Genomic DNA, 70994 nt, shown 5'->3' with positions numbered 1-70994 from the left:
ATAGTGTCTCCTGTGACCATGTCAAAATCCCTTACAGTAAGGAGCAAGGAAGTTGAATCAGATATTTCTGTGACATCAACAACACCAGAGGAGCACAGGCCTAGACTTCAAGCTGGTGTGGCTTTCCTAGTTCATGATGAAGCTGAGACTCACTGCCATCCCTGATGGGGACAAAAACCACAGTGCTCCTAACATGTAAAGATTTGAACTCCAGTGAAACAGAATGCTTCAGTCAGGTCAAAATGGGGATGTAGTCTGTCCTCAAATGTGTTCTCTGCTACTCACAGCTTTTCCTTTGTTTTTTTATATCAACATTCCTCAAGCTATGTATAAAAGTAGATAGCATTCCTTGCTAGTGTGCAGCCTTAGACATAGAAGTGACTTAGTAGCCACTGATTTAAGCTCTAATCTTAGAGACAAGAAACTGAAGCCCAAGGAAGTTTTCCAAGTGTGGTATCAGAGGTCACACCACCAGCTGGTGGGAGATGATCATAACTAGTGATATCTGGTATTATTCTGGTAATGATAAGCTCCTTTGAGTGCTTCTTAAGATCTTAAAGATGGGAATTTCCTTGAATCTGCTGCTTTGAGAAATTATTGGTTTCATATCATTTTCTCAGAAATGTACCTGGATTCCAAAGCTTTATGTATGCTTAAAAAAAAATTACTGGGATGTCTCGGTGGCTCAGTTGGTTGAGCATTTGCCTTCAGCTCAGGTCATGATCCCAGGGTCCTAGGATGAGTTCTGCATTGAGCTCCCTGCTCAATGGGTAGCCTGCTTCTCCTTCTACCCACTGTTCCCCCTGCTTATGCTCTCTCTCACTGTCTGTCTGTCTCTCTCTCTTTCTGACAAATAAATAAATAAAATCTTAAACAAAAATACTTCTATTACTAACCTTCCTCTATTTGGCTTTCAGTGAAATACAGGAGGTAAAAAAGATGATACCTTAATTTAATTTAATTTGGGGAAATCACCTTTCCTTTGGCGTATTTTTGAGGTTCTATATGGTGCACATTTATAGGGATCATTTGTTCCACAAATGACTTTAACATTCTGTTGATTTTTAAAAAACTGTTCATCAGCATGAAGAATCTCAGTAACAAATATTTGTTCACATGACCACTCAGTACACACACAGGGAAGGTCCCACTTCCGTCAAGTGGGCACTTGCCATGGTCCCACTGTGATACAGGTGATCTCAGAGCATGACCACATCAGCTAAATGTAATGACCAAAGCTGCTTGTGATAACAGATCTTTTTATGGATTTATTTCTGCCCACCACTCGTAGGAAGTAGCTGGATATTGACAAACTGTAAGAGAGCAATCTCCATGCATGAGAAAAGGATCTTTGAGAATAACAGGGTTCAGGAGTGGAGGGGGGGAGCCAAATCATCCAGATGTTATTCCTGAGGCCAGCAGAGGCGTGCGTCTCCCTGTACCAATGCTGACCCATTGCCATGCCTTCTTCACCCTCATTAGTGGTGGCTTCTGTGAGTCACCTCCCCTCCTTTGGGCTTCAGGTCATGCACTCACGCAATGAGGCATTGAGGGGAACCCTCCCAGGGACTGTTGCAGCCCCAACATTCCATGTTTCTATGTCACGAATAAAAACAAGTTTCTGGAATGTAGTTCAAGAACAAGCCATTTAAACTGTCTCTGGCTCTGGCTGCAGAGCACTGAAGCAGAAGCCTACAGAATTCGTTACCAACATCACATGGAAGTTGAAAACCCAACACGTCTCAGTGAAAAGTGCCTTAGAGATTGTTTAAAAACATTCACGTCCACTGCAGTGTTTCTTCAGCCCAGGGTCATTTTTTATCTTGAGTTATGGTGTTGACATTGGATTATAAACACTGCAAGAGCAAATACGCATGTTCAGTTGCATAATACAGTTAGACAATATTGTTCAAATAAGTAAGTTCAATTAAAAAAAAAAAAAAACCCTGATGCATGACCCTTAGACCTTGTTCTCAGCATTTGAAGCTGACCAGTGACTTTTGTTTGTGGCACAGGTCCCGAGAACGGTGAAATAAACCCAATTCCTTGACCATCTGCACAGTTGACTGTGACTGCTGACTTGCCCAGAGACTCAGACGCACCTCCTGCCCTGCCCTCTGAGGGCTGGGGCCCACCCCTGGAGGTCACATAGCTGTGGTCGCCTTGCTCCACCGCAGCAAGGACACTCCCAAGGAGGCAATCTGGTCCCAGCCTCCTGCCCCCTCATGATTTCAGCAGCTGCAGGAATGTCTGTTCTAAGCCAGAGCTTCCTTGGAAAAACACAGGTTCAGCCAAAGCCAGCTGCTGTTTGGGCAGTGACCTGGTTCCACGGGATGACAGGCAGCAAAGGCAGGCAGGAGCCATGTCACCAGAAGACGGCCTCTCTGCTTTCTCTGCCTCCCAGAACCCTCCCTGACCTTCATTTCAACCTGTGTCCACAGGATTCTGTTTTAAAGAAGAATGTGGATCGAGATAGAAAAGAGTATTTACTTCGACGTCAGCCCAGACAACTCTCAGGAATGAGCTGGTGGTCACACAGAAGGAGGGCGTGAGTTTTCAGGTGGTGGAATGAATAAAATCCAGGGCACAGATCTCAGATGCCGCACGCCCAGCCCCGCACCCTCCCACCCAACTGGCTGTGGCCTTTCTGCCCCCTCTCCCCAGACAAAGAGGGTAGGGCAGTGGGAAGGAGGCAGGGGAAGACACTGGCTCCCAATAAAATGGAAAAGACAGTAATGACATCCCCAAGATGAAACAGGTCAACCCTTTCAAGTCTGGACTCTCTAACTTGAGACATCTGGCAGATCTCACCAAGAGCTGGGTCTCCTCTCTCCATCAGGGCAGCCCCTTGGAGGACCACATAGCACCCTGCCTCAGAGGGATTCCTCCCAATATTCCAACTCCAGAGCCTGCTGATTTGGAGGACTAACAAGCCCAGAATGGCAGGACTGATTAAACAGGGGTGAACAGAGGCACCTCGTAGGTTTCTTTACAGTTATGATACAACGACAGACTGTCCAAATGTTGGGATGCTTGTGGGGCACGGTGAGTTGAATGTCTGACTCCTGGTTTCAGCTCAGGTCATTGATCTCAGGCTCCTGGGATGGAACCCCCCATCAGGCTCCATGTTCAGCATGGATTCTGCTTGAGATTCTCTTTCTCCCTCTCCTTCTCTTCCACTCATACTTTCTCTCTCTCTCTCTCTTTCAAATAAATAAATAAAATCTTAAAAAAAAATAATGTCCAAATTTTGCCAGCCCCGGAGTATCATCAAGGCACAAACCCTGCCTCCTGCCCTCGAGGAATCATCATCTTGCAACAAAGAAGAACAAAGCAGATTGCGGGTCAGTGCTGGGCCAACCCTCCCAACTAAGTACTGACCTGACTTTCCTTTCCCCTTCAAGAGAGCATGGGGACACACGTGTCTATGTGGACCCCATGAATGTAAAAAGTCCTGCATCAAGAGATCTTAAATCAGAGTAACGAAGTCCAGAGTAACAGAGTAAAGGCTCTCTGGAAAGAGCTCAATTAATAAATTCCAGACCCCTGCCCAGGTTTTGATAGCACTGTGGACATTCCCATTTCAAATCCTAATAGGAAAAAAAATGCACTTGACAGTGTTCAGTTTCCTTGAGATTACTCCCAACACGCATAACTAAAACAATTGATAAAGACGTCAAAGTGAATTTGAACAGTCAACCCCACACACCCAGGACCTGGTCAGCCCTTTAAAGATGTAAGACTCTGTTGGGAAGAGCACTCAAGAGTTAAGACATAATAAACGATCTGTGCAAGCTGGCATTTGAAAGTGACAACCAAGACCTAAGAGTTTAACAATGTGTTTGTGACAGATTAGTTTGAATATGTGGATTGGAAAGATAATGTTTCTCAGCTGCTTCTTTAATTATAGCTTTGAAAGAGAAGGTTGTCAGTTCCACCTTCAAGGAGGAAGCTGTCTGGGGATGTCTCCGTTAATTATGGCTGTCTGTATATCGTTGGAAAGGTTCTCGATTCCCCAGCCTTGTGACAGGTCCCGGGCTGGAGCACCTTATCCATGGTAGTCAGTGGAGTTCTCCAGAAAGGGGGGAGGTCAACAGGTCATCCACTTGGCTCACAGAGTCCCCTCTAGCCTGAATGAGAAGCCATATCAACCAGAGTGACATGTCACCTCCACAGCACTGGCTCCCCGGGTGCCAACACCAAGACCCGTCATCGTCATTAACATTATTGATGGAGAGTTGCATGAGTCACTGATGTTTTTGTCATCTGTTCTTTGCAAAGGGGTAAGTTCAGGGAACAGTTGGACCCACCTGTTGGAAAAGCTCTGGCTAGGAAGAATTCCAAATGATATGCAAAAATACTTCCCCCTCCAGCTGGTGAGCTAACACCATCTCTGTTCCCCTTGGATGTGGGTTTGACCTTGCGACTCACTTCCAAAGGATGGAATATAGAAAGGAGAGAGTAACTTCATGTTGGAGAAACCTGGAAGAATCCACGTGAACCAGATGATCAAGATGATCACACGTGATGTCACGTCCATAGCATGTGCCCCAATATGATGCCATCCAAAGCAGTCTCACCTTCCTGGTCCCTGAGCCCCAGGTTAACATGAGAAAAACCTGAGAGAAGCCAAACTGAGGAGCATTCTATAAAACAGACCAACACTCCTCAAAACTGTCAAAAACAGCAAAGAAAGAATGAGAAGCCATCATAGAACAGAGGAGCCTGAGAAGACAGGATAAATAAATACCATGTGCTTCCCTGGTTGGGATCCTGGACCAAGAAAGGTCATGAGTGGGGAGACTAGAGAAACCCAAACGAAGTCTGATGTCTGGTCAGTAGTAATGCGGCTGCACGAATCTCTTGATCCTGACAGATGCACACGGTGATGCAGGACGGTGAGAGCAGGGCAGACTGGGTGAGGGGACATGGAATTGGCTCGGACCAGGGGCAGGTGAGAGAGGCCTCTGTATGCAAATTCAGGGAGACACTCATCCTCGGGGTCTGGCTCATGCTGGCCCAGCATGACCCTGGGTAGGAACTCTCTCTGCAATTCTTCTGTAAATCTAGAGTTATTCTAAAATAAAACCTTTATGAAAGAAAAAAGTTCTGGTTGGAATCTTGCGATATCCTCATTAGCATAGGGAACTGTGTTTTTCCTGGCAAAGGAAGGGGAGAATCTGTCACAACAACCAGGTAGCACAACCACCAGGCAGGGTCAAAGGAGGGTAAGGGTCAGCCTGTTACACCTGCTGTCCAGGTGTGCATGGACCCATAGCACAGACCGTGGCAGTAGGCAGTCTCAGCAAGCCAACCTGGGTGGGATAGTCAAGCAGGAGCAATCCAGGTAAGATACCCTTGCTGAACAAAACCCAAAGGGACTCCTTAACTTGGGGCCTTAGAAACCCAAAGTATCTGTTGAGGATGTTGGCCCAGGTGTCATTGCAAGTGTATTGACGGAACACCCGCATTGCTTACAGCCGAATGGGGATGATACCTGGGTGGCTCAGTGGGTTAAGCCACTGCCTTCGGCTCAGGTCATGATCTCAGGGTCCTGGGATCGAGTCCCGCATCGGGCTCTCTGCTCAGCAGGGAACCTGCTTCCTCCTCTCTCTCTCTGCCTGCCTCTCTGCCTATTTGTAATCTCTCTCTGTCAAATAAATGAATAAAATCTTTAAAAAAAAAAAAAAAAAGAATCCCCGAAGAAGTGTCAAAAGCCCCAAATCAAGGTGGACAGCATCTAGTGGGCTCTTGACCTGGGTGAGACCCGCGTTACTCTGGCCACACCCGCCTGGACCACTGAGAGGGCGCTCCTGCCGAGCAGTCCCATGCCTATTGGCCACTGAGGCTCTCAGCCTTCACCAAGGGCCCCAGTGAGGAGCCACATAGCATCATAAGCCTCTCTCCCTCCCCAGGCATCTGTGTCTGCAGTCTTCTTAGAAGATGAACGTTCTCACTGGCTGTGTCCTTGACAGATTGCAGCCAGGCACAGGGCAGGATGGAGGGAGGGAGGAGATTTCAATTCTTTGAAGGAGAAGAGTCACCTCCTACTTGAATTGAGAGCTAAAATAAGCTCTCCCGTTCGTGCAGTGCTACGTCATTTCCGGTGTCATGGCACCGCCCACGCGCAGAGCGCTCACGCCGCACGCCAGCTCTTCCTCCGCCTCTGCGCGGCTCCCGGAGCCTGTCCGAGCCAGCCGCGCCGGGACGCAGCCGGTGCTCACGGCGGGCGGACACAGCAACGAGCAAACAAGAACTTTGTTTTTCAATTGGCAGGTGAAAAATTTCTAAGGTTGGGGAGTCTTGCCTGAGGAGAGCTGAATGTCAATAATGGAAAAAAACACTGAGCAAACCCAAAATATGCTTTAAGGAAACCCCAAAATGCCTTCTGCATAAAATTATCTCCCTCTGCTAGAACTGCCAATTTTTAGTTTCTCACTATTTTTATTTGCTTGAGAAATAATCATTTTTATAAATAGCTTTTTAAATGTCAAACTAACCAGCTGAGTAATTTCTCTCTACTTATCCTGAGTAACAAATTAACCCTTGCTCAACTCTGGGGGGCATGTCTAAAGGGTAGAGGGAAGGCATCATCAACAACAAGCATGTGGAGGCAATCATTCTAGCTTCAAAAGGCTTGACTTTGGGGGCACCTGGGTGGCTCAGTCGGAGGAGCCTCTGACTCTTGATTTTAGCTCAAATCAGATCGTGCTCTCAGGGTGATGGGATGAGCCCTAAGTTGAAAATCCCAGCTCCATGGGGAGTTTGCTTGGGATTCTCTCCCTCTCCCTCTGCCCCTCCCCCTGCATGCAAGCTCTCACTAAAATAAAATAAAATAAATCTTTAAAAAAAAAGAAAAGAAGGAGGGGAGGAAAGAAGGGAGGGAGGGAAGGAGGGAAGGAGGAAGAGAGAAAGGAATAAAGGAAGGCTTGACCTTCTCCCACCCTGGCAGTGCCAATTCCAATGTCTGGAAGGTCGTTGTCTCTTCCATATCCTCTTGGCTCTGACCACTCATCCGTTCATCCGTCACAGCCCACAGCCAAGATTAGATAAGGCAGACTGAAACCACTGAAGAGCCACTAACCAGGGGCCCTGGGATAGTTTCCTCTGCAGCCACAGAAAGACCTTGACTCATTCCTCAAGCAGCAAGAGGCCACCACCTGTACATCCCACCAGTCTGGGCTATGTGGACCACTGCCCACTTGGATGGTTCTGGGCTTCTTTGTGGGACTGGTCAGAACAAGCTTGCAGCTGGGCACCAGGGACCAGGTGGTCAAGCATGATCCAGGACATAGTTCTCTAAGGGCAGGCTGCAGCATCATGATTCCCTGAGACGCACTAGAAATGCACATTCTCACCCTTCCCCCAGATCCACACAACAGGAACTCATAGCAGGATCAGGGACAGTGATCTGGGAGGGAACACACCTTCTGGGTTGCTCTGATGCACGATCATGTGTCAGAAACCCTGGTCTACAACCGTAGTCCTCAAATGGACTGTACACTAAAACAAAACAAAAAAACACATTTTAATCACCAGAGTTTATAATCTGTTAATAAGGGCTATGGCGTGGACACTGAGGTTTTCAAAACTCCTCCAGGTAATTCTGATGGACAGCAACAGCCCAGGAGCCCTGAGCCTCAGTCCTTCTTTGACTCCCTGCCCTGGGAGAATGCTGTGTTGTCATCTAGCCCCCAAATATCCATTTGTCTCTGAAGGTCAGTCTAGAGCAGGGTTCCCTGTTCTGACGTTAACATCCATTAAGTCATTTAGTGAGGTCTCCAAGACTCTCTTTAAATCGCTTTATTATTATTATTATTATTATTTCTCAGGTAATTCGTATGTGCAGCCTGTGTTAAGAATCAAGGGATAAGAAGTCACAATCCGTTCTCTAATGGGTAGAGCTGCTCTCCCAGCCAGGCCTTGAATGATCTCACAGATGGGATTGGGGTGGTGTGATACTATAATTTATAACAGGAAATAAATATTTGGTCTTTCTCTCTTCCTGGCATAGAGCTCAGAAAACCCTTGGAATTCCCTGAAATGCTGACATCAGTTAAGGTATCTTTTTTTATGTCAATGACATGACTTTTGGAAAGCACCTAAGGCTGGGGCTGGTTGTCCACAAAGTCAATCCTGGGAATCTAGGGTTGGTTCAGTCCATCCCCCAACCTCTGGGAAGCGGAGAGGGGCAGGAGACTGAGTTCAATCACCAATGGCTAACGATTTAACCAATTGTGCCTACGTAGTGAAGCCTTCATAAAACCCCAAAAGGACAGGTTTCAGAGGGTTTCTGGGCGGATCAACACGTAGAGGTTTGGTGGGAGGGACGCACCTGGAGAGGACAGGGAAGCTCCACACCTTTTCCTTGCACCTGGTCTTCTGCATCTCTTCAGCATACCTGACTGAAGTTCTAGAGTTAGGTCTTTTTATAAAAAGCCAGGAATCAAGTAAATAAAATGTTCCTTTGAGTTCTGGGAGCTGCGCTAACAGGGGAACGGGGGAAGCAGTCAGGGGACCCCCGAACCACAGTGGGTTGGTCAGAACCGCAGGTGACAGCCTGCACTGGGCCTGGAGTCTGCAGGCCGACAGTGTCTGAATGGACAGCAGGTGTCCCAGAGGGCTTGGTGGTGGGGAGCCCTCGCATGTTGGAACTGGTGACCACAACTGTTCGGTGGGCACTCATGCAGGGGGAGAGGTGAGTTCACTCTTCCAGTAGTTTGGGATGGCTGGGCCTTTGCTGTTCACAAACCTCCCTCTTGAGTGACACTCGAGATGAGCCTTGGGTTCTCCCACCTATCCTGGGACTTTGGGTCATAGCAAACCAAAGACCCCTGGGGAGAAATGCCTTCCCAACGTCAGCCCCCTGCCCCAGCCTCTCTTCGGAGCTCATTCATTGGTGACATCCGCACTTCTACAGAAAGGAAGAGGAAAGCCATCTTTTCCCTCTTCATGTTCCCTCTTTGTATTCAAGGGCATTCATAATTAGAGCAATTTTATTAAATCTTTAAAATAAATAATCCCAAATTACATTTTAACGTAGCCTGTTTCATTGTAATTAAAGTGCCCTGCTAAATGTGTATCACCCAGAGGAAATCAAGGCCTCCATTTACATTTCTAAAACAAGTGTGCAAATTCTTACTTAAAAGCACCTCGGCTCAGCCACCCCTTCCTCCAGGAAGCCCTCTGTGACCTCCCTCAAAGTAGATGAAACCCCTGGTTAAGGATCTTCTGGCTCTGTAGAACTTTTCTCCCTGTCACTCAAGAGTCCGCAGCTCTTGATTCCTGGTTGATCTGATTGCTCTCTGTCCAGGGAGGACACAGGCAGCGAGGTGGCTCCCTCTTGTATCCCCAGGGCATGGCGCAGCGGCTGAGACACTCAGTGGATGAGCAGCGCTGTTCCTCCTACTCCAGAGAACAGAGCATGTGTCCCTGCTCCCACCTTAGCAGCCTTCTCTGAAAAGGTGGGACTCGCTTTCCTAGCACCCATGGGGCTATTTGATTTTGGCTTATTCCTTTTTGGATGGTTTTTCCTTAAGATGATCAAACCCAGAGCAGGGGACATGCCATCGTTGAAGGGGTCAGAAAGCACCCCGCAAGATATTAATCAATGCTGCCATGGTGGGCAGGGGCTAGAAAGAGCAAGCCTTATTTAAAGAGCGTGGGGCTCTTTTCCCTGATCCCCTATGATTGATTGTATCTTGGAAATTTCCAGACAGAATTACAATCTTAGCACTTGTTTCAGACTGAATTATTTCTCCTGAAATTCGTATACTGATGCCCTAATCCTCAACGTGACTATATTTGGGGGCGGGGCTTTTAAGGAGCTCATTAAGGCTAAATGGATATAGGAGTGGATCCTCATCCGATAGGATTGGTGTCCTTAGAGGAAGAGAAAGAGGCATCAGAGCTTTCCACACACAGGGGAAAGGCCACCGCAGGACAGTGGCCATCAGCAAGCTGAAAAAGGAGGTCTCTGCAGAAACCTACCTGACCTCAGACGTCCAGTTTCCAGCACCATGAGAACATAAACCTCTATTGTTTGCTCTGCGCTGTCTGTGAAACTCGGTTCCTGCAGCCCGAGCAGACTAATTCAGCACCTGTCTCTGCTTTTTCAATAACTATGTGTTTGATTTTATCAAATAAACCTGGGAAAGTAAGCAAGATGATTGACTTCTGAAAGTGGGACTGTTTGGACACAACGTGTGGAGTTGATGTCCCTCACACCACAACCTTGGGTAGCAGGTGGCAGCGGCTAAGATTTCACTCACATTGGACTTCAGCTCTCCTGACCTCGTGTGATCCTTTACACACTCCCTATAACTCAGGTGTTCTCGACGGGGAGCACTGTTCTCCCCTTCCAAGCTAGGGTCATTTGGCTATATCTGGAGACACTTCTGGTCATCACAGCTGAGGGCACATTGCAGCTGGCTTCTGGCCGATGGGGACAGGGATGCCACTAAATGCACAAGACCACCCCTCCCACCCCACTTCCACACAGACTGACTTTGCTCCAAAGCGTGGGCTGAGAAGCCTGTTTTATTTCCAAAGATTCAAGTTCCAAGTTGTTGCCCTGTTTTCAAACCGCAGCTTCCTTCAACGAAACCAATCATTTGCTGAGGTGTGTGGAAATTCTATTGTAGAGACAGAGGAAAGTCATGGAAGAAGAGAAGAAGGAAGGAAGGAAGTAATGGAGGGAGGGAGGAAGGACTCATTAGCGTTCAGTGGGGTTTATTAAAATCAAACAATTAGTCTTATCACATCATAGTGCGAATAAAACATCAGCTACCAAATAAGACAAATGTCCTTTTTGATGCTGACTTTGTTACCTTGGCATGTTTTCGGACGGGTCTCACATGATAACAATGGCAAGGGAGAGCCCGCACGACATTCTCTCTGTAAATACAATGTCACCCAGCAGAGGGGCTGGTGATTACAGCCGCAGGAGACCAAGCTTCCCAACACATGCTTTTCCTGCTCCACATTTTACAATTTAATAATATCTCATATAATTAATTATACACTGTTACTGGCTGTGATGTCAGAGGCGCGCTCCGAACTCTTCTTTGGTGGTGGGGGGGGCGGGGGTTCAGTGGCTGTGCTGCACCCAAATGCTTTACCGATCTTCAAGATGCGCTGGTCTTTTTATAGATCTAACTAATAGAAACAGAGAAAGCAACAGCAAGACAGCTGCTACCAAGGACCTCTTTGTGTTGAATGCCCGTGCCCTCCGTGGTGCCCGGTCACTGTGGCATTCAGGGAGGTGAGGCTCAGCTTCATAGCATAGGGCTCCAACCATGGAAACAGTCTGAACCTGCGAGACACGTGCCCAGTCAGTGCACTGCTCCCGACCTTGTCTTCCTCCAGACCCTGCGTCTGAGTTTCCCTGGGCTGTCGTAGCTGAGTCCCGACAACCGGGAGGCTGAGACAGCAGAAGTAGGCTGCTCTCGGGCTGCAGACCAGAAGTCTATGGTCAAGGTATGAGCAGGGCCATGCTCCCTTTGGAGGTGCTGGGAAGAGTCTGGTCTGGGTTCCTCCCCAGCGCCCGTAAATGGCCATCTTCTCCCTCCCTCTGTGCCCGCCCCTGCATCCAAATTTCCCCCTTTTATGAAGACAGCAGTCATATTGCGTTAGAGCCCCCTTATTGACCTCGTGCTGAGGACTGAATGTTCTTGCCCAACCCCCAACTAAGGAGATTGAAGCCTAAACTTCCAGGATGATGACGTGGTGGGGGGTGGGCGTTTGGGGGTGCTAAAGTCATGAGCGAGGAGCAAATGCTTGGTGCCAGCCTCAGATGTAACCACTCCACAAGCAGGTACAGGTTGAATTTACTCCTGCTTGTAGGACGTACCAGGAAGGACGTCTAAACAATTTGTTTCACGGTGGGGTGCTGGAGGTCTGACCAGTTCCAAAAGCCACTTTCCTAGCCCAACCTGCTGCCGCCAGTCACCTCTCTTTATTCTTGTAATTCTAGAAGATTAGCATTACCGTAGCTCTTCTAAGGACCTAAGAGAGCTCTACCACTATCCTGGAGAAAACCAGAAAGCCCTGGTGTGTCACGAACGTGTCATTGGGAAACTTGCTTCCATGCAGGACTTTGTATTTTCAACTTAGGAGACAAGCCCAGCCCTTTGGCTTTGGTGTGACTTTGTCTGAGTGCTGTGGTTATGGTATTGGAGATCCTCTCTCTGATTATTCGTGTTCTGTTTTCTCTCAATACAGAATTTCTTGTCTGTGAAGCAGGCGGTGACCCTGCACAGCTCTCACGGGGATATTCACTCTGTCATCTCGGTGAAGACAGCTTTGAGGGCAATGAGCCTCGTCCCACAAACCTCAGATGAATGAGGACCCACAGGACCCGTGTTCTGCCGGACTCTGACTCCCTGACTCGGAAGCATGTGCCGGAGTCAAAACCCCCGATGAAGTCATCACTCTCCCTCCTCACTTCTCGGCTTGCTCCCCTTGACCCATGTCCACCTCCCAGTCTGGCCAAAACTCCTCAAGCAAGACAGACGGCGTGCTCTGCCTTACAAATCAAAACATGACATATTCCGTCGATTTAAATGATGTCCATGACTTTATGCCATATTAACAAACGGAAAAGCACTCTCACGGCAACGGGGTGTATTTCATGGAACAGCAGCGGCAGACACAGGCTTGTGATCAGTGAATTAATACAATACAGGGTCTGCTCGTGGCCCCTGGGATGGGGCCATCGGCACCATCCCCTTCCTACCAATGCCTTCCATACGAGCATTCTAGCTCATTTTCTCTCACCTTCTGTTACAGGTTGCATTGTGCCCCCACCAGAAACTCAGACTGCCGCCCTTCCCCCTGGTACTTGTGAACGTGACCTTATTTGTGGCTAGGCTCTGTAGAGATGTGCTTGAGCTCCGGGAAGCCCTGGGTGGGTGAGTGCTAATCTGAAGAGTAGTTTCTCTAGAAGAAAAGGGAATGCCGTGGGAACACAGACACTGGCGAGGCCGCCGGGGGTGTGGGAGGAGCTCGGAGCAGAGCAGCTGCAAACCTAGCCATGCCTGTACTGCGGGGTACCCGCAGCCGGGGGAAGCAAGGAGCATGGAGCTTCGGAGCCCCGCCAACACCTCGGAGCGACAGGCCTGCCCCCCAGAACCAGGAGAGAACAGGCGCTGGTGCTTCCAGCCGCCCAGATCACAGCACTTGATTCCAGCAACGCCCGAGGCACGGCGCCCAAGCCGCCTCCTCAGCCAACCATCTTCCGAGCTGAGATTGGGCTGGGGTACGGCGGCGAGGCACAGCCCATTTACCTAAAACTCATCCCGGCAAAATTTTGCTGAATTCATTTTAGGCCGAAAAACAAAACAAACAAACAAAACTCCTCTGAAATGGATGAACTCCTCCGTGTTCCAGGCGGGACAGATGACACGCCTACCGCTGCTTGCCCGCGGGTCGGGACTTGGCCTGAGCAGCTGGAGTGCGAGGTGGAGGGGTCCCTGTGGGGGGCCAGACCATGGCGCAGGGTGGCAGCAAGCCCGTGACTCCTGGCTGGCTCTGGGACCAGTGAGGGGCGCCAGGCTGGCAGGTCCAGCCTGGGTGTTTGTCACCTCCGGCCGTCGGCCTCTCTGTCCTTCAGCAGCCCCTGCACTATGGCTGATCGGCCTGGCTCGACTTCTTCCATTACAAAAAGCCCTCACCGGGAAGAGGTTACCTGCATGGGCCGTGAGACAATTAAGCACTCAACACTTGGAAGGCCAAAGAGGGACTAAGGGAAGACCACAGAGGAAAGAGACAAACCCCTGACACACAGCCATCCACCACCCACTTAGGACCATACTGGATCCTCCTGGCAGCTAGAAAGGATGGATTTTACGAAGCAGGTGCGTCCCCATCAATCTGCGGTAATGGTGGCCATTAATGGCCCAGCCTCTCAATCTAGAGGATTGAGACAAAACAGAGGTGGAAGAAGTTGTGATTAGCTTTGCATCTAAGCAGGCTTCTCAAGGGTGACAGGGACCCACCCACACCATAGCCCCAGCTCTCAGTGGAGTTGCTGTCTGGAGTCTATGATCGCGACAGTGGTGGTCAGCTTGCTGCCTGTCCCAGCCAGGTGCATGGGTCCTGGAGAAGAGCCTCTGACACCCTCCAGGATAACTGTGACTGTGTTACCACCAAGCCGAGAGTCTGGTCCAGGAGTGACTCTCGCTGACTCCATCAGTACCCGCATTTCCCAGGATTATTCTGCCAAGTGACCCAGGTCAGCTCTCTCTCAGAACCTGCCTTGTGCCCAGCAAGGTACCCTTGGGGGTTCAAGAGCTGGCATATGGCCCTGGAGGAGAGCACTGTCCACACTGGGCCATGCTCTGCTACAACCACTCAGTCAGCCACATGGGCCACCCTGGGCACTGTCCACAGCACTACCGTGGATGGGCCACGGAACAGAAGGACAAGCAGGCATGCTGTGTGGAAAAGCTTCCCCTTCTTAGGAGGTTGATGAGTTCATGCTTGCTGCTGGGAAGAGTGGCTCTCTGAGCTCCCAGGCAGGGTCCAGGCCCCCTCGACGAGGCCAGCGTGCTCCACCTGGGCCAGGACACCCGGCACAGCGGTGGCTGTCTACCACCAGTCCGCTCAGGTCAGCAAGCCCAGCCTGGCTGCACAGTGACCTGCAGAGATTTACAACCACCCACGGCTGAGCGTTACCCAAGAGGTTCTGTTTAATTTTCCCTCGGGAAGTGGACATCCGATTTTCCCAAGACAGACTCCCACCCTCACCCAGATGAGTCTGTGTGTCGCCAGATTGAAAAGAGATAAATAAGAATATAAACCTCTGTCGTCCTAGTATTACATCTTATTCTTTTCTTTCTTTCAGTTACAGAGCCTAGCACAGTCTACCCTCTGAACAAATGTCCCATGAATGAATGAATGAGTGAATGGAGGAGGGAGGGAACGGAACCTTTCTGTGGCTTCCTCAGGTTGAGAGGAAGAGTTTTAAACCTGTCTGCTAATTCCAGGGATGTAAGGTGGTTACTTTCCGTTACATTTTCATTCACTGGAACTTGTCATTTGATAAGAAAGGGGAAACGCTGTATGAAAAGTGAACAAGGGGTTTTTCACACTTGCAAAACTGACAAACAGCAAACCTGTCTGACTCAAATAAACCGAGAGTAATCTGACTTCGGAATTAGATTACCCATGAGGGTGGCAGACACAAGCCATGGCTTGTGTGAATGGGAAGCAAGCAGAACCGGTGAGTGGAAGGGGGTCCAGCGAAACCGTCTGCCGGGGTAGCTGTGACACTGGGTGTATCTTTGTTAAGTAAAAACCCCAGCGTCTGATCAAGCTCAGCCCACTGGCCTTGAACCTTTACACAGTAGGGAAAACCCTTCAGACAAGTGGGAGGTTAAGAAATAGTTTTGAAAATGCGGAAGTCATGAAGGAAAGTAGGCACAAGTTATGTGAAACCGACCAGTGTAGGATTCTTCAAGGAACTGAATGTAGAGAAACCTCCAATCACAGAGATGAAAGCATTTCTAAGTGGGTAAACAGAACAGTGAAATCACTGACTGAAAGAACAGAAGGAAATAGGTTTTCATAAAGAACATACCAGCCTTTTTATTGTTAATCCATCGTTTTACTCCTCAAGAAAATATATTTAATAATGTTCTTACATTAGGCTTCTTTTTTTATTGAAAATGTGCTATGTTAATTCCTATGCTGTGCTCCAACGAATTAAAGTGTCCTTGAGAACAAGATGATGTGCTCCTTCCTCCTACCATGTACCAGTGCAATGCCTAACGCCATTCTACTGGGGAACATATGCCTAGAGCATCTTCATCTAATCATGTCACCTATGACAACATATGCATGTAGGTATATGATATATAAATAATATTGTATGATATGTATTATATACTGTATGTTATAACTGCACTAAATGTAATTATTGTATTTATTATAGAATATCATAACTTATTGTAATATTTCCTACAGTGTAATTATATTTATAATTACCTAAATATAAGGTAGTTAGAAGTATATCATATTGGAGACGCATAAGTCTCTCTGGACTTGATTAAGACACAATTTGTATAGTTGTGCCTAAAGATCTTTGGATGGACGGATGGATGGATGGACGGATATTGATAGGTAGACCTATATCTTGAATCAAATGACATTTTATTATAGAAGAACTATAAAAGAGTTAACACGCTTGATATAACGACAGTTCCTAAGATTCTCCCAACATTTCTCTGAAAAGACTTCTTTTAAGGCTTCTTTAAAGACTTAAAGAACAGCCTCGCATGTTCACAAGTAAATATATAGAATTCAATACCAAATTTATGCTCGAATGGTCAAAGGAATTAAGGATTTGGTAAATTCCCAGCACCAATTAGCTTCCTTTGGGATAGTCACAACCTCAAAAGCACGTGCTTTCACCTAAGTCTCTAAGAAAGTAGTTCTGGGCAGGGTCTCTCCTGTGCTAAGTGCCCATCCTTCTTAGGGCTGAGACAGGTGAGCACAGAGACAAGGTGGGGAGTTGCAGTCCTGGCGTCTGGAGAGTTCTCTGGACTCGCTACATGCTCGAAGGTCCCTAATTAGAAACTCAATCTTTTTAGGTTAAAACAGGAGTCCAAGCCAGAGTGATTTTGCCCCCAGGGAGCAACTGGCAACATCCAGAGACATCTGCAGTCCTCACAGCTGGGGCAAGGGCAGCTCCTGGCAGCTGGTGGGCGGAGACCAAGGATGTTCCTCCGAGTCCCAGAATGCACACGGCACCCCCACAGCAAAGAGGTATTTGGCCCAGAAAGTTAATAATATCAAAGTCAGAAAACCCTGGATTGAATTAATGAAGCTTTAGACGCCTGAAATGAAAATAGGGGTGAAGGCAAGTGCCATCCGTGTCTTTCAGGTCACTAAAGCACTGGCCACAAGTGTTGCCTGCACGCCCAATATGTGCCAGGAACTTGGGAGAATTTAGTAGGTCGAATGCTTGACGGAACCATTGGGAGGCAAGCTGTTACCTTGTTTTTATTAATAAGGGAAGTTAAGTTGCCAGAAGTTAAATAATGTGCCCCAAATTATGATGGTGTCCATAGAATCAACCCAATACATTACTCGCCAGAAGCCTCTACTTATCAAATCAAAAAGTCTTGCCAAAGCACGAAAGATGCTAGTTCAAGGCTAAGAAAAGTAGGGACTGCCTCACAGAATCATGAGCAGACATACAGAATTCAATACTCACAAAAGCTGGTCGAAACGAAGAATAAATATAGCTTCCCAAGTGCTATACGAATGTACTAATAATATTATTAATGGCATTTGTACGGGAAAGTAGACAGGTGGCTGCATGTTTCTGAAATCGACATTAGAAAGGACTCTCATATCTTTCTAGAAACTTCCTTAAGACTAGGCCAATTCTGGGTCTCTCACTCAACAGCCAATCGACACTTGTTTGTCAATTAATCTGAAATTCTTGGTGCTCTGGTCAAAGACAAAATTCAACAGAATGAGCCACGGAGATTTCTAGGCTTGATGATTTGTAAGTTAGATATTCTCGGGTTTTTTAAGAGAAAGGGAGAGATGAAGGAAGGTAGGAAGGAAGGAAGGAAAGAAGGAAGGGAAGAAGGAAGGAAGGGAGGGAGGGAGGGAGGAGGGGAGGAAGGAAAGAAGGAAGGAAGAAGCAAGGGAGGGATGGGGAGGGCAAGGAGAGACGAAACAGAGAGTGGATGAGGCCGGCTCAGGAAATGACAGGATTGGGGGTAGTGACATTAAGAATACATAAACACATTTCAACCACTAGTTCAGGGAAATCTCCTTGAAGACAGGGTAATATATTCAGGCATAGTTTCCAGATTTCTCCACTCATGTATTTCTATTTTAACACAATTTTCAAATCTGGATATATGAATACAAGTCCCAAATCTGAATATTTTTAAATTTTACTGTTGTATAAAACTCAGCAGTCTGCAACCTTTAAATAAGGAAATTCCACCTGTCCTCATGACCTCAGACCTGGTGACGTTCGCGTATTGACAGGAGGCAGCGCACAGTCTCTGCTCTGCACGCGGACTCCGTCTATGTCCCAGGCATGGCTTTCGTGTATTACTTTTAAAAATAGCCCACTTGGGTTCCGTGCCAGAGCTGGCTCCTCTGTGGCTTCTGCATTTGCTTGGAGAGGTTCCCAGGCTGGAGGGTCGGCGGAGATGTGTGGGGGAATGCAGGTCCTAGCCAAACCTGATGCAGCTCTAGGCTCAGGAACAGCTAACCAGAGGCCCACGGGATGGCTTTTGTTCCTGTCCCTGAAGCTTTCCAAGAGGCCCTGCCACTCGGGAGCCTGTCTCCGAAATCCAGGGTTGGACCAGATGTGCCTTCGGGGTTCATCCAGCTCGGGGCAGGGGGAGCAAAGAGCCCCACAGATGCCAGCCTCTCCCCCACCCAACAGGGGCTGAACTCAGCTAAGCTGGGCTACCTCCGGCCATGCTCCTCTGCCCCCTTCTTTCTCTTACAGAGCCCTGGGGGCCTAACTCTTCCACCCTTTAATAACAGGGTGAGGGGACAGGGAAGGAAAAAACCCTTTTTATCTCACTGGGTGCCTTGTCTATGTTGGGGAAGGGAAGGGAAGGAAAGGTAGGGAAGGGGAGGGGTGGAATGGGGTGGGAGATTCCCCTCTGCCCCTCACACCCTCCACTAAGGACACAGCCCCCATCAGCACAATCCCTGGGCCCTTGGTGAGCATCTAGGGTACCAGGGGCTCTGCTGGGTGTTGAGAGGTCCAGAAGAGAATGTGAAGTCCTTGGTCACGGGCAGTTCGTAACTCACTTGGGGGAAAGAAAAAGACAAGCCATCCATTAAAGGGATGTGCTTTCCGATAGAGGCATGAAGGCAGAGCAATAGGGCTCAGGTTCCTCTCCTGTCCCTTCTGTCCCAGGTCCCACCTGGCTCCGCGGAGAGTCCCAGCACCGCATCCTGGGGTAAGCAAGGGAAGCCCCAGGGGTACCAGCAAAACAAAAAGAGAGTGAGCCCCCTGGGAACAGAGGTTCAGTGTGTGTACTTGTCTGTCTGAACGGGGGTGAGGACTGAGGGTAGAATGACGGTCCAGGAAATCATTCCATACCCTTAAGTTTCCAAGGCCACTGGGCGCCTTTTCCCTGCACACGACAGTGTCCCAAGGACAACCACATTCCGTGCTCCAAGCAGACGTCAAAGTAAGCCTTGACAACGCGGTGCTTCCCAAACTAGCCGGAGAGGAGGGTGGAGAACGGAAGCCACAGCCGTCTAGAGCAGACCCGGAATCCATGCGCAACCACATCGCCCCGCGTTCTGCACAAACGCAGACGGGCGACTCCTTCAGCAGGGTGTGCCGGTTTGGGACTCCCACAGCAAGGCGTCGTCTCCTCACAGTTCTGGAGGACAGAAATCCAAGATGAACCCTGGCACAGACAGGGCTGGTTTCTTCTGAGGCTTCTCCCTTGGGCCCCGAGATGGCCAGCTTCTCTCTGTGGCTTCCCGCACTCCCCACTCCGCGGGTGTGGTCTGTGACCTAATCTCCTCTTCTCGTGAGAACACCAGTTGTCCTGGCTCAGGGGCTCACAAATGACCTCAGTTTGACTTAATTCCTACCATAAAGGCCCCCGCTCCCCGTACAGTTGCAGTCTGAAGTCCTGGGGGGCTGGGACTTCACGGTGTAGGTTTGGAAGGTGGGGAGGACACAGTTCAGCCCACAGCAGGGGAGATCTGCGAATGTGTGTCTTGGGCTGGGCAGGGACACAGCACTCCCCTCGCCCCGACCCACACTCGTGGAAGCTTGGCTGAATAACCGGTTACCGAGTAACCGGTACACCAGGGGCCACAGGTAAACTGAGGAAGGTGAGCTAAGGGTGTCTCATGGGGAGGAGCCCCTCGGGGCAAAGGAAAGATTGTTATTCCGCAGAGAGAATGGAAATGGGGGGGAGCGGGGGGCGGTGGGGAGACAGGGCAAGGTGAGTAGGGGGAGCCCTGGGGGCGTCGGGGTGAACAGGAAGGCTGGAGGGGCTGGAGCCCACACCCGGCCCCGGTGCTCAGACCAGGTGGGCAGTTCAACGCACACACGTCATGAGAGGAAACGGCTGAGACCCCTGGAGAGCGATCCACACCTCAGGGCCTGTGTTTCCTCTGACTCTCAAAAAATACAAATACATTGGCAAAACAATGCTCTGCCCTTCCGGACAACATTCTAAATTCTTCCATCCAAAAACCAAAATGGTGTTTATATAATGAGTTTGAAAACAAAAAGAAAATATTAGAAGGCGTTGTTCATGAATTCTGATAAGGATATTACTCTGTTCGGAGGCGTCCTAATTATAAAGCTACACAATAAACCTAATTCCCACAGAGCTATTCTTCTCTATCAGGCAGATGGTAATTGCTTTTTAAAATGTGTGTGTGTGTGCACGCATGTGTGTGTGTGTGTGTGCACGCGCGCACGCGCGCGCGTGTGTGTGTGTGTACAACTCGTGGCTTGTGTGTTTAAGTTATCTGTTTGGAGGAAGCAATATCTATCTTTTCAAATTGCCTAATTTTTTATTCCACAGAGGCTAACTCTGAATAAAATCTCTTTTCAAGAAACATATTGCTGCCTAGATGAAAAAGCAGTGCTAGGAAAATAGAATATATTCTCAGAAAAGATGAGGTTGCAGAGGGACGGTTTCCGAGGGAGGTGGTAGAAGCCTCTCCCATCCCCCACTCCCATCCCCCACCCGGGAGTGCGAAGGGCAGCAGGAAGACTTTGGACTGTTCTGCAGGCGGCAGGCCAGGCAGGTTGGGATGAAAGCGGCCTCCAGGTTTGGCCACATCCCAGTGGGAGGTGGAGGAGGAGTTCCAGCCGTTTTTGGAACAGCCAAGTATTGGTTACTTCCAAAGACTTAGAGGGTCATTCCCTTTCTTTAAGAGAGGGCTTCCCATCGAGCACCCCAGCCATAGCCCAGAATACTGCTTTCCTGCCTGTAACATGTTTCCTGGAGACAAATATTTTGTGGTGGAGAGAAGGGGCTACCTTTCATTAGTGGAGGATGATATAGGGCAGAATTTTAACACTAGGTTATTAGACAGAAGTGAAGTCAAGTTAGCATTTTCTGAAAAATGAAAGATGCGGCTAGACTAGACCAAAAGAGGAGAGGACAATAATAAGCAAATAGCGCCCGGCCGGGCATGGAGAAAGGGTAAGCGCTATTTTGAAGGTCTTGAACACTTTCAGAGTTAAATGCTAATTCGGCCTGGATGCCCACTCACCAGTCACCACCGTCACGGCAGGAAGGGTGACTGCTGCCCCTGAGCCATCCAGGCCCAAACAAAGGTGCTGGAAGGGGAGGAAGGCCACCTAGAGCAGCAAGGGCAGCATCAGGCGTCAGGGAGTCTCGCGGGAAGCTGCGCCCATGCCCGCAAGGGGAAGCCCCGCTCTCCTGGCTTGCTCGCCCACAGAACGACAAGCAGCCCGGCCTTCTCTGCTGTGTTGACTCATAGAGCCGGTTTCAACAGAGAGATGCGAGTCCCAGGCAAAGAGAAAAGGGTCATCGCAGCATCATTGTGCACTAAAATGCAGCACCCTTGCAAACACGATAATGGGACATCAGAGACACTTTTAAAAGGGTCCACTTGCTTCTAATGAATTACTATAGATTTTTCTGTCATGGTGCCTGTGTATGCAACAGCCCACCCACATAACCCATCTGCCCCAAACATGTACATTTCTTGCAGAAATGTTTATAATTAAAATTTACATTTACAACAAGCTAAAGGACAAAATGAAACCCAAATATGGGTTTAGCGGAATAGAGGCAATTCAGAGTCAGCAGCATAAATCCAAAAACACCGCTCGCTCCTGAAATAAATATCTGACGTCTCGATATCCTGCTTTTGTCCAGTTAAACACTCTTGCACTTTGGGATACTGTGGGATTCTAGAATCATGATGGGACAGCAATAGCCTTACGCCTTAATTACGACCTCCGCATTCCATCAAAATCGTCATGATGCTAGACACGGACTTGTCCCATCCTTTTTCCCCTCGTTCACACTTACTGTCAATTAAGCTAGATGTGAGTGTGTCGCCCTCCCCTTCTGGCCCTTTCCGCGTGTTTGAAAGACTTCCACGCCAGAGCTGCCCGGTCAGTGGATTTGTCTGTCTGTCTGTCTGTCGGGGGCTCTTGTCACACACCACAGACACAACCAACCCTTCCCTAACCCCTCGCCAGGGATGCCAGGAAAAGATCTGAGCTCAACGACCCTGTGGCATGGCCTTGGTCTTGGCTGTTAAACAGCAGTCATGACTCATTCCAGTATGGGGTAACCAGTGGCGTGTCTCCCACATGGGGCCCTACAGTTTATGGGGTCATGTGGCTCCAGGCAATGTGGGATCTCGCTGAGGCTGGCCGCCCCCCTGAGACCCACTGAGAGTCAATCCCCAGCTTACCAAGTAAATTCATAGGACAGTGGGGGCAGGAATCAGCGCTCCAACAACAACCACACAAAATGACGACTCAGGAGACACTCTGCCTCCTCCCTGCCTGCAGCGCCAGGTTTCGACTCAAAGGGAAGCTGAGAAACATGTTTCTGGAGAGGCAGCATCACGGGTGGGGACTGCTGTGATCAGGACACGGGCTCTTCTACTTCAGAACGCATTCCTGGATTAACCCATCTGCACGCACATCCAGTCCCTCGGTAAGAGCGCGTTCAGAAATGCACCCACGGGAGGACGGCAGACCGGATTTTATCTCAAATGGCTCCTGAGGATTATCGCTGACTCTATTAAAATCTCTGGTTTTGCTCTTTTAGCATTGTTTCAGACATCCGTTCTTTGTTTAGAATCGCTTTTTCTCAAACGTTTGGTGGAGTTTTATTCCCTGTGAGTCCGTGATTGCCCGGGAATTCCTGCCCGAATCCTGAGGGAGGCTGATTCTGAGTTTGTTGTCTCCCAACCTTGGAGGTGAGGGGTATCCTTCCAGAAGGAACCAACTGGTACTGGTCACCCAGGGGAGCGACTTCCCCCTCCTCCTGGGGTCTCTAGCTCCACCCACACTTTCTCCAAAGTTTGGGGACGTCTTCCAGCGATGCCTGTTGTTGACACAACCAGGAGCCCCTTGGTGACTCTGGGGAACCCCTCCTTGTTCTTGATCTCCACTCAGAATGAAACGGCTCCAAGCTTTGTAGAAGAGCTTCTGTGCTGTGGATTTTCCATTCTCTGACAATCTGCTCCAATCTGCTATTGTCTCCCAAGGGCTCCTCCAAATTTCTTGTCCACAGATGAGCCTGTTGCTTGTTTCATGGCAGTTATGCTGGCGGGAGTGTTAACTGGACCAGTCAACGTGGAAAGCATTTAGAAGATTCTTGTCAAGTTAAACACATGCCTAGCCTTTAACACAGTCCTGCCACGCCTCGTCACAGACCAGAGAGAAGTGAAGACGTATGTCCCAGAAGACCTGCCTGCGAGTGTGCGTTGGCTCTCTGTGCACCACCCTCAAAACTGCAAGGATCCAAATGTCCTTCCAAAGGAAGGCAGATGAACAGATCGTGGGATGTTCACGCAGTGGATTCTGCTCATCAATACAAATGAACGATCGACGCACACACAACATGGACGAACCCACTTCGTGGTGATAAAAGTCACAGCAGAGCATGCTTCTGGTGGAGGGAGGGGGTGAGGGTGGGGTGGCCTGGACCAGAAAGGAACTTTCTGGAGTGTCGGGACTAGTGCATATCTTGACTGGGGTGTAAGTTACGCAGATGCATACATTTTTCAAAATCCACTAGGATGTGCAGTTAAGACCCATGCACTTCATGGTATGTAAATTAATCCTCTATTTAAAATAACTTTTAAAATAAGATGCAATTTCTGAGCATGAAATATGCAAGGTTTATTTTTAATTGTATTTTTCAAAGCTGACGTGAGGCAAGAAGACATTACTGTCTTCCACTGCGGGTAAGATAAACAGCAAAGAGGCTCAAGAGATCCCATTACATTCTAATGCTTTGAAAATGCGTAAGATACGTATAATACATGTTCTCAGTTTCAGCTAATTCTAATATTTCACTCACCACCCCTCAGCTGTGCCAGGAAGCAGAACTGACTCTCCTTTCTCAGAACACTCTATTCCGACCTATATTTAGACCGAATATTTAAGGTAACGTTGAATAGAGATGCCACCTTGACACACAATATCAACTGTCATTTCACACTTCCACACAACCAGAAGGTAGCTGCCTTGCCTCAAGCGAAGATGAAAAGGACAGGAAAAATGAGATGATTATCTCTGGAAATCTCTTTACCACCAAGCGGGTTTCTTCTTCAGAAAAGAACGCATGACTCATTTCATCACTCAAGCTTTCCTTCAACTGCCAGGCAAAGTCTGTATTCCGTAATTACAAAGGCTGTCTCAGACCCGTCCCTCTCTGGCCCAAAAGCTCAGCATAGCCCAGGAGGAGCCATGCAGAGATTGCCACGGTAATGGTTCTCCCCGGCGCCTCCAGGGAAGCCACATACCCTGACCGCCGTGGCACCGAACCACCTGACTCTCCGAGGTCCCAAATGAAGGAAGGTGTTGTGCCACGGGGCTGGATCTCTGCGGATGCACCAGTGACGGCAGAGGCCAAGTGGCTGTGGACTCAGGTGCACCTGCTGCCCTTCCAGCTCCCACAGTGGTTTCTTGTGTGGCCCCCGCGCTCCCACTCTAGGACGAGAGCGGCTAACACCTTAGGGTAACACCCCTCTTTCCTTTGGCTCCTTTGGCACCCCCTTTCTTCTTTTTTTCTTAAGCATCTCAGCACCCTTGTCACCAGCTACCTGGGTTGAGTCTCTTGCATGGAAACACAGCGTGCTTCTGTGCTCCTCATCAGACCCCGATTAACACAGGGCTGAGGACCAGGAGCAGGTTCCAGCACTGGGCAGGCTCCCAAACAGCACTGAGCTTGGATCCAGTGATGGGCTCCATGCTGAGGTCAGTACGTAGAGCAGCAGCATCACCCCTCTGTGGGCACACCCCCTGTGGCCTGAGATGAAGGACGCAGGGAGCAAGGAGCAAGGAGCTGTGCCCTTGGTGATCGACCGGGGCAGGAATGCAGACGCCACGGGGGGTGCTCAGGAGGGCTGGGTCTGACTGCCTGGGACAGCTCACGGGAGAAAAACCGCAAGCCTCAGGATGGGAACTCTGAGCTCAAGAAGAATCAGAGCTGGCAGAATGCTCCCTGGGAGGCCTAAAGGCTATCCTGACTCTTACAGCTGCAGGACTGGTACAGCCAAAAATCAATCCCCAAAGCTGATTCTTGGAGTCGCAGAATTAAATAGTGCTTTGAATTCACAGCTTGGCAACCCTCTTATGCAGAATTAGGGCATCAATTGGGAAAAGTAACACCCTGACCACTGAAATGGGTCCATTGGGTTGACTTAGAAAGTTTTGAGAACCTACGACCCTAGTATCCTTTGAGTGTTCCTTGTGCTCGCTTCGGCAGCACATATACTAAAATTGGAACGATACAGAGAAGATTAGTATGGCCCCTTCGAGTGTTCCTTGCCCAAAAAGTAATTTCTCCTCACCTGGTTGAGGACACTAGCGAGCCTTCCTTTGCCTGAAGACAAAAAGGAACAAGATTGTGATCCCATCACAATCTTGCCCAAGGAAGTTGACTTGTAAGGGGAGGACTGATTGTCCTCAACACTTACCCACCACTTTTCATTGCCACCAAACCCGGAGCCCGGCTGGCCCTGAGGGGACACGTGCCATGTTGGGTCCAAGAGGAGAGATCTTATACTCCAAAGCAATTGCAGGATGGTGTTAAACTGTACTGGCAGAAACCTGTGTCCCAATCCAAAGGGCAGAGTGGGGAATTGCTCGGGGGCAGGTCAGAGGAAATGCCAAATAAAGATTGCCTGCATGCATGTTCCAAAACCCTTCATTCTACAGCTCCGCTCTCCTAAGACCTTTAGGAACTTTACTAGGAAAGTACACGTGGTGAGGATTCCTAAGTGACTCCCAGGGTCCAGACCTTCTTGTTTCCTTCTAGTGAGCGGGAGCTGGCACCTGCTGTCCAGGGCAAGATTGCTCCTCCCAAGATCCCTCGGAGTCAGGTGTAGCAGGAGTGTGAGTAAAGGTGGTGTATCTAACCTCCAGGGCATTTAAGGACAGTCGTTTCCAGAACCAGGAGAAGACAGCAATTCAAACCACCAAGAAAGCTGTGTGGCAACTGCCCTGTCTGTCCTGTTACATACAAAAGAAATTGACTTCTTATTTGCGCCACCAGATTACTTCTTGTTAAAGCAACTTAACCAGTGTTCTAACTAATGCAAGCGACTCTTTTAAATCATCTGTCCTTCTAGAGAACTACGCATTACTTAAAATTTCATATGAATTCGTTTAACCAAGGCCTTTTCTTCCAGAATTCTTGAAGTTAAGTCAGACAGCCCGGTACTCAGAAAGCCGCCCGCTGGACACTTACGGTAGACAACCGTAACTGATGGCCACGTTCTCCAAGCCCGACGCCAGCCCTCATCACAGCACGGCAGCTTCTACTCCTTGATCCAAGTTGGTGAGGACATCAAACCCACATACCAACCTGAGTTAGGTTTGGATGGGAAAATGGTAAGTGGGTTGGTCCCTGAAGAAAAGTTTCAGAAACTAAGAGCAGCACGAGGGCCCGGTGAGTGAAGAGTGAGGGAGAGCGACTCGTGAAGCACGCTCCCAGAACACGTGCTCTGTGGGGACGCCACTCCAAGCCCGGGCCGTCACCTTCAGATCCCAGTTATAGAAGTCAAGAGTCCTTGCTCACCGACTGCAGAGTTTATCACCCAAAAAGGAATGTATAGATGTCCCCCGAAGACACTCCAGGTTGGCCAGGAATTTGTTTTGGAGGCCATGTGGCTTGAATGACACCGGAGTTATACCCCTGAAGCATCCCAAGCGAGCTCCTCCTGCTCTAGCTGGGCTAAGAGCATCTAGATGGAACCACCAGCCCTGGGCTCCAAAGCCCCCCTGCCCCAGCCCGAAGCCGTTACTGCCTCTGAAGTGAGTCCGCCCACTCCCCAGGAGGAACCCTCACTGGGCCCTTATCTTCTAACCCACTGTCCTGCTGCTACATCAGATTGGCAGAGACCTCAATGTCTCTCGATTTACTCATCTATAAAGGGGAAATAAATACAGCACCTACTTAGTAGGTACCGAGGTAATGAACATTAAGTAAATACATGTCAGCGGTTGGGATGGCACTTGCGATGTGGCAAGTGCATCTAAGGGCTAGCTTTGATGGTCCGTCAGTGAGTGGCATACATTTGTTGTGTAAGTTGCTGACATCAGAGACCCACCCTATGCTGCCTGGGAGTGAGTTCTTCTGGAAGGAAATGTTTTTGAGTTTTGATAGTAATCTTACCACCTCCGCTTGAGAGAATGAACAGTGTGTATGCGTTGGGGGCAGGTGTTTTGAGGTGGTCTGGCTGATGCCTTTGTGATTACAGGCTTGGAACTCAAGAAGAAATAGACAAACTGGGGGGTAGTCCTCTGAGGCAAAGAATAAAGGGGAAAACCCCACTTTGTCATCTCTTTAGAAAAACTGTACCTGGAGAAAGCTGGCCCCTTGGACCATTGATTCAAATGCTCATGGGAGAGTCATTGGCAGGGACAGTGCAGTTCCCAGAAGATCAGTGACCAAGACAACAAGCTTCCGTTCCTCCCTCTTTTCCTTCTATGGCAGATTGGCAAGGTTCTTTCTGCAGACATTCCCGAAGTGTCCCCTTCCCCACCCATCACTACTTGAGAACAGAGAAGCAAGAGACTCACAACTGCCTTAGAGATTATTTTATTTAACTAAATGCTCTCAATTTGACTGTCTCAATGTAAACTTATCCCATAAGCTAATTTTTAAATTTGTTAACAATTTTTCATTATAATTGCAATATATTCCTTTTCAGAGTATTTGAGAATCAAATAAAAAATTAGCTATATCAACAAAAGGTAACCTCTACACATTATTGGCTGAGTAGGTATCCATTCATCTATCCATTTCTCTGGAGTGGTAGAACTTTCTAGAATCTTCTGAGATAAGAGAGTGAAGGAGGTTTACAAACCGTCCGGGCTCTCCTCCCACCCCTGCACCTCCCTGCCATGCTGTCACAGAAGCAAATGTTTGGATCTGTCGTAATTGTTACCATGTAAATTTTTCTCCAACTCCTCTTTTGTTCTATGCATAGTTTTATGTTGTTGTAGCTACAGTGTGGATAAAATTTTGCTCTGCTTTCTCACTTGAAATTATTATGCAGATCATAAATATTTTCATTTTGCTATATAATCCTCCTAACTATAATGTGATTTCTGCATAATACACCCTCAAGTAGATAAGGTAAAATTTACTTGCTGCTTCCCCTCTTGTTATAAATCTAGGTTTTTTCCCATTTTTTCCCTAACATTTGGCTTTAGTCCTTTCAAGAGTTGATGGAGATTCGATAAGCATGATGGATAGATGCGAAATAAGATGGCTACCATCTTGGGTATTGGGCAGTCCTGCATTGGCTAGCACTTCACTCTCAAAAAGTATCTACATTCAGGTAATAAACTATGTGACCACTCTAGTAATAATCCCATTCAGACATAGAGGTTTTATGTTAACTATCTGAGATTTCAGCTACACCATTCCCAAATCACACTGGATGACCTCCCGGCTTCAGGTGGAAATGGCTACTGTCGCTGCCTCAAATGTTTCTCTGAGGCCTCACTCACCCAAGCTCAGCTGACATTGGTGATGACAGTCACAGCCATCCTGGCGGGGGTTTTCTTACCCGCCAGGGGCTGGCGCTGATACCCCACCCAGTCTGCGTTGTGGCTGTGCACGGTGTGGTCAGGAACAGCTGGTCAACCCAGACTACAAAGCGGAGAGGCGGGGACCAGGGTGTAGGTCGCAGCACAAGGCTGAGCTGGGCCAGTCGCTGAGCTTCCTTCGAACGGTTTGTTCATCAGTACAATGGCTCGGATAAAACCCAAGAGGGCTTCTGAGGCCATAAAATGAGAAAACGTGTGATGCCTGCCCATACCTCCCCCCAATGTCACCATCCACCACATACCTTTCTTCTTGCAGATTAAATGAATTCACAGTACTAGACAGACAGACATCATCATCTTCCTTTTCAACCTATCCTTACAAGACAGCGCTGGACAAAACGAGGTTACCAGAAAACCCCATGAGACCTAGAAAAACAGACCTGCACTCACTTGCAGCTGAAACTGGATCACCACCCCTGGTCCTGCCTGGACCCCCGCACTGCTCGGAGGCCTGCCCACCTGAACACAGCCTCCAGCATATGCACCTTTGTATACAGTTCTCTCTCCAGGGGACCGTGCCCCTGGATCACAGCCCCACGCTGGAGAGGATTATGCTAACACCTCTTTTTCCCTGTAGGCAACCCCAGAAAACCTAGCTCCAGACCCATTCGGTCTCTACTAGTCCTCGCAGTGACCTGAAGAATTATTTTTCGCCATGAAAATATTTAATAACTTGGAAAAAGTGAAAATAATAAAGAGGCTTAAAAAAAAATGATGGCGCCAGAATGAACAGGCTCTGCTGATGAACTCAGAGGCTCCCCAAGTCGGAACCCAAGTCCCGGAGAGCAGTGAAATGTACAGTTCTTAGCTATTGAGATTTAAGGGGTCATTTCTCCAATATTTCTGGGAGATGTGCACGCCTCTCACCACTGCGCAGTCCGGCCGCACACCCCGGCCTGTGAGCGGCAGCGCAAACCTCTGCAAACCTCTGAGCTTCGCTGGTCCTTGGGTCGTCCCAGCTTCTGGAGCCCCGAACAAGCTTTTTGCCTGAAATTTCACCAGATAAAAATAAGTTTGAATGGGTTAAAGGCAGAAACGGAGAAGAGGGGTGGAAGCGTCCAGGTTGGAGAAGGATCCCCTCCCCTTCCGCGGGCGATCTCCTTGTCAGCCGCGGGTACCCGGGACTCCCTTGCGGGAGGAGGGGCACAGAAGGGTCGGCCCTGCGCCTTGAGCACCCGCCTGCGCCGGATGCGTTTCCCCGGGCAGTTTTGGGAACGACTCGAAAGGCAATGCTCCGCGTTCCCCTCCTCACCCTTTCTGAACGCCGGGGCCCAGTAGCGTGCTGGGCAGGAGCGGAGCCGGACTGGAGGGGGTGATTTTGCGCAACGTTCACCCCTTCAAGTCGTGACTCAAGGGGCTATTCTGGAGGGGCTCTGCGGCGGGCGCGCTGCCCGCATCCTCCCCGCCAGGCCCCGCTACTCCACAGTCTTTCTGAGAGGTCCCCGCTGCTTGTCCCGGGTCTCGGGCCTCCGCCGGCCCGGGACTGCTGTGTGGGCTGCTGGGCTCCGTCCGGTCCCAAGGAATCAATAAACAGGTTGCTTCTACCGTTTCCCGACACCCGTTCCCCTCCGGATTGCTCTAAGGAGGTGAAGCCAGGTCGGAAGCTCGGACCGGGGGCCGCGGCGAGCCGGAATCCCGGGCCGAAGGACCCTGAGCCTCCGCGACCCCCATGAGTGCGCGCGCGCCCCTCCTCTCGCGGCTCCCCGGCCTCGCCCGGCTTCTGCGGCCGCTCGGCCCCGCGCCACCACTCCGCACCCCGCGCCCGGCCGGCCCGCCGCGCGCCGCTGTCTCCCCCCAGCGGCCGTGGCGTGTCGCCGCGGGAGCCGGGCGGCTGGCGGGCGGCGGGGGCGGCACGGCGCAGGCAAGCCCGCGGCTCCGCCCCGCGCCCCCCCTCCACGGCCGGCAGGGCCGCCCCCTCCGCGCCGCGCTCGGCTCAGACGGAGCAGCCGCCTCTGCAATGTCAGCAGCCGCAGCGGCGGCGACGCGAGCGGCAGCGGCTGGGGCCCCGCGGTAGCCGCCAGAGCGGCACGGCCCGGCGGGCGCGCACGGCGCGAGCCCGCGGCCACCTCGCTGCCTCCGGGGCGCTGCGGGCGGTTCTGCGCGCCCCGGCGCTGCGCTGGGACTCGAGGCCAGCCCGGCTGCGGCCGCGCACAAAGGACCGCGGACTCCGGGCTCCGGGGGCTGCGCCCAGGGACCGGCCGGGAGACGGCCAGCCGCCCCGCGCCCGCCGCACGCCCGCCCTCGCCCGGCGGCCGGAGCCCGAGCCGGAGCGGGCCCCGTCATATGACAGCGGCGACACAGCGGCCGGCGAGCGCGCGTGCTGCCCACTCGGCTGCGCCACGGCCGCCGGCGCCGGGGGTGGCCCGCGCCGCGCCCCGCTGAGTGCTCGGCCGTCGCCGCCGCCGCCCCGCGTCCCCCGCGCCCCGGCTCTCGGGCACCGGGGGCAGGAGCCGAGGGGAGCCCCCCGCCGGCGCCGAGCCTAAAATGGCCACGCTGCTCCGCAAAATCGGGCTCATCCGCCTGCACAACCGGGACACCGAGGACCCCAAGCACCACCACAACCACCGCGGCGGCGGCGGCCAGCAGAGCGCGTCGCTGCGCGGCAAGGGCGGCGCCAAGAGCGGCGGCCACAAGCAGCAGCAGCAGCAGCACCCCCCCGGGGGCGCGGGCGACGCGAGCCCCGGGCCCGGCAAGGGCAAGGGCAAACGCGCGGCGGAGCCGACCCCGCGCGACAAGCCGCCGCAGCCGGCCGCGGGGGCGGCGGGGGCGGCGGGCGCCGGGGGCCCCCGGGAGCGGGCGGCGGGCGCCAGGGCGGGGCCGGGCCCGGCGGCGGCGGCGGCGGTGGCTGCGGGCGGCAGCCTGGTCCCCGCGGCGCGCCAGCAGCACTGCACGCAGGTGCGCAGCCGGCGGCTCATGAAGGAGCTGCAGGACATCGCGCGCCTCAGCGACCGCTTCATCTCCGTGGAGCTGGTGGACGAGAGCCTCTTCGACTGGAACGTGAAGCTGCACCAGGTGGACAAGGACTCCGTGCTGTGGCAGGACATGAAGGAGACCAACACCGAGTTCATCCTGCTCAACCTCACCTTCCCCGACAACTTCCCCTTCTCGCCGCCCTTCATGCGGGTGCTCAGCCCGCGCCTGGAGAACGGCTACGTGCTGGACGGCGGCGCCATCTGCATGGAGCTGCTCACGCCGCGCGGCTGGTCCAGCGCCTACACCGTGGAGGCCGTCATGCGCCAGTTCGCCGCCAGCCTGGTCAAGGGCCAGGTAAGGCGCGCGGGCGCGCGGGGAGGGCAGGGGGCGCGGGGCCCCGCGCGGCCGCGGCGGGAACCAGGGACCCGCCTCCGACGGGCCCAGGCGCCGGGCGTCTCGGGCCCGCGCCCCGGAGCGCGGTCCTCCTGCCCCTACGGTCCCACCCGGTCCCGGGTCTCCGCGGCTTGTCGCCCGCGCTCCCTGCCTCGGCGACCGTGAGCTCGCTGTCCGGCTTTTCCCCGGACCCTCCGCTGCCTTCCTCCCCTGTTCCTCGCGCGCCTGACCCTCCCCGTCTTGCCTCGCGCCCCATCCCGCCGCCCTCTGTCCTTTAGGGCTTTCTCCACTGCCCACCCACCTCTGGCTCGCCCCCTTTGCCCTCCACCGCATCCTCTGATTTCCCGCCCCCTCTCTCCCTTTCTTCCTTCCCAGCCCCCTTCATCTCCCTCTCCGTTCCCGGTCCCGTCTCCCATCCCCCCTTCCCCCTCGTCGGCTTCTCCCCACTTCGGAACCCCACCATCGCTTGGGGGTGGCACTTTACATGTACTCAGGATCTGAATGCCCAAGCGAGTTTATCACTCACCCCCCTCCCCGCGCCTGCACACACACACACACACACACACACACACACACACACAGGAAGGTCTCCTCTCCAACATCTCCGGTGGGTGCTGTGCAGCTGGGGTGCTCGGGGGAGGCCTGGCCAGCTGCCGAATCTGCTCCCCTCCTCTCCTGGCTCTTTCGGAGCAGCATCTAGGGCAAAGGTGAAAACTGTGCTCTTGAGAAATTTCGCTGGGAGAAGCTGAGGTGAGGAGGTGTGGTTTGCGTGGTTCCTTAAGTGACAAGGCCAGACTCTCAAGGAAACGCTTGGCACCTGCCCCCTTCCAGAACCATCACCTCCGTTCTTTTTCAGATCTGTTTCTTCCCTGGGTTTCCTCGTGACTCCAGGAGTTAAATCCTTTATCAGGGCTTAAGATGTTTGACTAAGTGGTGAAATCTGGGCTGGGGGGCAGGGAGCTGGATGCCAGAGTCTTCCGTGCCAGATGGCAGCTTTACCAAAAGAAATCCAGGGAACCCGAGAGCAAGGAATGAATGGGTCTTCTGAAATGTGTCTCCCCCCCCCCCCCGGCTGCAGACAGGGGCATGACCGTTTTGTCTTTCCACACTTGTGTGCCCTTGATCACGCTCGAGCTGGTTGATATTTTCTCAAAATCAATAGCAAACAGTTAATAAAATCATACTTTCATGTGGGCAACTGTAGATTTATGGAGAATCATTGTTTTATTTAGCAGACCCTGAATGACCTCTCGATTAGATCATTCTGCAGCCTGCATATCAAAAGCATAGTCCCCTGTCACTTGCCTGTGTCCCTTTTACTGCAGGGTCTTTCACACCGATCAAATCATGCTGGTTCTGCCAAGTTCACTGGAGGTGGAACCCCTGGGATTCCACTCAGATAGCATCCTAACGCCAGTGCAGGGTGCCAAGTAACTATCCTGCCAGCCTATCTTTTCTGGGAATTACCCTCCACTTATTTCTTGAGTTAGGAAAGGGATGGATATGACAGCCCTGGAAAGACATCTTTAACTGAGAGAGAGAGCTTTTTAATGCTTTATCGTGAGAACGTTGGTTCTGAATTCTTTCCGTTCAGTGCTGGATCTGATGTAAGGTGCCTGAAATTAAATACGAGCCACAGGAATGGGGGGGGGTCGCTTTATTTTTTGAACAGAATTTATACAAATGATGTGGAAAAATATTTTGAAAAAAATGTCTTTGTTTTCTGTTTCTTAAATTATTGCTGAACAGAATTCTCTGGAACAGTGTCTTACCTTCATTCATTCTCCACAGTGAGATGACTTTGGGGACCAGGGGAAGAGGAATGTCGTTTTGCCTTATAGAGCCACAGAATCATGACATTTTAGGTTAGGAGGAAATCCTAGAGGTCCCTTGGGTCACAACCTGCATTTTGAAAGATATAGGAAAGTAAAGATTCCAAATGGGAAATGAGGAAGTTTCTCAAAAAGAGATACATATTTGTAAATCACACGATTTCCCTGTGTAAATTAGTGCTACGCCTGCACACCTGTGCACTTCTCTTAAAATAAGCAGGTCCTTGGGTCCGTGGTCCTTTCCTGCATGACTGAAATTAAGAGTCTTGCACGCCAGTTGCAAGTTAGAGACTTCAGTGTTGAAAATAATTATCAATATTTTTACTTATTATTTTCAAAATCTCACTCAATTGAACTCAGGGCCCTCCACTAAGCATGTTGTATTATCAGCTGGACCGTAAAAGATCTAACTGAAGGCAGGAACGCAGCAACTTATGAAAACACCAGTTCAGTTCCTTTGCATTTTCTGCGCTGACTTCAATACCCAGAAGACACAGGTGTGGGATACACACAACCTCTTCAGAATGCAGTGTGAGAATCAGAGAAGTGAAGTCATTACGCTTCAAGACTCTGTGCTCAAAAGGATTCTAAGAGTGTTTCCGGGACCTGAGCAGTTCCTTTTATGAAGTGCCTGCCTACAGACTGTGCAGTGCATATACTGTAGTTACCAAATTATTTCCGTGGTTAAAGGTAATGGGCTTTGGGAAAGGAATCAAAGTACCTGATTAGGTATTCAAAGAGAACCGGGACTGCTACCAAACCAATAATTAGTTTAAGAGAAAGAGTCATTCTCCTGTCGCTCAGTTCCTCCATCTGTTGGCTTTTCTTTTTTAGGATTCGTTTCTCTTAAGCAACAAAGTTAAAGGCTTGTTTTCCTCTTGCATAACTGCTCAGCTTTACTCTCTGAATTGAGGATATACTAAGTTCATTTTGTTTCTATGCCTTCAGAGAAATCGTCAAATAATTTTAAAGGTTCCATTGGTAATATTGACAAAAGATTTGCTTAGCAGTTTTGTGCAGAAAATAAAAAGTTCGGGGTTATCATGCGATGTGCTAAGTTCAGTCATTTCATGAGACCCTCCCCTGCCTGGTTGGCTGTGCTGCCGTACGGACTGTGGTTGTTTTAAATGAAATTCCATTCGTTGCCTGTATGACGTATTCGATGTGCAGATAGCGACGCATCTGCCCTGCCTGTTACTGTCTATTACTAGTCCTTCTTTTGACTAAACGAAGACATTTTCGGTAATTCTTTTGGTTTTCTGCAACTGAGTGAACAATTCCCATACTTTTAAAATGAACTGGTGAAAATGCTAAAACTTGAGACCATTACTTACGTCCTTTATCGTTTACCAAACCAAAAGAAGATCTATAGCTCGAGGGGAGGGTTTCCGACATTTGGAAGCTGTAAAATGTTGGTGTGGAAAGTTAGGTCGGTTGCAGGGTGAGCCCAGGGTTTGCACCTCGTAGGCAGCCCCACGTGTGAACTCCATTTGCGGAGATTTCCGAGAACAGGGTCCAGAAGCCTGGGCTCAGGAGCATCAACGTTGGAGGGGCCCAGCCCCTAGGAAGTGCGGGGGAGTTCACTGGCATATACACCGGGTTCGGAGCCTGGGATCATGCAATGACAGCACAGAGACCCTCTGCTTGCAGTTATTCAAGCAGAAGGGTCCCCAAAAGCCGTTCAAGGGGGCTCTAACTCAGAGCTCCGTTTTCACATCACTGTACCTCCTGAGTGTCCCCTTTTCAATTCGTTAGACGCTGCCAGGGGCAGGGAACCAGATGGCTCTTGAAAGACTGTTCCTCACTCCTCCTCTGCTTTCTCGGAGCCAAGCACACGACGCAGGCCAGCAGGCAGACGCTGTGCTGCTGGCGGCCCCCTGCTCCAAGCCCAGTCCCCGCCAGCTAAGCGCGCCCCCAGGCTGCTTCGCCTGACTCGGCGCTTGTCTCTCGATGGTCTCCGTGCAGGTGAGGGAACTGTAGCTCCACGGTCAGGCGAAATGGATGCGTCTCGTTCTAATTCTAGCAGTGAGTGGCAAAGCTCTGGAACCCGAGCCACTGTCAGGAAGCCGGTCAGGCAGGGCAGGGCCAACCCGGGGGGCCACCTCAGCTGCTGGCTGTGCCCGGGCAGTGGTCCGCTCACTGGACCCGCGTGAGAACCGTGCGTGTCTGCAGAGAGCTGACACCGGCCGGGCGTCGGCAGAACGGTGAGAGCAGGGGCCCTGAAGCATCTCCGCTCTTAGCTCTTGAGCTCCAGACTGGTCAGCGGTGCCAGGACCGTCTGTTTGCCTCCCGGATCAGTCTCTGGGATCTCTAAATAAAGGAAGCTGGCAGGGTCACAGAATGTGCTAGAAAAAGAATGGGCTCTGCATGCCAGCCATTTGACGATACGCTGCATCTCCTGAGCTCAACCTTAGGACTTAAAACCTCGGCATCATGCGTGCCTCCGAGAACCCTGTGCGCACAGACGTGCGCACACACTCAAGGGCCGCCTTCTTCAGAATTTCTTCCAGAGGTCGAGGCCTAGGAACAGCGTTTTACTTCCGACTGTAACATCTGCAGGTGTCATCAGAAAAGGTGATGAAGGTCACCAGCCCTCTGGGTCCCAAAGTGGGTTGGCTTCCAAGCTGTTACAACTGACACACGTTTTGAAGCCCTGTGTGAGACCCCCGGGGCTGCTGGGTGGCTTAAACAGCAGAAATGCGCCGTCTCACGGTTCGGTTCGGGAAGGCCGACGTCGGAAATCAGGTGTCAGCAGGGTGGGGCCCCGGTGAGGCCCCGGTGGGGCCGCGCAGGGGAATCTGTCCGAGCGTGGCGCTCGGTGGCTGAGAGAAGGCTGTCTTCTTCTGTGTCTTCACGGGCTTGTCCCTCCGTGCGTGTCTGTGTCCTCATTTCATGAGTACACCCGTCATATTGGATTAGGGCCTACCCTAGCGATGTCAGCTTAACATGACTACCTCTGTAAAGACCCTGTCTCCCAATACAGTCACATTCCGAGGCACGGGGGACGAGGACTCCCAATGCAGGGATTGTGGGGGGGTCACAGTGCAGCCCAGAACAAGCCCAGGAATTCTGTAACTAATTCAGCCTTGTGTCTCTAGAGGCTTTTGCTGGTTCGCAAAGTGCCGTGAACACAGGACCACACTGAGGGAGGCCCGGAGGACCAGCCGGGAGCAGAGTTGGCAGTCCCTGCGGGGGGGAGCAGTTTGGGGGCAGGTGGGGCGTCAACACGGATAACCTGGCTGGGAGAGGGGAGGGTGAAGCCATGAGTTCACCGAGGAGAATGCATTGGCGCGGAGATCTTATGAGTCACTCTGTCATCTTGTCCTGTGCCAAGTGTAGGTGACAGAGATAATTGCCCACCCAGGATGACTCTGCGGCTTGAACTGTTTGAAGAAAAAATAGCTTGTTCTGATATCAAGTAGGATGGGCAGGAGGACACAGGCAGGACTCTGTATCCTAAAAATAGTCCCATGCCAAGTTGGCGGGCTCCCATAGCTCGCTCCCCGGCGAGTGCTCGCAGCCCGCGGCTGACGGCACAGTTAATAATAGTAGCGACTTACTTTACCCTGAGTCGTGGACTTTGAGAATCTGAATTTGCGAGACGAGAATGTCAATGTATTTCTGTTTATTTTTCTGATTTAGATGAAGGGATGTGAGAGGTTTGTTCTTCTTATTAAGGGCCAGCGTAGTTTTGGGGGGGCTTTTGTTAGTGGAAAATGCCAATAAGTAACAATAATTCTAAGTTTGTTTTAAAGCATGAGGCCCAGAGCGGAGAGTTCTGCCCGTTTTCTTCCTTAGGAACAGGCGGATATGAATCCATGGTTAAAAGTAAGGTAGTGCCATTTGGGGGACAGCTCAGGAACCAGCAAAATAGCTTTCATGTGTGTTTTGTTTTATTTTGTTCTGCTTTTAAAGCAGCTACTAATAGTGGGTTGTTGGCGCCACATTTCAGATCTGGTGGAAGTGAGATCTTTGCTGGGTTGATAAGGCAACCGGGAGAGACAGGGCGGGGTGTAACAGCTGTAAGTCCTTCGCTCTCTGCCAGTGGTCCTCAGCCCCCCAGTCAATCAGACGCCCTGGGAGGGCTGAAATCATTCCAGTGCCTAGCCCGACCCTCAGGGAGTCAAACTTCCTGGGTCTAGGATCAGGCCCAGGTAGAGGCTTGGAAAACTCCTGTGTGAGTCTAACATGTGGTGGGGGTTGAACGAGCCACCACGGACCAGCACATGCCCCTTTCCATGGCCATGTCCCCACCAGCGGCCACAATAGGACCTTCAGGTGGCAAGGATGGGACCGACCTCTCACCTTCCTCCTCCTACCTTGGCAGACTCACGGTCCTGGGTGAACCCTGGCAGAGCCCCCCGGAAGCCCTACTTTCATAGACAAGCCATCCCAAAGCCAAGTCCTTCTTCCCTGGACCAAGGGGGAGTGTGGCCTCGGAAGGACGTGTGCCCAGGAGAGTTCAGTGACCCTGAGACACAACGGGGAGGGCTCAGGAGCTCGGCCTACCCAGAGATAACTGGCAGTAACTCACCAGTGCCTGTGGCACAGGTATTGAGTGCCTACTGACTACTCTGTACTAGACATTTACTGGACACACGGTGGCACCCAAGACTCCCATGGAGTGCCACCGCAGAGAAGTAACCAGAAGGGACAACGAGAAACCCATTCATGTTCATCTTCGGCATCCCGCTTGCAGTCAGACCTGGACAGGTGCCCGTTCATTGAGTGTCCGTGGACCTGACCACTGGCAGTGGCTCATGTGTGCCCTGGGGACTTGGGAGACGTGCGGTCCTGGGGTTAGCAGGGTTCAGACCTGCGTAATGTTTGCAGAGGGAGCGTTCTCCTTACAGGCGGGCGGGACCCCAGCCTTCAGGGTGGCCTGTGTTTCTGAATGTTACTGCGTCGCCAAGAAATGGGAAGATCGGGCATTCCCAAAACACACAAGGGAGTCGCTGTAATGGCAGAAACATTTCCGGTGACCTCCAGGCTTTCCCACCTGCTGAGTCAGCAAACTACAGTAAGGGTGAGATGTTCGCTGATTCCGCCTCATCACGCGTCACTCATCCTTTTGTTCCTCCCTCCCTCCCTCCAGCACCCATGTGCCAAGGGTCTGGCATGCTGTGGCTCCGCAGCCACGCTGCCCGGGGCACTCCCGTGACACCCCTTCACCATCCCGAGTGTCCTCTCTGGCCCTCCTCCTGGCTGGCCTCTTGCCGCTTTGGTGAGGCCAGGGGGAGTAAGTGGTGTAGGAGGACCCAGGACCCCAGATTGAGAACACAGAGGAGGAAGCCAATTTGGGACCCACCAGGTGGCAAAGGATTGGAAGTAGAGGGCAGGGCATGGCTGTGGGAGCCGAGGGAAGTCACCCGACGTGCCCCGTTCCCACCCGGCAGGCCTGGCATGGCCAGGGAGCAGGATAAACGAAGACTCCTCCTCTTGTGGTTTCCCGCCTGCCTTTTCTTCTTCACCCGCCCTCCTGCCTCATTAGAAGCTCATCATCTCCTGCTTGGACTCGGGCAATGCCCCGTGCAGTTTCTCTGTCTCCCTCCGTCCTCCCTGCCGCCGTCTTCCTAACTCCTCCGAGACAAAGACCTGGCCCTCTCACAGGGCCTTATGGAGTACCCCATGAGCCCCCGCGCGCTACCCATGCACACCAGCCCTCCCCCGCCCGCCGTGGCCCCCGTGGAGGTCTGTCCTCCTCCAGCCCCACCCAGCCCTGGCTGGTCCTTTCTGTCCGTGCTCAGCTCACAAGCCAGCCCCCTCCCTAACATTCACGCCGTGAGGCCCAGCCATCCTTGAAGCCCCATCTCCTCTACAAAAGGCCCTCTTCTGAACAACCTCACATTTTCCAGAAGACACGCCTGGTCTTATCTTGCTAGACACCATTGACCTATGCCAACTATATTGCCCCCCCATGGCACAACGCCCCACACACCGTGTGCACCAAGTGAGTTGTTGGTCATGCAATGTGCTGATCTGAGCAGACACCCCATTCCCTTCCCTTTGTCCCTGGTGGCAGCAGAAGGCTGCCGCTCTGGGGCCGGTACTTAATGCGGACGGGCTGCCATGCAAAATGTTTTCTGTTGGCCATTGGGGTCAGTCCTTGCAATGGCCTGGGAGTCAAGTGCTGTCATTATTCCCAGTTCACGGAGGAGAAAACAGGCTTGCTGAGGTTGAATCTGTGCCCCAGGCAGATGGCTTAGTGAAAAGCAAAGCTCAGTCCTCATCAGGCCGTCCAGAGCTCGGGCCACCGTGTTTCCATGAGCTTCCATGGACAAGGGGAAAGCCACCCAGCCAAAGAGCCCGTGCGGTCAGCTGTTCCTCGTAGGTCCCTGTGCACCTTCCAGACGTCTTTGCAGTGATACTTTGCTAGGTTTGGATCCACAAGGAAGGGATAACATACCCATTGAATCTACTGAATTATCTATGGACCCAAATAAGCTCATGGTACACATTGTGTGAACTAGAAGAACGTTTTACATCTTTCAGAACCCTAGGAGAAAAATAATTATGTTGTTTTATTTCTTTTCTCCAGGAAAGGGAGAGGCATTTTAAAATTTCTGAAAAACTCAAGAAAGAAATGTTTTTTGAATATAATGGCTACATTGGTGAACCTACTCAGATTGAAGAAATTACGATTGTAAAAATAATTTCTGTAAGATAAATACTAATTCTCAGTCACAATATTTGGCAGGCAGTCCGGAGATTTTTTTTTTTTTTTAATTAAAAGTTCTTTGATGAGAGAAGTGAGGAAACACTATTTTAGAAGGGATTGGGTTACACTTCAAGTTGAAATGTACCCAACTCACTTGGGAATCAAAGGAAGAATTTACAGAAAAATAGTAAGGCAGTGCTTTCTGGCTTTTTTATTTTGAAAAGCAGACGTTTCCAAAAATCAGGAAATGGAGTTATAGAATTGACTCTATATTGGTTCTGATAAAAAGCAGCCATTCTTATTTTATAAATTTGGACATGTTGTGCACTTAGTTATTAAAACAGTCATTTTTGCCTCGCTGACACATAGGAGTTAGCATAAATGTTGAGTGTCAGGCTGGATGCCCATTTTTGCTTCCCAGGAGACCCCCGTCAGAAATTGGATGTAATGGTACAAAATAAGTCTTACTTGCTGCAAGGATTAATCTGTGTTGAGGTGTTTCAGGATAATGACATACCCTACTTCACTCTGCTTCCCAGCCAGGGAAAGGTAGAAATAACATGGAGGAAACTTGGAACTGAATGTATTACAAGTTTAAATTCATCGTAACTAGTTGAATATTATAAGCCTTTAAAATGTAACTTTCAAAAGTCATCTAAGTACTAAAATCATATTGCTTTCCTCTCCCTCTGTGGACGGGCGCTGTTTCTCAGGGAAGCTGGCTCTTCAGCAGCTCGCTCACACGCAGAGAGCACCCCCCTGGGGTCCGGGAGCCCCCAGAGTCCCACCTGGGGAGGGCAGAGCGACTGCGTTAGGGTCCTGGGGAAGTGACCTCCGCCAGCCCGAAACCAGCACAGAGGAGCCCCCCAGAATGGGCCCAGCGGCCCCACCCCTCCCAGCACCGCTCATTTCTTCTTGGGTCACTCGCACAATGTATACTGTGGAACTTCATCGTCTCAGCTCCCGGGAGACCGTTTCCCTAAAGGTAGGATCCAGCCATGAAGTTGTATGAAGCTTAAAGAAAATCATCGTAAATAAAACGGATCTAATAAAAAGAGAGTTTGAAATCCGCTGGATGGAATTAGGGTGATTTTTTTCAAGTAATTTTGTTGAAAAGGGGATCCTGGCCTTGGTGTTCTCATGGTCCGGAGAGATAAAGGTCATTATTGGTTGTTCCCCCACATGCGTCCAAGAGGAACCGAAGATCTCAGAGCCCCTTCTTGCCACCTGGAGGACCACGTGCCCCCTGGGCATCCGGGGGGGCCCGTGGACCCCTCCTCAGAATAATTTCATTTTAAATGCACAGAATAAAATTCACGGAATTTTAAAGGAAATCAATTATGTCGAAACACACGTATCACATTTTTATTAAAAGTGTTGGACTAAAATAGGAAATTAAGAAGTGCATCTTTATTAACGTATTTAGTGTTGAGATCCGAAGACGGATCTGACAGCTCCTCTAATTGGACGTAGTAAATGGCCTTTCAAGTTGTCTGCACCAACTAGAATGTGATTTTTTTTTTTAAATCTGTTTTTCTGTTGGTGACAAAGTCAAGGCATTGCTCACAAGGCTGCAGTTTGTTACCTTCAGTCATAATTCAGTGACGTGCTGGCTTATGTGTAGTGAGGAGGTAGTGAAAACAAAGTCATTTTTTCCATCCAAGTTTACGTGGCCCCAGGTGAAGAACTCCAGAGAGCAAGTGGCTCTCAGTGTCCGCGGTTGTCTTGGGAAAGCTCTGAAAGGTTATACAGCTTCCAGCCAGAACCCTGGGCTTGGGGTTGAAGGGTCCAGTGTATATGTCACTTCCACCATCACCCTGCTGGGTGGACTGGGGATAAAGCCATGGACAGCAAGGCCAGCACAGGGCTCCCACACCATCTCTCCTCTCCAGCCTGCTTTGCTGCTGGGCAGCTAGCCACCTCCTCAAGCCTCAGGCACCTCCCCTGAAGATGACATGTGTAACCCCATTTCCCAGGTGAATCGTGATCCCCAAGGACGTGATGTACAGAAGCACCACACACGGAGGAGGCGATCAGCGGCTGCTCCTTCTTTCTCAGAAGGCGAATATGTAGTGAAATAAACACACAAGAGACGTTTATCCAAGACCCAGACCTGGACTCACATTCGAATCCCATACACACAGGGATCTGCTTTCGTAACTGTTAGCATTTCCGGGCAAACTCGATATCCAGTTGGCTCAAATTGTTTCACACTCGTCCACGATCTTACAATCACCAAAATCTCAGGATAGCCCGCCAGCGCCGTCCACTGGGCTCTTGTCCTGGCGTCTGTCGGTTTCCATCCTCGAGTCATCTTCTCCGCCAGAAGCTGATTCCTGATCGTAACTGACCGTGTATTGTCCCACCACAATCCGAGGGCTGCCGTTCATCTCTCTGACTTTGCTCTCTTAAGAATCCCATGTGTTAGCAGTGTCTTTAAATTAGCTTAATTTTCTTGGCTGTTGCTAAGTCACAAAGTTACACATGAGAACGTTATTTAATCCCTTTCTTTCACCGTATCTCAGAGCACACCACATGCTTCTGTTAGCCGTTAAAATATTGAGATGCAACCTTCATTATGGAACATGATAGCCGCTGGAACACTTGGGTTACATTTTGTTGCAAGAGGAAGACCTGGCTCGGAAGTGAAATTTGAAATTGTGTAAAATGCTCTGGACGCCAGCAGTGACCACAGGTCAGCCGGATCGCCTCTGATCAGTGCACAGAGAAGTTCACTGTGGTCAGGCTTCCTTTGCCTTTCTGAAACACCTTCAGGAATGGCCTTTCCCTTAGTGGAATTCGAGGGAAATCTAATTGAAATGTTCAGCCCACAGGATTTGCATTTGCTCAGAAACATCCAGGAACGGATATGTGACACTGTGACGGTCGGAGGCGAATCAGCCGCGAACACTGGTGTCTGCTTCACATTCTTGCTGCTCAGTTAGGGCCCTGAGTGTTGGCCCCAAAACCAGGGTCATCTTCCTGCCTTGGACAGGAGAGCACCCAGATGTCACCAGCATCCTTGAGACCCCTCGGACTCTGGGGTGTAGGAGCAGCATCGTCACAAGGAGAGGGGAAGGCGCACAGCGTGCCAGTCCCCCAGGATTTATGTGCTATTTCTGTTGTACTCTTGATGGTTTTCCCGTAGTTGAGCCACACTGATATCTGAAACCCAGCCTCTGAGGTTGTTAGAGCTGTGAGTGTTCTCCCCCTTGGGTTTCTCAGCCTGCTGCCCACATCGATCTAAGAGGGGGTGTTCTCTTGCATGTGAATCTGTAGTATGGAAGTCAGTGGATGGGGTTCGGCTAGTGTGAACCTTCTTCAGCATCACAGCTGGCAAACAGAGACAGTTTTAACCACCGTGGCTCAGACCGATTTCTCACATTTCTATGTATTTCTTTTTCTCTCCCATCATCACCTCTTTTGGTTGAGATCATGTCAGTGGCCCAATCCTAAGAAAACTAGAAAAGGACCTCAGTCTGCACCTTGGGGCTGACCACACACCCGTGTGTGTCTTGGTGGCTTGCTGGTCTCCTGATCATAGAAGCCACAGAGCTCTCCTGGCTTCGCTGGAAGGTCGAGCCCAGCAGGCTGTGTGCCCGCGGTTACTCAACATTTGAGGGTTTTGCCCTTGACGAGGCCGTAAGCTGCATGAGGGCAGGAGATATATTTATCCTCTAAGCCCTGTGGAAAAAGGGACAGAGGGCAGCACTTCGAAACTGGGTCTCACTCAGCACCCGGCCAGGAAAGACAGTCACACCTGGGTGTGGGAGGAGGTGTACAAAGGATGCAGACGTCTCTACGAGGCAGGAGTGCAGGGGAAAGGTGCGAGGGTTCTGCCAGCAGGTGCCGGCCAGGGCAGTGTCTGGGGTAGTCCTGCAGGAGCAAGACAGACCCCCATCCCAGAGCATTGTGGGCACTCGGCTCTCCCATATCCAGAGCATCTCCGCGGGCATGGCTTTCTGGAGGTCCAAGACAGGGACAGATTCCGGCATGAGGAAGATGACAGGCGGGCAGCCAGGAGGGGCCAGGCAAGGGCCTGTGTTCTCGAGCTCTCGCTGGCAACGTGCTGGAGCAGGACCACCGCTTCTCAAGCAGGAACTGGGGACTTAGAATTCCAAGGTGCGTCTTCTCCCGTTTCTGCAGTGGAACTTGGTCTCATCCCCGTGGCACCGTCAAGTAGGAGTTGTCAGAGACCCAAGTCCGAGAGACCTCTCATTCGCGAGAAGGTGGTCCTCCGTGAAGGTCTGGGCAGGAGCAGCTGGCGACGGAGCCCAGGAAGAAAACGCTGCCTTCACTCCACGCGCCAGGACAGAAGGGGCTTCATCCCCGCCGGGCCGCCCCCACAGGTTCAATGCAAGCTTCCGCTCCGTGCTGTGGAATTAAGTTGCCCCCGAGTGTTCGGGGAAGTGGGAAGATCTCCGCAGGAGGGAGAGGCCGCTGACATTTCCGGCTCCTAAATCTACCGGGAAAGGCTATTATTTTACAGTGTGTTTGGCCTCACGAGGAAGGGGGCAGTGGCGCTACCGGGTCTGCAGAGTCAGGCAGGGTTTGAGAGAGAGGGAAGGAGGGAGACCTTCTGCAGTCATCTTTCCTTTCAGAATATTCTAGAAGGTATCGCTCAGGTTGGATAAATGAAACCTTTAAAATCTATCTTGCAAACCTTACACATGCACATATGTTAAACTTCTCACATGGTTAATCTGAGGAAAGCCTGGGGGAAGAATGCGGCTTGGGAATGGACCCCCTGGATGAAGAGGAGTGTGGTGTTTGCTGGGTGGGGTGCCTGGGGCAGGACACCCTTCCAGAGTTTGTTGGCTGGTGGTGTGACCACGACCCCCTCCCACACTCCATGGGCTTCGGCCCCAGTCGGGCTACAAGGGACCAGGAGCTGAGCCTTGAGCCAAAGATTTCCCAAAGCCCAAGCTTAAGCTTAACATTTGTGCTCACTTTCAGCTGAAGGTTTTTTCCAGAATATTCTAAGGGGTGTGTGTGTATATAATTTGTAGAATCACATCATTAAACAGGGCTGGGAAACGTAAGCGAAGCAAACACACTCACCTATAAATGAGGATTTCACTGATGGTGATTGAGCTGTGATAACATTGGCATTTCTTTGCCATTTAAATATAATTCTGCAAGAGATTTAAAATCCTGCACCAGAGAAAATTCCAAAATCCCAAGGCCAGAGCAGTGAGTTGTTATCCCATCAATGGCAAAGACATGAGAGTAGCCCCTGTCCGTTGCGGTGGAACTTCCAGCATGCGTACGTTCTGTCTGTCTGCCTGCCTGTCTGTCTGTCTATCTGTACGGCCGCTGTCGTCAGAAGCAGCTGACGGCAGTAACGCCTGCTTCCTTGCTCAGACTCTGTCCACACAGTCGTACTGGAATCCCAGAGCAAGGTGAAATAGCAGCGATCCCGAGATTATGGCTAAAGAAAAGTGAATATTTTAAGCTCATAACGGAAAACCAGGAAATCGGCAACATGGAACTTACCAAATTGCTGTCCCAGGACCGGGTGTTCTCAGCCTTGACCTCCACGGCCCTGAAAGAGGAGAGATGCTGCGGAGCCTGGGGCGGGGGGGGGGGTGGTCCCTGCACTGCCCCTGCCACCAGCACTCTGGGGGCGCCCTGAGGTGCTTCTCCTAGCCCCCCACCACCGCTCCTCCGGGACCCAGGACCCAGCAGCTCCAAGTCCGGGTGAGCAGGGAAGCCACAGCTGGAGGACAGGAGTCAGGTCCCATCCTGCTTGGGATCAGCACGGGAACCCAGGACCCCTTCTCCCCAGCAGCTGCCCTTGTACCGCGTGACGCCCACTCAGACTTTCCAAGTTAACCCCCATCAGGCTTCAGTGAAAATGGAAATTGGACTCATCATTTCCCCAACTTCAGACTCTGATTTTCCTCCTGTGCAGACAAGTGTCTAACCTCACCCCTGCACTGACCACCTTCCCACTCACCGTTCAGGCCCTGGGGTAGCCTTCCCTCGGCCTCCCCCACCCTCCCTCGGCCTCCCCCACCCTCCCCTCACTCCCCCACCCTCTCCCCTGCTCCCTCCCCACCTGCTCAGCCCTCTGAAGAGGGACTGGGACAGGGAGACCCAGCTCAGTGCCCCAGCAGGGAGTCTGCCTGTCCCTTCAGCTCCACGCGCCCTCCTCACTCTCTGGAACCAGAGTCCACGTGGCACGCACCGGAGGACTCAGTGAGCTGCCCCGAGGAGAGATTTGGCTTCCCCTTTAGCACCCCAAAGCCAAGTCTCCTGTTGGAATCCCAGCATCCATGCAGGCCCATCTCCGCCTCACACCCTCCCTGCTGCCTCTGCCCCGCGGGTGCCCGGGCTCCCGCTGAGTGCTCCCGTCCCTGCGCAAACCCCAGAGCCTTCTGCCCCCGCCTGCGCAAACCCCAGAGCCTTCTGCCCCCGCCTGCTGGCCACATGCGTCCTCCAGCAAGCCCCGCAGTGTCTCCCAGCCTAAAGATCTGGATGCCCCCCCCAAGGGAGTACCTCCCCCTGTGGGGGGCACTACACAGAGCCCAGGGAGACGGCCCAGCCCTGCCGCTGGTGGTCCTTCCACAGCGACCGTAGAAAGACTGAGGTCATGGCCTTCAGGTACTGCAGGATCGTGACTCACCCAAGGAAGATTACTGGTGGTGAGCGCTGTAATTGCAGTGTTGGGAAGGTGGACAGTTTTAGCAACAGTGATACTCGATCCAAAGACGTTTGCTCGTTGACACCAAGTACCAAAATAACCTTGGCCCCAGCCCCGTGTGTGTGCCACGTGGCCTGAGTTTTCTCCTCTTCTCTCAACACCGAGTTTACTGGTCATAGTGTTTCCAGAAACGAGAATTGGCTTTAATGTTTTTGTTTTGAATCACGTGCCCTTGAACTGTCGTCATCCGTCTCCCAGAAAACCCTGGAGGCAGACGCCTGACGGGGGGCAGGGTCTGGGCTGGGGGAGAGTGAGGGACCCCGCTCCCCGACCGGCCCGTCCGTCCTGGTGCGGCGGCTGTTCCTTCCCTCCAGCAGTTTCAGCGTGAAGGGTGGGATTTGAAGAACTTGTCGGCAAACATGTGTTCCTTCATTTCTTCCTGGCCTCATCCTGACTGGAGGTTTCCGTGCCTCTGTGCACTTGCATTCTGTCCCTCTCTCTGCCTCCCTCCTTCCCGCCACCTCTCTCCCTCCCCGTCTCCCCCTCCTCTTTCTCCTTCCCTCCCTCTCCCCCTCCCTCATTCCCTCTCTCCTCTCCCCTCCCTTCCTCCCTGTCTCTCCCTCCCTCTCTGTCCCTTCCTCCTCCCTCTCTTCAGCTACGACCTTTCTGGTTGGAGCCTGTATTAGCCTGTATTATTATTGAAGGCCGCTGGAATCACAAGGTACCAAGACAGGTGGCTTAAACAACAGACATTTATTTTCGCACCAATCTGGAGGCTGGAAGTTGGAGATGGAGGTGTGGGCAAGTTTGGTTTCCCCTGACGCCTCTCCCCTTGACTGCCAGTGCTCTTTTCTACCCTTGTCTTCACCTGGGCGTCCCTCTTTGCCTTTGTCCTGATCTCCTCTAAAAGGACACCCGTCAGATTGGCCTGGGACCCCTCCCTACCTTGGCTTCGTTTTACCTTAATCACCTGTGGGAAGATTCTGTCTCCAAATGCAGTTAGATTCCAAAGCCCGGAGGGTTAGGACATCAACATATAAATGCTGAAGACCCAACTGAACCCAAGACAGAGGCTTTCCTTCAAAGCACAGGGGAGTGTCCACCAGGGCTGTGAACTTGGGCCCATCCAGGCCCCTGCTGCCAGGGGTCCCGCTACGAGGACACTCGGCCTCAGGGTCTCCCATGTGACAGCTGGGCTCCGGGGGCTCCTGCGACCACACATTCCTTGTCACGAGCTCCAGCTTTTGCAGAGCGCTTTAATTTTCTGGGTTTTCCCAGAATGTCTTCCCTTTCTACTTTTTCCTGAGAATCGTGATTGCCTTTATTATTTTTTGAACCTAAGCAGGCTCCACGCCCAGCATGGAACCCAACACAGGGCTTGAACTCATGACCCCGAGATCAAGACCTGAGCTGAGATCAAGCGTCAGTCACTCAACCGACTGCACCACCAGCATCCCCTTCATTATCTTTCTTTTTCCAGACTTTTCTTCTCCTTCCCACCTATAGGGGTCCTTCTTCTCCCTGTGCTTTTATGGGGGGAAGGGACCCCATCCATCATCTGGGGCACTGCCCCAGCCCCCCATCCCTGCCGGCCCATTTCACTGTTCCACAGTCCCCGTAGTCACCCCACCCCTGCTCCCATGCCACTCCTCCCGTGTCCCATGTTCTCACCTCTCTCTCCAGCCCTCACTGTCTCAACAAGCCTGTCATCGCTGGACTGTCCCCTGTCCTGTGGCTCCTCTCTGGCTCGTGTTTCTGTGTTCCACTTAACCCCAGGGTCTGTGTCTGCCTCGGGAAAGCCTGGTCTGCTCAGTCCTGGGGGCAGGTGGCCAGGAGACGGGCCTCCCCAGCACACGTGTCCGTCTGGGGCTGCAGGGAAAGAGGATGTTGGGCAAAGAAGAGGGTGTGGAGCGGGGCAGGGTGTGCAGATGATTCAGAAGGGCTGGAAGGTTGATGGCTATTTCCAACACCAGCGAGAGTCGGCGATCCAGGAATTCCATAGTAGTGGACGGCAGAAGGTCAGACGTAGAGAGAAGATGTTTTAACCAATTGGTTTTTCTGCTGAAACCTCCAAGTGGCTGCATTTCTTAATCAAAACTTGCTTTTATCATTTCCGAGGTCCCCATCAAACCCTGACGTAGGATGCTTTCTGAAAACCCTCAATCCCATTTTTACAGTAATTTTACTCATTCAAATTACAGTTGCATCAGAAAATGACTCTTAGTTGTTACTTTCATCGGTCGGCTGGTTTCGGTGACCACCATGTCCAACGCAGAGGTTTGGGGTGGGCACTTTGCACATTGCACACTTTCCTATTTTATTCAAACTAAAATATGCCCAAATCTCTCCACTGGCCTGCTGCCGAGACCCCCGAACAGGCAGGGATCCCCCTCCTGGAGGACGCCCCAGCAGAGCTAACAGAACTGATACGCAGAGACATGGGCCCCTCCCCCAGCTTCCTTGGACTGCTGTAGACCTACAGCCCACCCTTAACACCCCCCCTGGCTTGTCTTCCCAGAGCTTTGGACTCTGAAGCGAGCAGACTGGCTCCATCCCAGCACTGAGGGAGGGCAACAGCGCGGTTGGAGCCTTCCCTGCCCCTCCTCAGTCCCGAGCACCTGATTTCCGTGTCCAGACTCACATCTGGCACAAGACACACGGCATCACCCCCACACCCGGCCGAGGGGCCCCGATCCCACGGGTCCCACGAGCAGAGAGCTTTTCCACAAATGTCGCAAACATCGGAGAACTCGGCAAAATATCAAAACACTGGGTCCCTAGTATATATAATCCAAGGCTTTCATTAAATATAAAGGCCTATTAAAGTGTGTAGTTTTCTTCTTCCAACAGTACATACTTAGATGATCACATTTGAATTTCAGGATGACACCCCTGACTTTCACAATATCCTAGTTAAAATGGTTTGTATGGTTTGTTTCTCCCCCACATGCACTTAACCAAACAAAGCAATTAAGTGAAAAAGAAACTGATTTTCTCTGTTTCTGTTGACTTTGATCTGCCTTCTCCGTGATCGTGGTTTCTTAAGGCCGTGGACGGCCCCAGCGCAGTCCAGTTTCCCAGCTTTACTCCCCCGGGCCAGCTGCCCTCCTGCAGTGGACGTGAAAACAAGAGACATCGTAGGCAGAGAGTCAGGCCAGGCCCTGCATTGGTCAGTGGCCGTCAGGGGCCATGAGCGCCGGTGACGAGCCACCAGCTCTCCTGGCGGGGGCTGAATTGCAGGCCGGTTTCTGTGTCCCAGCTTCGAGTCCAGTTACCCGAAGGTCCTTCTGAGAAGGGGGATGGGCCTGAGACAGGATGACACCTGGATGGGCCCCTTGGAACACAGGCCCTTCCCCGAGGGCTTCTGGAAACAGGCCTTCTCCATCTCCAGATGCTCCACTGACTCAGGGCCCGTGAGGAGCGACGTCTGGAATGTTAGAGCCTCCGCCCTCATCACCGTCTTCGCCGTCCGCATCTTCACCATGATTTGGGATTCTTGCCTTTCGTCGCTCCCAGTCTCGTGAAGGGGTCAGAAGAAGCACAGACTGAGAAATAATGCACGACAGTCTTTCATGTCTGTTCTAGCTTCTGCAGCTCTTCGGAGTTTTTCTGATTATAGACATGCCTACTTGACAAAATGCGCGCAGTACCAGAAGTTACAGAGTAAGGGATGGAAAGCTGTGCGATTAGGCTGGCCAGAAATAAGCCTGAGGACGGTCACCGACCCCATTTCCTCATCTGCTCTCTGGGGAGGACCCCGGCCGCCCTCCGGCTCCTGTTTTCGCAGAACTGCTGCCGCCCGCCTCCTTGCCTGGCCTTGCTCGGAACGCACGCGCAGACTTTCCTGGGAGCGGTGCCCAGGCGCGACTCGCTGGCATCAGGCCTGTGCGTGCTGACCTTCTCGAGCGATGGCCAGAATCTTCCAGAATGGCTTCCCTGGCCAGTCCACACGCCTCCTCAGAAAGCCTCGGTGTTACCTTCCATCCTGAGTCTTGCCCTTGACAGCGGGCAAGTAGTATCTTATCTCTGTTCTGAAGTTCTCTGATCACCGGTCCGCTCGGACGTTAAACCCTGTTCTTATCAGCTGTTCTCGGTCTTTTCTCTGACTGGCCTGTTCCTATTTTCTCCCCAATTTTCTTTGGGTTTTCTGGTTATCTGGCTTTTTCTTGGAATTCTCTGTTTGCCAGATATAGTTTCTTGTTTGGGTTTTACATGTTGTAAGTATTTTCTTCCAACATATGCATTTTCTCTCTGTTGTTCTGTCTCATCTTTTATTGAAAAAAAAAACAAAAACCTCTACTTTTGAGGTTGCTCCTTTCTCCATCTTTTCATGGTAAAAGCTATATGTGAAAACTATTACGTCACAAGATTTGCCCTTCTATTTTCTTCCACTGGCTTTGTAAACTTGCCTTTGCATTTAAATTTAGCCCATTGTCTTCCCCGCACGCTGTTAGGCAGAAGTCCAACTTCCTTCCCCTACGTGAAGTGAGCATGGTTCCTCAGCCTTGTCTTCTGACCCACCTGGCCCTTTTCCACTGCCTTTTATTTTATTAATTTTATTTTCTTTTTTGCCATTTTTATCTGGTGACAAGTCCCCATGTAAATATGACTCCTTTAACTGCATGCTCCTGGACAAATACTGTTCTGCCTTTAGGAACAGCCGCCCACTCTAACATCAAGTAGACAAGACCCCTTCTTTGCTCTTCTTTGCTTTTTGTGAATCACGAAAGTCCCATGTAAGTTTTTTCAATGACGGGTTTTGCATGTAGTGGTGATTTACTTCCTGCCGCAGAGCACCCCCTGAAATCCAGCAGGACCAATGAACACATACTTCCTGCACACGGTCTGATGTGGCTTGGGGCCCCTTTCCACCTTGTGGCTTCTCCACCTGGAGCACGTGGCCCCGGAGCTCACAGGGACAGGGCACGAGAACGGGCCAGCACCTCCGCTCCTCAAGGCCCCCACCCGGAAGGACGTGCATCACCTCCGCCTCAGCCCACTGGCCAGCACTGGCCACAAGCTGGGCTCCCACTGGCGGGAGCTGGGAAGCACATGGCGCTTTGTAAAGCATTAACCTGCCCAGCACGTCCAGTTCATCAGAATGGCCATGTCTCAGACTCAGCAAGTTGTGCCCATTAAATACATGCAGCTTTATGTATGTCAGTCATACCTCAGTAAGTCGTTTAAAAAAAATAGCGAAGGCTTTAGGATTTTCGGTGTAGGCAGTTGCACCGTAGACCAGTAGTGAGGTGGCCAAAACGCTCCATCCCAGTGCCACAGAAAACCTCTCAGTGTCGCGACAAGCAGACAGACAAAACCAGAGCAAAACCATTGTTTTCGCCGATTCAGATATGAAGGCGGAAGAAGTTTGATTTTTGTGTATTTGGATCTTAACACAAGGCAACATAAGTATGAGATAACAAAGCGGGAAGATTTGTTTGAGAAACTGTCCTTCGCCATTGAAGACAACACTGCAGGATCTGCCTGGGGCCAGCTGCTGTCTCAGGGAACAGGTGTTTGGGTGGTTTGCTCCCAACTCCCCTGGCATCTCGTTAGTGGGCCCCGTGACCGGCCCCCACAGACGTTTTGACGGCAAACATGACCGCATTGAGGGAGATGTTTTCAGTAAACAGGAGAGATTGACTTGGAAATTCTGGCTTGCTGAACATGTTCACTTATCAATGACACTCATTGCAAAGTTGGGCTGGACATTGAGTGCGGGCAGAAGTTTCTAGCCTGCTAGCGCCAGGGGACACAGGGTCCTAACAGGCAGCACCCATGGCCACCGTCTGTGGGGGCACCTGTCCAGCGTGGAGCACCGGTTCTTAGGCTCTTTGGAACGACAAGGGCAGGCCGGAAGCGGGGTGGTGGGAACACGGCAGTCTGCATGAGGCTGGGAGGCCCAGAGGCTGGGATATCCAGGCTTTCACAGAGGTGTTGACCATTCTAGGAGCCACAGGGATGCTGGTGTGTCTGGGTGACCGTCTGATTGCAGTTTGTAGAATGCTCCATTTCCCAGAAGTTTGCATCGTGGGATTCCAGCCTCTTCCAGACCCAGGCTGGGGGTGCGGAGGGATGCTGTCATTTACCATTTCTACGCCACTGAGAAGTCAATTGCCTCTTCTTCTCCACCCGATCATTTGCACAACCGTGAGAAGCGTACCTCGTGGGTGAAGCGTAGATGAGCTAATGTGGGTAGAACACCACACAGGACACCCGCGGGGAAGTGTGTCCTGCCCTTGCTTTGTGATTCTAGCCTGGAGGTCAATGTCGATAATTCTTCAAGGTTCATCATCTGGCCCTCAGGAAGCATGTGTGCGCACCCACGAGTCCAATATAAGCAAATAAAGTGACCTTTGTTTTTCCACAAGGGACTGGCACAATTGGATAGATTTAGTGTTGAAATACAATCAGGAAATGCTCGGTTAAAAACTACACCAATATCACGCAAACCTACTCATGATCTAGGCACGTGCGCGGTGTGGGGCGCCACAGGGGGCATCCCGTATTTACATTCCTGTCACCTGCTGTTGCTGTCTTCAGCACAACATAGCTGGGAGCGTGGACACTGGGGCCCGACTTCGTGAGCTCAAGGTCCATTCCACTGCCTACCTGCTCTGTGACCTTGGCACTTGAACTCAGCCTCAGTTGCCCCATCATGGGGGAAGTTGTAGCAGCTCCTCCCTGGTGAGGACCGAGTGAGTCCGTACACAGCAAGCTCCCAGGACAGGGACGGGCAGGAGCTTTGCCTATACTGCGTTATAAAGTGTGCGCTGTTTGAAGATCCCCAGTGATGTATATAAAAATCAGTGGTTGAATTCTTCACTTGTTATAATTTCTACTTAATCAGAAAGAAAAGGTCCTGTGGCAACACCATCAGACCAATAAGAGTAGAAATCAGAACATCCCCAAAGTAATGACCTAAAAGTAATAATAGCCATCCCAGTTGCTTATAGAAAATCACTTTAATTTTTATTAGGTCAGCCAAAATCAGTCCTCAGTTTTCTAAGCCGTTCAGCCCGAGCCCAGAAATTTGAATTTAGAACCAACTTCCGTTCTTGATTGCAGTCTTAAGACTGTTTTATAACGGAACACTGCGTCTTCCAGAAAGATCCCTACTCTTGGCTTTCTCAACAGTTAGCTCTTTTGTGCCCTATCCTTGCCCCGTGTTTTCCTGCAAATGGAAGATGCGCGTGTTGGGACTCTCACCTGCACTACGCCAGCAGGTATGGGAAGGTGGGATCCTGGTGTGTTCCCTGAAGTGGTTTGACTCCTTTACTTTTATCCCCTTATGCATAGCACACTGCTGGTGGATGCTAAGCGCTCAGAGCTCTTGATTTAACGAGAGGCCAGTGTCCAGCGGAGGGTGGGGGGTAGGAAGGGCAGGTCAGGGATCATGGAGGGGTGGGAGCTGGCGGGGGGCCAACGGAGGGTGGGGTAGGGACTACAGTGCGAGGAGGAGTAGAGACCAGCCTCGGGGGCAAAACGCTGAATTCTGGTGGCTTCATGTCCATGGTGCAGAAATGCAGCCTTCCGGAACTTGCCTCCATCGTGGGTGCTGGATTTTCCCTCCGGCCCCGCCGGAATGTGCGACGCATGACAATGCTCTTCTGTGTTTAAATCAGTGCGTTCAGCCCGCTGGGCCTGGGGCAAAGTTCTTCACCCAGCAGTGACTGACGGGACTCAAACGCTCTTGGTCCTCCGTCTGGGGACCACAGGGGAGCTGGTGGCCCTCCCCATCTCTTCCCCCGGCAGCATGTGCTCTGCTAATGGCCGGGAAGTGGGGGAGCGGGCCGCCTCCCCCCAGCACCCTGCCCCTCATCGGTGCCTCATTAGCGACCAGCGCAGGAAAGATCAGAACTGTGTTCTCAGGGCTCTGCTTGCTGACTCTGCCGTGTGTGCACGTCCGAAGCTCTCCAGCGCTTGGAGGTCTGCACCGCCCCGGGGAAAATCCGCGGACAGACTCCATCATCGGCTTTGCTGCGAGGACTCGGCACCAATGGTCCCCTGCGACGAGGGGAGGGACAGCATCCCCCACGGGCACAGAGACTGCTCTGGGATCATGCCAGGACTCCTGAGCATGCTACAGAGAGTGTACCTGCTCTGGGATGTCCTGGGGGCCCCCTTTTTGTCCCTTTCACGACTCGGCTAGTGCGGCCCGTATCGCGTTAGTGAGGCCCGTCTACTCACTACGTCCTTGGCAGGAAAACGGACTTTGGATTCATAAAGGCCAATCACAGCTGTCTTCTCGGGATGCTAGTTGCCACCAACGGGGACATGCCGTGCCCATGGCAGGAGTGGCCCCCTCCTGACCTAGAGACGGGTAGAAACGGCCCTTCCCCCGGAGTCCAGGGATGCTGGGGTCTCGGAGACCCAGAAAGGCCCTCTCCACCCTTCCTCACGAGGTGCTAAGAGAATTAGAGCCCAAATCGTAGCATTTTCACATTTACATTTTTCGGGAAAATATTCTCAAGATTCCCAATGATTTCAAAGTCTCAAGAGCTTTTTATATTTAATGTTGCAGAATTTCCTGTAGGGTTTGGAAGATCCCACGCCAGCCGTGTCACGCGGCCAGGCCTTTCTCTGTCCTCGCAAGTCGCAGAGCTCGGGAAGGGCACGCACGGAGCCAGGAAGGGCTACCGTACGCTACGAAGTCACACGTGCCCCCTGAAACCGGACTGCATTTCGGGAGGAAAACCACGTTACCCTGGTTGCCTGTGAAAACCTCGTGTTACTTCTTGATGTAATTTTTCCAGAACAACACGGTTTGGGATTATTTTGTCAGACTCAGGAAGCTCCTGCCGGCAGGGCCAGAAAGCAGAACACAGCTGCCCCCTGTGCTGACAGAGGAGTCCCCAGTGACGGTTCCTGTCTCATTTTCCAGCGACATTCTTGGTCTCCCTCCTCTCTTTGGAGCTCCTGGCAGTGGCGTGTGGCCGTCACTGTTGTCTAGACGAGAGAATGCTCTTCCACGCGACCCGGAGTGACAGGCGTGGGTGGGGGGTGTCGCTGGTGATGGGGGCGCGTAACATCAAGCAGAGCCTGGCTGGAGGCGGGTCACCCCTCGCTGTCGGGGGTGAGGTGGCAGGAGTGAGTGACCCGTGCCAGCCGACCTGGCTTCTGTGGGACGGAAGGCACAAGGGAGCAGCGTGCGCCTCACCTCGCTGGCAGCCGTCAGCTCGGCTAATTCCCAGCTGCCCACGGGCCCTGCCCTCCCTGGAGGAGAGGACGATGGAGGCAGCTTTGGGCATCAGACCAGGTGGGCGGCCTCAAGTCAGCGTGAGTGGGGTCCCGGCGCCCAGAAAGGAGGGTGCCGTGGGGACTGAGCCACCACGAACGAACGGGTGGACTGAAACACCAGTGGGCACCGGGGAAGAACTTGATCCTCATCCTTTTCAAACTGTGCTCCGGAAGGAAGGGGAAATAGGGTGCGTGAGGAAGGTCCAGGGTGTGGGGTGACGGCTGGCCTGGGTCCCGACCTCGGAGGTCAGGCTGGCAGGGAAGTGCCATGTTTCCTGCCAGTGGTTCACTCAGGGTAGAACGATGCGGAGCGATCGTCCACAGGAGGACGGGGTCGTCGAGGCCGAGACAGCTGACGTGCACCTGCTCATCCCAGCGGAGCCGGGTCCCCGGGAGAGATTTACGTGACCCGAGATGCGCTGCGTTGCCAGGCAGCGTCCAGGGAGTCCGCCATGACAGCAGGGACAGACGCGTGCTCCTGGGACCTCGCCGGAGGCCCCCCCGTAGGCAGCGGGACTCGGCTCGTAAGTCGAAGACACTGAAGGAGCGGCTGTTTGGGGCTGAACCGATCCTTTGGTCTCGAAAATGGAACACGGCGTCCTTGGCTCGGCCCATCAGTGAGCTCCCTTTGCTTTCTCTGTCTAGCAAAAGTGGAAACGACAGGCGGCCAGCCGTCGTGAGGGACCGGGACCGTGTGCGAACACGTGTCTCCCCGAGGAAGGCCCACCTGCTTGGAACACGTAGGATCCAGGCTCGAGGAGGCGACCGAAGTCCACACTGTGGCGGGAAGAATGGGCAGGTCTGGGGCACTGATCCACTCGGGGTTTAAACAAACGGTGGCTACTGTGGGGTGGCAGGCCTGGAGCTCCATGTTACAAAGCAGGTGCAGAGGGACATGGGGGTTCAGTGACCTCAGAGCACCCCGTGTCCAGTGGGAGAAGGGCAGGCTGGGCCAATTTTATGGAGTCGATGGCCAGTGTCTTGTTTTCCTCCTGTCGCGTCCACAACCGTTGTCCTTTTTCCGAGAGCCAGCCTGGCCTTGGGCTCCAGCACTGCACTGAAATCCTGTGAGACTCTGAGCACGTTGCTTGACCCCTCTGTGTCTGTTTATTCAGCTGGAAGTCAGAGGCGATTACAGCGAAGCCGCCCTGGTGGGCTTCCAGGGCGGGTTTAACAGGTGTGTTCAAAGCCTGTCCTGAGAATGACGTCTGCTGCACAGCCATCACGGCTGCCTTTAATAAGGACGTCTAGCTGTCACTTACTGCGTTCCAGTGCTGCTAATGAAACCCACAGGGGCCCAGATGCTTATGCAGAAGTATAAGTATTAGTGAAATCTCCAAAAAAAATTTTTTTTGAAACGATTATCTGAAACAATTTAAATTTTTAGTGAAAAGTTTTTTTTTTTTTTCTCTGCTTACTTCATCCAGGGCAAAGACCAACTGTCTCAAAAAAAGATTCACTAATTGCTAGAACTTTCTTTAAAGTGTAGAGGAAAGAAATGCTCATGTTTTGCATGCATCAGAAATACCCACGAACCCTGCCTTTGGTGCTGCCAGTGGCTTGAGGATGACTCACGATCATAGTAAATAAGGCGGCTCCAGTTTAACCCCTACTGAATGTTATCAGAGTTTGTATGAAACTGACACTGGCTTTGACGTCCCGAGATGCTCACAAATTGAAGAGAAGATTGAGTACATTCATTACCTAGTCATTGGGAAATATTGGAGACTCTGGAAGAAAATCGGTTACATAAGATTTCTCAATGGAAAATTCTGGAATGCTCTGGTGTAAACAGTCCTTCCTGAGTGAAGTGGCTTTGTATCCTGGGCGATATTCTGGAACGTTGCTCTGGTGAGAGTCAGTGCCATGGGAAAGCTGGTCAGTTGTCCTCCTGGAACAGGGAGCTTGACTCCGACCGAAAGCGCTCATTCATTCACTCACCCCTGCCTGCGCCCACCAGACTCCTGGGTGAAGCCCTGTGTGTCCCCCTCACCTGCTCTCACCTGATGCCTCCAACAAGCCTCGTGAGGTCTGTAGGGGGTAGGTGCTTACTAGAGCTTTTGGGAAACATAGGTTACTTTCTTGGGACTTTTTTATAGCCAGGCTGTGCTTGAGAACCAGACTTGTTTGGTATCGATGTGCAGAGATTGCTAAAGTATAAGGCCAAGGAGAGTTTTTAAAGTTTCAATTTCATTCAAATCAAGGAAGCATCACACACACACCGTGGGCGGTTTTCCGACACTCACTGGGCACCTGTGTGCCGACTGCCAGCTGTGGCATTCCCGTTGCCCCCTCGATTGCCCCCGCCCACTCTACCCTCGGCTCCTTGCTTCTCCTCTTGCCTGGCCCCCCAAGCACTCCCCTCTCCCTCTCCTGGGCGTGTGTGACTAGTGTGTGGCACCAGCTCCCCCATCACTGTGCCCCACCTGGCGTCTCACCACTGCACACAGGCTGGTTCCTGGTTCTCCTTCTCCAAAGGCTCACTGCCGAGGCAGGTGTCACTGTGTGTGGGACTTGGGGTGGAGACAGGCGTAGGGAAAGAAAGTCACTCAAGAGCCAGTGGCCATGTCCCCTCCTTCCTCTCTCCCCCTGGGGACCCTCCCACATCTGTCATTTGGACCTTGTGGTGAGAGAGCCCTACATCCAGCAGCCTCCTCCTGCCCTTGGTGCTGTAATGGTGAGCACTCTGGACTCTGCATTTCTAACACACATCCCAAACCCAGTTCTGAAAGGAACACAGGATCTGATTCTGGAAACCTGTTTCCTCCTGGATCAGAAACCCAGAGTGCCCCAAGCCTCCCTAGCCACAGAACAGATTCTTCTCTAAGTGGCCAACATCTCACACCTGACCAGCCATCCATTTCCCAAGTGACGCATCCCTAAAGAAAACCCAACCCTGTGATCTGTCCCCCACAGGAGAGGGCCAGACTGCAGGGTGGTGGCTGAGGAGTTATCACGACTGCCTCTGGAGTGAGAAGCATTGTGTCCCCCACACATATGCAGAAGGACCGAGCACCCCACCCACCATCTACGGATGTGTCCTCCTCACCTGAAGGATCTCAGCAGACGTTAAGTTCAGATGAAGTCATGCTGGGTTAGGCCAGGCCCTAATGCAATGGTCAGTGCCCCGGTAAGAGAAGAGAATTTTGGAAACAGACCCACAGGGAGAAAGTCACATGAACATGAAGACAGAGATTGGGGTAATGCATCTGCAAGGCAGGGGTTCATCACGAGGGGAGGCGTGGCACAAATTCTCTTCTAAAAGCCCCAGAAATAGGAAACGTTATCCTAGGCTTCTGGCCTCCAGAACTTTGAGAAAATAAATTTCTGTTGATTTAAGCCCCCTGGCCTGGCCTTCTAAGCCTCAGGAACGAATGTATGTCTGGTCCCTACCTCCTCTCTCTGTCCTCTCAGGAACACCAGGACACACACTCCCCAACTTGTCCTTCGAGTCCACCCCCAAGCTCCTCCTCCAGGCAGTCTTCCCCGCCTGTCTAGCCCCCAGACCATGGAAAGTGCACCCATGTGCACTCGCCCAGCACACTCCCTGCTCAGCCCAGGCAGGAGCTACCAGAGGACACTTGGCCCTTGTGGACATGTCGTGGTTATCACGGCTGGCATGGAGCTGCTCTGGCATCCGCTGGGCTGGGGCCAGGGACACTGCTGAGCAACCGACAGCACGTGGTTCAGCCCCACAGCCAAGAACGGTCCAGCCCCAGATGTCGGTAGGATCGCATCATTCTGCCCCTCCCCCTTCTGCTCTCCCAGCCCCTCGGCAATCCCCTTCCCTGCCTTAGCTAGTGCTGGACAGACTCCCTGGCAGGCAGTGGTGGGGGTCTCCCACTGTAAACTGACCGTCCTGCACATGGGCTCACAAGGCCCAGGGCTTCCCTGACTCAGCTGGAGTGGGGGGCTTCCCTCAGTGTTGTTGTTGGCTTCCGTCAGTGGCCATTCATTTCACCACAGGGACACTCATAGCCCTGTTTGCTGCTCACATATCACCAGCACAGCCACACGCACGCACACACAAGCACAGAGGAGTCACTGCACACCCATGATTATCTGTGTGCACACTTGTGCATATACAAACACATGGTACTCATGCAAAAGTCTGTCCTTGGTATGGACAAGGCATGTCCTTGGGCGTGCACACACATGTGCACGCACACATGCAGATGCCCACATGTGCACACACCCATGCAAAGCATGGATGCACGCCAGCATGCAGATGTGCACACGCACACTCAGGTACCCACATGTGCTCACACATGTGCCCAGGTCCGTGGTAAGTGCTGCAGGATCCTATCAGCATGTTCCCCACTCAGCTTCTGTTTGATCCTGGGACAGGATCCAGCTCAAGTCCTTCCCTCACTGGCCAGCAGCTTCGTGTAACTATCTGGATTTGGAAACACTTCTTTGAAGCTGCCTCATCTGTTGCAGGGACAACAGAATTATTGTCTCTAGAATTGTGTAATTGATCTGCTTTGCACATCAGGCCTTAACGAGAGGCAAAATCATGGCTGCCTTTCCAGGCAGCGCTCCTTTCACAGATCCCGAGAGGGCGCCTTCCCCACGCCCAGCACCTTCTTTGCTCCAGGTTTCTCCCACACACAGCCGTGTACGGAGCAAGGCTGACCCAACACAGCTCACATTAGAAACCCGTGTTAGAGGGGTTAGGGATTATGAGAGCTCTTAGACTAACAATTACATGTTCAAAGTCTTTGAAAACGAGTAGCCACTCTGTAATTCAGCCCTGGGAATGAGAGAAAGAACCCCAAAACTTCTCATGAGGAGTCTGGAAAGAACAGAAGCCTATAATTCACAGGCAAGCGAAATATAGAAATGCCACGAAAGTAGGTTTGCAAGGAAAAATAAAATAGTAAAAGAAAAAGAAAAATCTAAAAATATCTAAAAGTAAAAGTAAGAGAAAATCTAGAAGTAAAAGAAAAATCTGATCAAGGAAGAAACATAGAATGAGTGTATTTATCTCCTCCTGTTAAAATAGACATGATTGAAAAAGCAGGGGAATGAGCCCCATACATGCCAGATACGGGACTTGCCTGAGGACAATCTGTGACAGGACAAACCAAGTCATACTGGCCATGCAAAGGACAGAAACTGTGTGTGTGTGTTTTCAAGAGGCCAGAATGAAGCCAGCTTTGTCAAAGGGTAAGATGGTCTGTGATAGTCCCAAAAACAAAAAGCTCCGTTTATTGTGTCCGCCCTGTGCCTGGCACTGTGCCAAGCACCTTACATGTATTAACATGTTGAGTCCCTATAAAAATCCAGGGTCATATCACACTATTCTTAGGTTTATTTTACAGATGAGGACATTGAGATTCAGAGAGGTTAAGTTACTCACCCAAGGTCACCCAGCCAGGAAGTGTCGGAGCAGGGATCTGAAGCCAGGTCTGCTGAATTCTGCACTCTCATCCCAACACAAACACACACACAGAGCCTTCAAGCCCCAAATTTGCCAAGTGTCTCTTCCATTGTTCTCTGAATATAGCCAACTGTTTCAGCTTCTGCTTGTTACCATGGCCTGGTAAGCACCTGCCACCCGTATGTGAAGGCTCAGCTCAAGTATCATGAAACACAGACGTCTTCCTTGATGCACAGACAGCCAGGCCTGCCCCCCCCAACCCCCCAACCCCACGGTGGAACCCATCCTCCCCTCTGAGCTGGGTGAGGGCCAGGTCGTTTCCACCATAGAAAGCCCTGCTGCCAGCCATTCTCAAAAGGGCTGATTTTACCTCTGAGGGGACATTTGGCCTGTCTGGAGACAATGCAGTTGTCTTAACTCCGGGAGGACCAGCGCCTCTAGTGGTGAAGGCCAGCAATGCGGCTTGACGTCCTACCGTTCACAGGACCATCCCCAGCAGAGAAGGGGGGGGCCCATGACGCTGACCGGACTGAGGCTGGGAAGCCCTGATGTCCGCCTTCTGTCTCAGCGACCTGTGCCGTGATGGGCTCCAAGTCCCCACAGGCAGGGGCCACTGTCACTTTGTCTTTCAAACCTTGCACCCGACTGACCGACTGAATGAAACTCGGGTGTGCACACTGGGCTCGTGGAAACCACAGAAGACCAGGGGACTGAACGGAGGCCCTGAGTTTGAAGTTGCTTCTAGTCGTGTAGAAAAGTGTAGAAATGTGTGGCTGTATGAATTTTTCATGTTGGATTATGGTGATTGGCCCCAAAAAGCTATGGGGGAAAAAAAAAAAGACAAGCCGAAGTACCAGGTAATGGTTTTGTTTAACAAACACAGCCCTAGAGAACTGTATTCTCATCAGCCCTGTTCTGCATCAGTGTTATGGAGAGATTTTTCAGGTCTTTAGGGAAAAGTCCTCCGGCTGTTCATGACCACACATTTACAGGTGGGGGCTCAGGAGAGGGAGGCTGTTTACTCATCTAAAGTCTTGGTGACCCCACAAAGCTCTCACGGTGGGTTGAGCAAATTGTCACATCCAGGTCGTTTTGCATTAAATGCAAGTAGAGGTATTTTAGGAGAAACAAGAGTTATTCCAGGAAACCCTCCAGAAGAGACTTTTTGGTTATTAGTTATATGGCAACAGACAAGGAAGAAATATGAATGTCATGACAATGAGAAAAACAGTTCTCAATTAACTGTAACAATTTACAGTTTTCAAAGTTTCTAACTTCAGTATCTTACGGTGTTCCTAATGATGCTAGGCAGCGAACATGGTCCCCGCTTTATAGAGGCCCCTGCTTGACAGAGGGTCAGAGCCCTTGGGCCAAAGGTTACCCCACAGTCCATGTTACAGGAGACTGCCCTGGAGGGGCAGAACGGGAACCAGCTCAACATCGGAATGGCTTTGAACATCAGGGCCCCCGGGCAGATGGAGCATCCCCTTCTTGGTGCACTGGGCATCTCCAAGCACCACAGCAAAGGCAGCTTGGCCACCCTGGAGGGGCAGACCCATGTGAGTGCTGCTCCCCAAGCTCAAGGTTTCCCTGGGTGATAACTTAAGCGGCCAATCAGAAGAGGACAGGCACTCTATGAGAAGAGATCTGTTAATGAGAAACTGAAATGCCAGAGACTACAGAGGAGGGGAAAGGTCTCTGTGGGCAGCTGAGGGCCTCGAAGGCCCAGAGATCTCCAGCGGGCTTATAGCGGGCTCTGCCTCCTGGTCGCTGAATGGACCGAGTGCTGGGGCTTTATGAAGTTCCTAATATTTCCTGCAAAGAAAGGGACACAAAGAGTGCTCTTTTCATTCGGGGTTTTCTGTTGTGTTTTGTAATAGTTGGGACTTTCATAAAAAACAGGCAAAGTGTGTGTTCACACCAAAAATGACGGAATATTCCAAGATTATCATAAGCTTGTATTTGTCTGGCTGTTTTCAGTTCAGAATTATCAAGCCATACCACGAACTTCCGGTATTCTAGACAAGGATGGCAGAGATGGCTAGAATTTGCATTTTATACAGAAGAATATGGCCTGACATTGCTTTTGCTTGGTGCAGAGATTGCTGCTGGCATCCTTGCAAAGATGCATGTGCTTGTATTTAACGAAACGACTCCAGACTTCAGTCTCAGCCCATCAGGATGATAATTGTAAATGTATTAGCTATTCATGGCCCCTTTTTATCAAGTGTTACTATACCACCTAAGCAAAGTAGGAAGCTCTAAAATTAAAACTAGGAGTCAGATCCTGGAGAGGCATGGGGAAGTTTCTGGAAGGCAGTAAATGTCGTTCTCCTGCCTTCTTCTCTTCCGTCTTCCTTTGTCCCTTTAGAAGCGCATTTGACGTGAACCGAGCCGCAGATTAGATGAGGTGGCATTAATGGGCCTTCACGGGCAGATGGACCAGTTCAGCCAGAACGATGTCCAGAGGGGGCAGGACACAGCTGTAACTCTGGACTTCCGGCTCCTTCCCTGGGCATGGGTCTCCGTTTCCAGTGTTGAAAAGACAGATGTTGAACCATACGCCCTGAATTTAAGAGCATAACACAGTCCTCCATTCCTAGTTTTAGTGCTGCTTTCCCCATGCGCGGCAAGGCCGGTATGGCTGTTTTCCCACCAGCACTGTCCATGGGCTTCCAGAGGCGGCTGTGAGGGGAAGGACCTTGCCTGCCTGTCCTCACACAGACCCAGGCGGCCGCCGCCCTGGAAGCCTGTCCAAGGGAGCACCAGTCCGGCTGCTGGTGCTGAGGCCTGGTTCCGGTTCAGGCCCACAGGTGTGCCGTAACCGAAACGTCACTGCAGACACACATGTCCCATCTTTCGGGCAAGAAACACCTGCTCAAGGTGAGGGGGACAGGCCTAGCCCCCCGTCCCGGGATTGTATAAGGAGCGTCGGCCGCTCACCTTTACTCCCTCTGGGGACTCTCGGACGGCCGCGCTCCTGCCTGGAAATGGCTCCCCCGCCCCCGTCTTCTCATGAAGCGGCCCCGCCGTGACACGAATTACAAGAAATTCACCCGTTGTTCCTGGGCTTGAATTATAAGAGATTGGAAGTGTGCGTGTGAACCTAGAAATGTGCACATCTAACGGAATTTCTGTCTCAGCGTCCTGTGAGGGGAGGGAAGGCCTTGGGAGCCCCCCTGTGCCCCAGGGACACCCCGCTGTCTCTGCGGGTGGCGGATGCTCCCTGGGGCAGCTGGCCCTCTGTCCTGAGCCGCAGGGACCCGGGGTGGTGGGGTGGGAGGTGTCGCGTGGAGCAGGTGCTTCCCAGGCCCAGGAATGAGGTGTCGGAGCAAGCCGGGCTGCGCCCCTCCCTCACAGCAGCCCCGCGGCCCTGCTCTGCTCGGCGCCATCTAGCGCGCTTCTAACGGGGCTTTTCTCTCCTCTCCCGCAGGGGCGGATCTGTAGAAAGGCCGGCAAATCAAAAAAGTCCTTCAGCCGCAAGGAAGCCGAAGCTACCTTCAAGAGTTTGGTGAAGACGCATGAGAAGTACGGCTGGGTGACCCCGCCCGTGTCCGACGGCTGACGCGCGGCCGTGCGGGAGACGCTCCGGCCACCTGTCCACACACACGAGTTCCCAACATCTCCTCCTCAACGCGAGCATCCTCACCCTTTTCTACTCCAGCCGGAACTGAATCCCGAATGCCAAGGAGACGTTTAAGTTATCGATGAACAGATGTGTTTACAGGGAGAGCGAGGGAGCCAGCACCGTTCGGGATTAGGTTCGACTGTAAACGAGCAGCCATCTCGATGTCACTTTAGAACCAATGCTGAGATGGTGACATTCCCCAGCCCGCCTGCCCCCCCACCCGCCCACCCCTCACACGGCTCTTGGCTTCTTCCCAGACAGCAGCTCCGAAGAGCAGGCAGGAGCCCCCGTGCCCGCTGCTCGACCCACTTGCCGTACGCGGCACGTTCCCATGTACCAGGAGCGCCCCGCCTCGCTGTGCTCTGTGTCTCTGTTGCTCTCCTTGGCAGGTCGACCTAACCTGGAGACGTGTCTCCCTGTGGCCCCGTGTGACGACATGTAGACCTCATTCGTGCTATGACCTTTGGCTCCTGAAAACACAAATTTCATATCGCCAGGTTCTCGTGATTTAAAACAGCGACTGCCGCGTTGGTGAAAATGGGGTCCCCGTGCGACACCGCGGTGAGCGGCTGTGCACCGGCGAGCCTGGGCCCCGTACGGAAGACAGGGCTGCTGCGGCCGCCGTGGGCTCCCTGGGGCTCCGCAGAGGGACAGCCCCCTCGGTACTCCGAAACGCTCCTACGACTCCACATTTGTGTTTCCGTCTCCTCCCGGTGGGTCAACCCACCGCCACAAGCGAGAGACACTTCCCCGTTCCCTGAATCATCGGACTCCTGTTACTCTCCGTGCTAGTGACAGGGAATGCCAGAACTGCCAAAGGACACCAAGTGATGGTCCGAGGGCTTGCATGACCGGGTCTGTCCCTCACCCTCCTGTCACTTGTGTCCCCGGGGGCTGGGCTGTGTGATGCGTGAACACCCTCACTGTCATAGCAACTCCCCGTTATTCCATCGCCCACATGTTCATTTTTCTCTTCTGTTAAGTTACTTAGAACTTTCTAAGAAACCCCATGAAGTGAGGAAACACGGTTTATAACAATACGTGGGAAGAGGTAAAAATGTTCATCCCAGGTGGAAAACCTTATTGGACACATTTTAAATAAAATCATGCATATCTGACACCTGCCTCCGGAATCCAATCACTGGGGGCTAGCTTTCCCTTTAAAGCATTTCATCTGTCTTTAAAACTCAATATTCCAAATACCATGATGACATTCTCCAGCAAGGTACAAAAAGTGAGCCTTAGGAACCCACAGTCTCCGCAAAAATCTCAGTGTGTTAACATGGTCCCTAGAAGCAACCAGGGAGGCCACCCGAAGCTAACAGGAAGCGTGGAGGGTTGATCTGGCCAAACTCGGGTGCTGCCGATGGCATTTCCCCACTGGGAGGGAGAAGAATCTGCTGGTCACATACAATTCTTCAGGGAGCTTCGGTAACTGGGGGTCCTGTCTGCTTGCCCAGGGCTGTCAGAGGTCCGTGAGACCTGGCCTCAGAGGACAGGGGTCAGCTCCCGGCACGACCGGTCGTTCGCCAAATCTACCCTCTCCTGCTTCTTTCCTTAATATTTTTTAACCCCTTTCTCATACGCCCCTGCCTCCCACGCCGCTCTGGCCAGACGAGACGGCCGTGAGTGCGGGACGCCTGCCTGCTCTCATCCCCGCCGCGTAGTAATAGTCACGAAATTCCATGCCCGAGAACTGAAACCATTCCTTCCTCTGATCTCCCAAGTGGAATTCTCCATCCTGGAACGCTGACCTTTAGTGCCTGGTCTGGGGCCCTCGGGCTACTCCTTGTCATGGGATTCTGGTCTGGGTCCCAAACAGGACAGAAGCCGCTTGCTGGGGAAAGCGCCTGAGCTTACCTCTTCCCAATGTTTCCCTCTCCCGATGCAAAGTGTAAAGCAACTTTCTGTTAAGAACCATTTGGATGCATCTGGGTACACAGACAGTACATGGTGCGTACAGACTCATGACGTGTAGAACACGTGTGTGACCCCACGCAGCCCGGGCGCTTCCAGGCTGGCTGCTGGCCAACTGAAGACCGTTTTCCACAGCTGTTTCTGGTTGTCCCCCACCCCCCCGCTGTGAGGGGCAGCCAGGACGTCTGGGACCCCCTGTGTCTGGGCTCAGTCGCTGCCAACAGCGACAGGGAGACACGCGGCCCTACCTCTCCGCACACCCTGAATTTGATTTCTTGTGCATGTGACTTACAGTCAGTTTGCCAGGCACTGGAAGTTGTCGAGGAAATGTTCTTTAGTGGAAGACATTCCCTTTTTCACTTAAATGAGTAAGACTCATTTTCAAAGCAGTGGAGAACAGTTGAAAATGCGACTACTGCTTTGACTCTGAGTTGGAGGAACTTTTTCAGCGGCTGAAGGCATCACTGTAAGCAAAAAGGGCCACGCTGGCCAGACGGGGGAGCCTGGCCGTGGCCGTGTCCCACTGTCTCACCATGTCCCACAGGAGGGACCTGCCTGCCTCGGCGCCCAGGGTGGGAGGGAGGCCGGCTGCCGACCCAGCAAGCGGCTGCCAGGGCTCTCCTTCCCACCGGCCGAGAACGCCGCTCCTCCTCCGACAGACAGCTGGGGGACGACTGGACAGGGGTGCGCACGTTCGTGTGGGCTGGAGCTTAGAGATCTGGAGGAAGGGCAAGTTCAGCCTCGGGCATGCTTCTCCTCCTGCCCGCCCAGAGGCTTTCCTGGGCCCCCTGCCGCGGTCCTCGGGTCTGCGGTCCTCCCCCACAGGCCACGGTTGTTCAAGTTCCACGTGAGCTGCAAGAAGATGGGCCCGGTCCCGCACACACAGACGCACACGCACACGTCTGCAACACACACCTAACACACACGTAACACACACGCACATGCAGACACACACGTATGCCCTAGAAGACTCCCAGACTCTAAAATCCTTTACTCAGGGGAAAAAACCAGAGTTTAGATCTCCATGTTTTAGCTCTCAAGCTCACTCTATCAAAATTCAACCTTATTTTTTGAGAGGGAAATCTGCGGCTATGACAAAGACCCGCTAGAAGGACAGGCGCCCGCTGTGTCCATGGGACTTGGCAGGAATGCCACCTGCTTGAGGAAAGCACTGCTTCCCTGCTTCTCAGTTTCTTGGGCTGTTAAGTCCCATGAGACTCATCTGAGAACTGACCTAAACCCTGGGGGAAAGTGCTTGGGAAACTCAGAATTTGTCACGTGACCTTTGCGAGTCACTTTTCCAGTGTGGGGAGCTCTGTGTTAACCAGTTTTCATCAGAACACATAGAAAAAAAGGTTCCAGTTGAATAATTACAATGTTTCAAGTAGAAATAACCTGTGATGATACTGTGTTCTGTCCCCAGTCCCCTACTGTAAGTCAGTCAACCAGACTTACTGGCCATCTCTCCACTTACTCTGACATAGGGAAGGGACAAGTTCTAGACATGCCTCCTTCCCTAGAGGAACTTAAAAGGCAAGAATAACACATAAGAGGGACGCTGGGTGGCTCAGTTGGTGAAGCGTCTGCCTTCAGCTCAGATCATGATCCCAGGGTCCTGGGATCGAGTTCTGCATCGGTCTCCCTGCTCAGCAGAGAGTCTGCTTCTCCTTCCCTCTGCTGCTGCTCCTCTGGCTCGTGCTTTCTCACCCTCTAAAAAATAAGTAAAATCTTAAAAAACAAAAAAGTGACACTCGTGAGCCACCAAGACGTGTGGGGACCAGAGGCAACTAACCGCTACACAACCCCGCCGACCTGGTAGTCTTGGTCCGCGCGCAGAGCGTCCCAGACTCCACAGAGGAGTCAGGGCTGAGTGATGGCTGAGCAAGAGGGAAGAAGGGCAGGTGTAGAAGTGGGAGAGGGGAGAGGGCCGGGACGCCCTTGTGGAAGACATAATGTTCGTCCATGCTGGCCCTGGAGAGGCGGCCTGGGCACTTCTTACCACTCTCACCCGTGGAGCCCATCTCTATAGACCCGATTTCAGGAGGCAAGACGAGTCAAATCTAAAGCCTAACCTGGCATGGAGGGCTGGCCCCTTCTCTAGGATTATATTTCAGTGTTTCATCTGAACCTTCTAACAGCATGAAAAATTTTAATGGAATGTGACTTCTAGGGAGCAGAACTTGCTTTCCAACCACATGAAGGTTGAACCACGGAATCTCAGAGGTCCCTCAGTCTACCCTCAGACACTCTGCAGGGGAGGAAACCAGCCCAGACGGGTTGAGTGGCATTTCCAAAGTCAACTGGAAGGGTGAAGCCAGGGCGACCATCTTAGTGATACTTCCCACGGACCATGAGGAAATATCCCCTAGGCTCGCACTCACTCCGGGCTCGCCATTGGCTTGCCCTTGAGCCACAGCCTTCCCAGCTGGTTGGGAACCACCCAGAGTGATCCATTACACAACAAGAGCAAGTTGGTGAGAAGTGGTCTGGGGAGCTACAGCTTGGAGCTCAGCCCGTGTGATCGTCATCAATGCCCTTTCCCTCCAAAGACATTAGTATAATGTGCAGCTTTCCTGGCTTTAGGTTAGGCTCTACCTTATCTTTCTGACTTTTGCAACCTCCAGTGTATAAGCACCAAGTATGCTGGCAAAGAGACATGGTCAAGGCAGCGTACTTGAATAGAGTGTAGATACAAAGGGAAGCGAGGTTTAATTGCAAGGTCATAACAAGGCTAGACAAATAGCAGAGTGCCTGGGGCAGAGGTCAGTCTCCGAGGTCATCCTCTTGGGTCCGTGAGGCAGTGTGTGTTGCCAAATAAGCATTGGCACTGCTTCCCACGGCAGACTGACCCTGTTTCTCCGACAGAGGGTGCTTCCTCCTTTCTTCTACAGGACGTGAATCAAGCGGCTGTCCGCTAGGTAGTCATGTAATCTCTTTATATGGCTGGATCTTGGCGATGTCAATGACTGAGCAACAACAGAACAACTGGGGCTGGCTGTGCGTGGCTTTACCTGGTCCGCCAACACGACCCTGTGTCATGCACCTTGTCTCCATTGTGACCTTGGTAGGATGCCGATCTACACATTTTGGGGTCCTGTAAGCTTTCAGCCTGTCCTCCCAGTTCGCACCGAAGCTTTGGTGTAGACTCTTTCTAAAGTCGTCCAGGTCTGTGCTCCTCAAAAGGAGGGGGGAGGAAGTAGAAAGAAATGTGGACTTTCAGCAGAGGGTGAATGCGGGAGTCAAAGAAAACGGAGGCACTGTACTTAGGGGGAAAAACAACAATTCAGAAAAGCAAGACTTCAAAACCAAAAAATGTCTTTCCATGGAATGTTTGTTGAAGTCCTTGCATGGTCTACGTTCAGTATTTGCTGGAATGTGTCTGGGTCTCCACATGCATTTATCCAACACCGTCCGCCGTGGGTGGTTTCCTGTCATGTGCTGTCCTCTGATCTTTCGTGCTTTGATTTATTTGTGGTTTGCTAACTCGGAACTTTGAAGCATGTCACGAGTATTCTCTATAGAAATCAATGAAATGGAAAGGAACCACATCTAATTAGGCAACACTGTGATTTAGATC

General features: G+C 51.8%; 1 protein-coding gene and 1 pseudogene across 1 annotated transcript; both read left to right on the top strand.

Annotated features, from left to right (window-relative positions):
• The first annotated feature begins 25438 nt into the window (after window positions 1-25438).
• On the top strand, window positions 25439-25502 carry LOC122898240 (annotated as a pseudogene).
• A 5789-nt stretch (window positions 25503-31291) lies between these two features.
• Window positions 31292-66618, top strand: UBE2QL1 (ubiquitin conjugating enzyme E2 Q family like 1). Its single transcript, XM_044234122.1, has 2 exons — window positions 31292-32074; window positions 65306-66618. The coding sequence occupies exons 1-2, from the start codon at window positions 31292-31294 to the stop codon at window positions 65435-65437; spliced, it is 915 nt and encodes a 304-aa protein (XP_044090057.1). The 3' UTR covers window positions 65438-66618.
• The last annotated feature ends 4376 nt before the right edge of the window (window positions 66619-70994 follow it).

The sequence above is a fragment of the Neovison vison genome, chromosome 1 (assembly GCF_020171115.1).
Source record: "Neovison vison isolate M4711 chromosome 1, ASM_NN_V1, whole genome shotgun sequence".
In the NCBI taxonomy this organism is placed as follows: domain Eukaryota; kingdom Metazoa; phylum Chordata; class Mammalia; order Carnivora; family Mustelidae; genus Neogale; species Neogale vison.
This window is presented reverse-complemented; position numbering and strand designations above follow the sequence as displayed.

Coding starts and splice junctions, on each gene's coding strand:
- UBE2QL1 (XM_044234122.1), top strand. CDS start 31,292: ATGGCCACGCTGCTCCGCAAAATCGGGCTCATCCGCCTGCACAACCGG. Junction 32,075..65,305: donor CCAGCCTGGTCAAGGGCCAG/GTAAGGCGCGCG, acceptor CCTCTCCCGCAG/GGGCGGATCTGTAGAAAGGC.